At 42.7% G+C, this 72,089-nt stretch overlaps 1 protein-coding gene and 1 non-coding gene across 2 annotated transcripts; both read right to left on the reverse strand.

Annotated features, from left to right (window-relative positions):
- Positions 1–26,570: 26,570 nt before the first annotated feature.
- On the reverse strand, positions 26,571–32,751 carry ND-B14.7 (NADH dehydrogenase (ubiquinone) B14.7 subunit). Its single transcript, XM_080281755.1, has 3 exons — positions 32,609–32,751; positions 29,633–29,848; positions 26,571–27,362 (listed from the first exon to the last, which is right to left on the reverse strand). The coding sequence occupies exons 1-3, from the start codon at positions 32,694–32,696 to the stop codon at positions 27,190–27,192; spliced, it is 477 nt and encodes a 158-aa protein (XP_080137881.1). The 5' UTR covers positions 32,697–32,751; the 3' UTR covers positions 26,571–27,189.
- LOC145411995 (5S ribosomal RNA) lies at positions 31,918–32,036 on the reverse strand. The gene has a single exon (XR_013899507.1). It is a non-coding gene; the product is annotated as a 5S ribosomal RNA (ribosomal RNA).
- Positions 32,752–72,089: the final 39,338 nt, after the last annotated feature.

A 72,089-nucleotide genomic window follows, 5' to 3' on the forward strand; every position in this document is an offset into this window, starting at 1 on the left:
TTATCACAAACGATGATAAAAAAGTGAAAAAAAAAATCACGAAGATTTAGAAATATGAACTGACTAAAAAAAATAAGAGAAATGAAATAATTGTAAAAATATGGGAGAGAGAGAGAGAGAGAGAGAGAGAGAGAGAGAGAGAGAGAGAGAGAGAGAGAGAGAGAAATTATCCCAGGCAAATATCAGCACAGCCTAACGAATACTAAAAATTATCACAAAAGAAGTAGAAAATTTAGTTAAGTTTCTCAGGGTCGCGCTTTCTATTTGTTCATTCAAGCCAGACGATTTTCTTCATCTGAGAGTGAGCTATAGTAGGCAGAGATTTATTGCTGGTCCTGTTAACCCTCTCATGGTCTGGCCAACTCTAGTGATTTATTGAAGCTAACACCGGACGATTTTATTCGGCTGTGAATGAATATCAGAAGCCTGAGAATATTAAATTACATAAACAGTATCAAGCATAATTACAAATGAACATAAAAAAGTGCTAACAAATAGATAGATAAATAAATAAATAAATAAAAGTAACTATCAAGAACGATAACAGTCAAAGATAAAGTTGTAAAGATAAGATCACCCCAAGCCAGATAAAAAAATGTAAACAACACAGAAGCAACGGTGAACTAGCTTGTCTCGCCTCATCGACACGAAACCGAGCACTCGAAGCAGATCTCAAAATAAATACACACACACATCTCCTCTTGCTTATGTCGTACTTACAGCGAAGAGATAATGTCTGCGTCGCCTCCGGATTTCCTGGTTATTATATCTTGTTGCCTTGGGTCAGTTTTCGGCGTGACCTAAGTCCTGAGAGCACAAATTTAGTCTCGGGTCGTACGAGTTCGATTCAGGTGATCCGGAGCCGCGACCCGACATGCACCCACCTTGAAGGCTGGAGAGACACTGGTTGGTCCGTCCAAGCCTAGGCATTTGTGCAGCTCTCTCATGTACCCCTTTCTCTCTCATCTATCTCTCCTCTCCTTTTCCTCCTTATTCACTTCTCTGCGTCCTCCTTCCTCTCCTCATTTATCTATCTTTCCTCTTCTTTTCCGCCTTATATTCTTTTTTTTTTTTTTTTTGCGTCCTCCTTCCTTTCCTCATTCCTTGTCTTTTTCGTTCTTCCCGACTTTCTGCCTTGTTCATCCCTTCCTTCCTTTCTCATCCTCCTTCCCTTCGTTTCTCTCCCACCTATTTTGTGCAGCTGTTATGTAACCTATCCCCTCTCTTCTTTTCCTCTCCTCTCCTCTCATTTTCCTCTTTCACTTCACTCTTCCTCCCCCTTCATTTCTTCACTCCTTTATTTATCCCTCTATCCCATCTTTCCTTTTCTTCTTTTCTTCACCTATTCTCATCCTCCTCCTTCTCCTCACTTTCGTCTTCTTCATTCTTCAGCTCCCCTTTCCCTTCCTTTCTAGTTCAGTCTTCCCTTCCCTTTTCCTCTTCTCCTCCCTTCCCTTCCTTCCCCTCCTCCCTTCCCTTCCTTCCCCTCCTCCCTCCTTTCCCCCCCTCCTTCTCTTCCCTCTTCTCCCCTTTAAAGTAGCATTATTAAGTTTAAAGCCAGGGTCCACTCGCAACCGCGATAACACAGCTGCTTTTCCAATCACGTTTCATTTCCACACGCTGGAAAGCAGTTGGACCCAAGTTAACCCCTCTGTACCCGGCGTCCTACATAGGTGGTGATGTGCTGGGTATTTAACAAAGCCAGTTAACTTCCAGAAGCCATACCGAACGAGTTCAACATGGGAAAACACTTTCGTACTGAAAGGTTTATTACCTCCGCCAGCAAAGTTGAAGGAGGTTATGTATTCACCCATGTCAGTCTGTTTGTTTGTCTGTCTTTGTGGACAAGATATTTCAGAAAGTTATGGGATTTCAGTGAACTCTGGTGGATAAGTGAACAGCGGGCCAATGAAGAGTTGATTAGATTTTCAGGTGGATCCGAACCCGAATGCAAGAATGAATAATAAATTTCATAGGCATCGGTGAAGGTCTGAGATAGCTTACATTCAGTAACAGGGCAGACTAAGACCGTAGAATTAATTGACTAACTCTAGTATGAAAGGCCATAAAAGTATTAGTCTGAGAGGAAAAAGGAATTATAGCAATAAATCTTATAAGATACTGGCGTTGGCGGAGGTATGCACTCTATGAATACTGACTAGTTTAATGCTGTATGTAACCTCTACACTCCGAAAAGTCTGTCCCAAGCTGACTTAAATCCGCAGGAGATGGCAAGAAAGTGAAAAAGACGTTCCCGGGTTCAGTGGGTTAAGGAGAAACCAAAAGTACAGCATGGTTCTATGAGCTTCGTAACATTGCTAGTAAACGAAGGGCAGCACGCTAAGTCCATACTGCTGCGAACTAGAATACTGATCCAGTTTCTAGTCGAACAATTGTAAGACCCATACACAATATTCTGAAAAGTTCGTTGGACTCCGAAGGTTGCAATATTGGATTTCAAAAGTCACCGTTCAGTGTCTCGTTATTTATCATCTTGGTGCTCAATCGGTATTTATGACGGCGGCGCGTCCTCTCAAAAATCCCCCCTGAAGCAATTTTGGGGATTAGTGGGTTTGCGCTCTCAGACAGGCCACGACTTTTATATATTTAGTCTTCCCATTTCCAGGCGATTTTTTTCTTTTATATTTAGTTTGGGATGAAAGAATCGGAGGGGCTGGATACAGCCTTGATTGATCTCTTTAGCAGGGGGTTGTACTAAGCTGAGGAAAATCGTCTGATAATAGCAAGACTTAATTACAAAAGATGTGGTGGTATGAAAAGGATTGTTTGGATGGCAGGAGAGGCAAAAGATGGTCAGTATTGTATCCCAGGCACACCACTACACTCACCATACACCCACCCTCACCACACACCCACACTCACCACACACCCACACTCACCACACACCCACGCTCACCACACACCCACACCACACGCCACACTTTAGGGTCAACACAGCACCACTACAACACCAACATCACTCACTCATCCATATCACTACCACTGCCACCACCAGCATCACAACCACATCCACACCACCGCAGCATCCCCACCACCACTCTCACCACACAACTCCAACATACACCCACGCCATCCTACACAGCCACATCCACCTCCACACATCCTTCAGCCACAACCACAGCCAACCAACACAATCTTTCATCACAGCCACAGTCGTTCGTCACAGATAAATAATAACTCGTCACAACTAGAACCTTTCGCCACAAATAAAAAATAACTCGCCACAGCTAGAACTACTCGCCATAACCACACCCACAACAACCCCCCAGCAGGCCTTAGTAACAGCCAAAATCACCAACACAACCCTGACTCACAACCACAGTCTATCGTTAATGCTGCGCCTCTCACACACTCGCTCCCCTGATGCTCATATTTTCAAGCTGACTTTGAGGGGAGGGGAGGAGGAGAGGTGGGGGGGAAAGCTGGGGAGAAGGGAGAAGGGGATGAAGGAAGGAAAGGTGGGAAGATGGGGACAGGGGAGAAGGGGTGGTGTGGGAAAGGTAAGGGCAGGAGAGATAGCAAGAAAATGGGTAGAGGGAAAAAAGGGTGGGACTGGGAAAGGTGGGGAGAGGGTAGTGGAAGTGTGGAAGATGGGGAGACGGGAGAAGAAGGTGGGGGCGAAGGGAGAGGGGAAGAAAGGGGAGAGGAAGAAGGGGGAGAGCGGGAGAAGGAGGGGGGAGGAGGAGGGGGAAGGAAAGGTTAAACAAAGAACAGAAAGGCGGTGAGTGTATGCTGGTCGGATTTCCCAGGTGTATCATCAATTGCCGCCCAGGTGTTGTTATTTATGTCAGTGTGCGCACAGGTGACATCAATTGCCATGCAGGTAAACGTTTAATACCTCAATTGATATCATAATTCACGGCCAGGTAACGATAAATCCAAAATGATGGTTGGGGTACGTTAAGATTCCATTCAGGGTAACAATAATAATAATAATGATAATAATAATAATAATAATAACACTAATAATACACACACACACACACACACACACACACACACACACACACACACACACACACACACACAATCGTTTTTTTATTTCATTTCACCGAGCCTCATCTCTCTCTCTCTCTCTCTCTCTGATGTCACCAGGAATGCATTATTGTAACCTCCTCGCATGCAGATTTCACCCGCTAAATTCCAGTCTCCTCGCCTTGCTGATGTCAACTTGGCCGTACTGAATTCATAGCGAGAAGCAACAGGGTCGTGGAGGTGGAGGAGGAAGTGAAATGGATGCTTGTGTGTGTGTGTGTGTGTGTGTGTGTGTGTGAGAGAGAGAGAGAGAGAGAATGAGAGAGGGGGGTTATCTAGCTATTATATTCTGTGTGGCCTCATCACCGTCTCACACACACACAGACACCCACACACACACACACACTTATCAAAACAGCCACAATAGAGACACATCCCTAAATTTCGCATTGCTGCCAAACGTTTTCAGTAACATGAACATTATCACACACTTGCAGGCTGTGTGTGTGTGTGTGTGTGTGTGTGTGTGTGTGTGTGTGTGTGTGTGTGTGTGTATGTGTGTGTGTGTATGTGTGTGTGTGTGTGTGTGTGTGTGTGTGTGTGTGTCTCATGCGTCAATAAAAACTCTAGACACACAAACATAAATAAATGATCCTTTCAGTTTACATTTCGGACATAAATACTTTACCTTTTCACTACAGCACATAGCAAAATTTTAAGCACTATTCTCTCACTGTTATTACGAAAGCGCTTGTCCTGCCGTCCAAAAGTGGAAGAATATTAATGAACAGAGCTGCACGTGCCTCTGATATCTGTTATATAGGGAGATGAAATGGTGTGGCTTGAATTCTGTGCTGCATATGAACGAGGAGAAATGGGGTGATGATCATGATGATGGTTGTGGTGGTGGTGGTGGTGGTGGTGATGGTGGTGGTGGTGGTGGTGGTGATGATGATGGTGGTTGTGGTGATGATGATGATGATGGTTGTGGTGGTGGTGGTGATGATTGTGGTGGTGATGATTTTTTCTTATTATTTTCCTTTCTGTATGTCTTTTTGATGGTGAAGAAGGGAGAAGAATGTAATGAAGGAGAGGCCAAGAAAACACGAGAATAAGAGAATGTAGAGAAAGTGAAGGGAAGGAGATGAAGAAGGAGGAAGTAGACAATGATGATGATGATGATGATGATATACCCAATTTAACTAACTCCCTAAAATCTCCGTCTGGTAGGAACAATAAAATTAAAAGATATGACTGTAATGACGAGAATAAATCAATCAGGTGAGCGACTTGAAGCAGCGAGAGAGAGAGCAAGGACTGAGGGACTAACGAGCCAATTAGAGATTTCTGCCCCACTAACAACCCCCCATTCATCTTGCATCCATGGCGTACCTTCCCTCCCACTCCCACACTCCCCTCCCTCCCTCCCACTCTCACTCCCAAACTCTGCAGTCCTACACTCTTCCCTTCCTACAGTTCCCTACTCTCCCCTCCCAAACTCCCCTCTCCCACGCTCTCACACTCCCCTGCCACTACCAGTCTCCCCTCTATACTTCCCTCTCACTACCACTCCAAAACTCTGCAGTCCCACACTCTCAGACTCTCCCCTTGCACACCTCATTCCCCCTCCCACAATCCCCCCTCCCAAACTCACTCACTCCCCCTTTCCACAGTCCCACACTCTCCTCTCCCACACTCCCTCATTCCCTCTTCCCACACTCTCACTCCCTCTCTCTGTTTCACTGTTTAATTTACCTTGCAAGCTCTCTCCCTCATTTCACGCCAACATTATTTCCTAATTTCCCACTCTCCTACACCTTCCCTCTCATTACACACACTCTCTCTCTCTCTCTCTCTCTCTCTCTCTCTCTCTCTCTCTCTCTCTCTCTCACTCACTCACTTTCAATTCTCGCGATCCAGGCTTCTCCACTCTCACAAAAATGGCCCATCATTTTCCTCTCAGTCTCCCTTCGTATCACCCCATTTTCTTTCTGGCATCCCCAGGCGTTTTCTTCAGGGCCAGCATTTATAAACATTCTTAAGCTGCGTAAAGGAATGATTTTTACACATCTGCAATCCCACCATCCTCCTCTCGTTGAAAAGGGAGTTGAGGGACGTTGGTATAGTAGGGTAGAGGAGCCGCTCTGTCATATCAGTGCCACCCCACGAAGGCGTCTTTCTCTAAGTGAACACAGTAAAGAGAGACTATACGAGGAAACCAAGAAGTCACGCTAGAAAAATGTTCGGAGTATTTTTTTGAATCCGAACTCACGTCTTTGATCTCTTGGAAGTTTCATAAATCTTCATTAGTCCCTTTCTTCGCTCACTTTGCATTTCTTTATCCTGTTTTCATTGCTTATATTTCTTCTCTTTATTTTTTATTTTTTTACTTTACGTACCTCTTTCTGTCAGTGGTTCTTCATCATCATTTTCCCATTCCATTTCCTTCCTTCCTTTTCGTTGCTTTCCGTTTTTTTTTTTTTTTTAATTTCTATCCCAACTGTTCAGTGTCTCTAAGAAATTGTAGTTGTCTGGATGAAGCAATAACACATTAAGACATCATCACCTCACGTCGTCTGTGTCCTCGTCACTAAAACTAAATTCACCTTTGAAGTGCTTTTGTGTGTATTTTTTTTTTCCTTCCTGGGAATTGATCCTGTTTTTTATTTCCATCCTTCTTGCCTCTGATTTTGTTTCTTTCTATCTGTCTGTCTGTGTACCTGTGTATATCTTAATTTTATTTTGTGAAAGTCACAATGGTCATTTATCATCTCCTCTTCTCTCTCTCTCTCTCTCTCTCTCTCTCTCTCTCTCTCTCTCTCTCACCGTACAGAAGGGGTTAATGTAGGAGTAAACCGAGGAGAATGCGGCCCTAACCCAGTGCCAATAAACTGGTGAGGGACGGACGATGGGAGGGGGAGAGGAGGGGTGATGGGAGGGGGAGGGGAGGGAAAGGATGGCGAGGGGGCAGGAGAGGGAAGGGATGGCTAGGGGAGGGGAGTACATAGGAGTACATAAGAGCACATAGGAAGTACAGGTTACAGGTGGCTGACTGATGGGAAAAAAAAAAGACTCATTCATTTAAGACCTTCCCAAAGAGTGTGAGGAAGGGAAAGAGAAGGGAGGGTGGAGAAGGGAGAGAACTGGAAGACAGGGAGGGAAGTGGAAGTGAGGAGTGTAGGGGGGAACAAAGGGCCAAGCTTTCTGACAAGTGGAGGCAACTTGTAATATATCAGTGTTGAACAACGATGAACTTGAACAACTGGAACACATCAGGTCATTGTCTCCTCAGCTTAGAAGGATTACTATACTTCCTGTACCTTAACCTGATCCAGATTTTCGTCTTTTTCCAGCTTATTTCACGTAGCTCACTGGTACAAAAGGACAGTGCCACAGCTCCACATTTTCCCCATAGAACTTCTTCGTGACTAGTACCAAATTCCAGTGTTAACCTATTGCAACAACACAGCATTCAAGACGGAGAGATGTCAGCCTTAGGCCAAGTTGGAGGAAAAGGAGTATTGCGTGTGTCCTCATTCCGGATCCCTTTGCCCTCGGGTACAATTTCAGGTCAATTATGGTGGTATCTTCTCGCCCTCCGCCTCGTTAGTGTGGTGTGTCCTAGCCTGCACTGCCCACTCCTCTCTACCTACCACACCACGCCACGCCACAACACACCACCACACAACACCGCACCACACCGCAACAACATCGCAAGACTCCACACCACACCGTACCTCATCACACCAAACCATACAACACAACACCGCACCACACCCGCATCGGCATCGTACCACTCCACATCACACCACCCGACCCCACACCACTCCACCCCACACCACACCACACCACCGCATCCACTCATCTTACGTCATCTCGAGCTTCTTCTTTTTTTTTTTTCGCTGTCATATTCTTTCATCCTTCCTAATTGATCCCTTTGAATTAGGTCACGAAGTTTACGGGACTTTTCTCTGCTGCCTCCAGACGATTTTGTTCAGGCTGATAGACTTTGCGGACTGAGGGGGTTTAGATTATCTTTTGAAAAATCGATATATTTCTTAAGTTGCAAAAAAAAAAAATTTGTCTGGAGGTAGTAAGGGTAGAAGGAAGACATGAGAGAGAGAGAGAGAGAGAGAGAGAGAGAGAGAGGATTGGGAGGGACAGAGAAAGAGAAAGTGACAGATAGAAACGTTTTTTCAGATAAAGATCGACAGCAAGAATTTCCAAATGGATTTCACGGAACGTTTTTTGCGACGAAATGGGATGGAAAACACGAACCTATCCGAGCGAAAATATATGGACGGTGAACGAAATAGCCAGGGAAAAAAAAAGGACGTAGAATTTTGGAACTTTGGAGCAGAGGGACAGTTTTCATTTATTTATTTATCTATTTATTTACTTATTTATTTTTTGGACAAGGCAAGATGGCATTAAATTATGGTGCTAAATGGGAGAGTAAGCTAATTTTACAGTACTACACCCTTTATTTTTTTTTTCATTGCACTTCTTCGTGACTAGCACCATATTATTGGGGTATTGTTATAGTTCAGCATACCTGATGGAGAGGTGGCGCTTTTAGGTCGTCAGCATGGACAGATTAGAGAGAGAGAGAGAGAGAGAGAGAGAGACGAAGCTGACATTGGCCCTGACTCACAAATTTACCGTCAATTCTCCTTCGTAATCAAGTTTTCTTATCCCAGGAGAGACAAGCAGAGACGACTGACTCTCCTCCCTGTCCTTCCTGCAGTAATTAAGACTTGTTTTTTATTTGGAGGAAGGGCAAGGAAAAGGGCGTGCTGAATATTCCCATATCTGTTTTTTCCTGCAGTAAATACAAGTACATTTCTCTCTCTCTCTCTCTCTCTCTCTCTCTCTCTCTCTCTCTCTCTCTCTCTTCCTTGTAAGAATTCTTTTTCGTAGGAAGGACAAGGCAAGGAGAGGGCTGAAACTTCCCATGTGTCTCGTTCCTCCTGCAAAATAAATCTTCGTGTGCGACAGGGAGTTGACTGTGAATTTGAGAATCTGGCAGCATGTACAGTTGGCCACACATGCACCTGGGACAGTGTGTGTGGGGAGAGAGAGAGAGAGAGAGAGAGAGAGAGAGAGAGAGAGAGAGACGTTCATTCATCACAGTATCTTGGTCATTCAGCTCATATTTCATACCTCCGTTCATTCAGGTCAGTGTCATCAGCAAACGTGATTATTTTAAGGGTGTCAAGTGTACTAAATGCTAAATCTCTGCTACACATTAATGCCGTCCCAGGTTCATAGGTCGCCAATTGTACAGCTCTGATCATTGATGAAATAGGAGGCAGAGAGTGGGTGAAAGGACAGAACCCTGAGGAACGCCTGTATTTACAGTCTTGGAAGAATGTCTGAAGCTATCGAACGTCTGGAGAGGAAATTTTGACAGGATAATACAATTTTTAAAGGGTTAGGGAGGAAAAATTGCAAGTAGGTTAGAAAAAATTGCAAGTAAGTTAAAAATGGAACTCTTATTGATGTCCTTGAAGCCCAGGTATAATTTAGGGGTTATGTTAATTGAGGACAGTACAGGTGCATATCTGGGGGGTGGTTGGGGCTTACTGCTCCATGATGCCATTCAGGGATGCACGAGGCTGGTCACCCTTGCTTAAAATGTCGGGAATAAGTAGCCTAGTCCCGGTTCCCTACGCTTCTGATGGGGTAGAGAAAAGGACTGGATGATGGATGGATGGAAGGATGGATGGATGGATGGATGGAAGGATGGATGGATGGGAAGATGGATGAATGGATGGATGGATGGATAGATGAATGGATGGACTTAGGGATTTATTTCACACAGGTAAATGTATCCAGGTGAGAGATGGTCTGACACTGGAAGGTTAATTACTGGGAGGGTCAAGGTGAAATTGGGCGAGGATCTACGTGGAGTTTCATAGCGACCATAAAACAGCAGGCCTCCGTAATTAGTCTGTCTGTTCCCTCGCTCTCGCTCTCTCTCTCTCTCTCTCTCTCTCTCTCTCTCTCTCTCTCTCTCTCTCTCTCATCAGGTATGCGGGCAAGAGAAAAATCTAACCAAATTACAGAATACGGCTCCTCAGACACATATATTTTTTCCTTCGCCGTAATTACTTTCTCCACCTGCTCACACACTTCCCTCACGCACACATCCGTACATGGGGAGGTGGTGGTCAGGTGGCGGAGGAGTGGACTGCATACTGAATGGTCGCGAGTTCGATCCTTGACTGGAGAGTTTGAGGAATTAGGTTTCGTTTACCCTCTCATGGTTGGGACAGCTCTAGTATATGTCTCTCTGCTGATTACAAAAGATTCAGTTCAGCCAAGAGTGCGAATAGGAGGCTGAGAATATTCATAATTATCAATATCGCTGTCATGATCGATACAGGCTGTGAATTCTGAGAGAGAGAGAGAGAGAGAGAGAGAGAGAGAGAGAGAGAGAGAGAGAGAGAGAGATCCCCCAACTGAGCCTCCAGTCCTGCCTCAATTTCTTCTTCCCTTCCCTAATCCCAGAGTTCATCTCAAAATGTCTCCTCTGAGCTTCTGTGTGCCATCCTGCTGAGCCAAATAACCTTCCCTCATGTACTTTCTGTCTGTTTGTCTGTCTCTGCCTCTGTCTCTGTCTGTCTGTCTGTCTGTCTGTCTGTCTGTCTGTCTCTGTCTCTGTCTCTGTCTCTCTCTCTCTCTCTCTCTCTCTGTCTCTCTCTCTCTCTCTCTCTCGGCGATTAAAGAATGTTGCAATAAAATCATGTTCGTACAAATCATTTCGAGAATTTATGGGTCACTAATTATGAAAAGAAAAGAGCTATGCCATTAATTATATAGCTGACAAGTAATTACCCTCGATAATGACCTCCTACGCCCTCTCTTATTAATTACATGGGACTAATTGGACAGTGGCTCCAATGACTCACTCTCAGGTCAACAAAATCATCTATCGCTATCTAACTTGTGTAACTCGAGAGGCACCCAAAGTTACGAGAGAGAGAGAGAGAGAGAGAGAGAGAGAGAGAGAGAGAGAGAGAGAGAGATTTAAAATGATGTAAAATGCCACGATTAATTCAACAACTGAGAAAAAAAAAATGGATTCTCTTCAGTCAGGGAAAATTTGTAACCCATATTTAATCGGAGGTAGAGTGTCCGAGCGAGCGAAACGAGCGAGAATATCTATTGATCCAAGTGGTGCTAGGGAGTTTCATAAGCCAAGAAGAGTGATGACCTAAGATTGAGGATATTGACCTCTCTCCCCCTCGACTCTCCCCATACCCTCCCCGCTCCCTCTGACCTTTCTCGCCCTTGGTTTTTCTGAATCTCTCTCTCTCTCTCTCTCTCTCTCTCTCTCTCTCTCTCTCTCATTCCTTATATTTTCGTCTATTAAAGGTCTTATTACTTTTTCACTTCCGGTCCCTTCCCCCCCCTCCCTCTCTCTCTCTCTCTCTCTCTCTCTCTCTCTCTCTCTCTCTCTCTCTCTCTCTCTCTCTCTCTCGCTCTCGCTCTCTCTATCCTCTGCCCCTTGTCATTCCCCTCTCTTCCCCTCATTCATTGCATTGCCACAAACTTCCCAGTCTGCCTCGCCTCCCCTCAAAGGTCGCCATGCTTCTCTTCTCTCGCTTATTAAATGCAACACATTCACGCATACAAGTGGCTTGAGGAATGCGCACACACACACACACACACACACACATATACATTCTCTCTCTCTCTCTCTCTCTCTCTCTTTCTTGGCTGTGGAGATTTCGTAACACTTTACCTTTATTGCTTTATTCAACACATTGCACCTGAAAATTCTCTGGTATCTTATTGGTGCAGTGTCGATATTAAAACTATAAAACTAACATGCAGGAGGAAGTTGATTTGCAATATAAAATAAATCGCCAAAAAAGAATTGCAACGAAGCCTCCTATATCACTAAAAACACGTTCCTCCTTCCTCCACTCCTCCTTCCTTCCCCCGCCTCTCCCCACTCCCTCTTCCTTCCTCCGTCTCCCTCCGCTCCCCCTTCCTTCCTCCGTCTTCCTCCACTCCTCGTTCCTTCCTCCACAGTCTCTCTCCATGCTGTCTTAACTTCTTCGTCGTCCTTCATTCTCTCTGCATGTCCGAACCAGCTCAGGTTTGCCTCCTTCGCCTTCTCTTATGTACACATCTATCTTGATCTTCTCACTTCTTTTTTTCTAATCCTTTCTCTTACTTGTATGACCTTTATTCATCTCAATATTATCATTTGTGTTCTTTCTGATAATCTCTCCTCATTCCTTCTCGCAACACCATGTTTTTGCTAAAGCGACACACTCGCACACTACAGTTCTTTCACGTTAACATGGCCTAAAATTGACGTCTCTCCATCTTGAATGCTTTAATGCTAGTCACGAAGAAGTGCCATGGAAAGGATGTAGAGCTGCAGTATTGTCTTTCCTTCTATCAGACTTTGAGACATTAGCCTCAGCAGGACGGAAATCCGGAGCAAGTTCGGAAAAAAAAAAAAAAAAAAAAAAAACAGAAATCCAATATGAGAGTTTCATTAACTAGAATATGATGCTAGTCACGAAGAGGTGCTGTGGAAAGGATGTAGAATTGCAGTGTTGTCTTTTTCTACTGTCGAGCTTTTGCGAAATTAGCCGCAGCAGGACGAAAATCTGGACCAAGTTCGGGTAAAAAGAGTACATAAAAAAATCCAACATTAGGTGCAGTTCCATTGTCCAAACTCCAAAGGTACATTTTTCCATGAACCAAGATTTCCTGGGCCCAATTTGTCTTGCCTGTTTGTGCCGCTCCAAGGTAGGAAAAATTCTTGGCCGTGACAACTCGGGAACAAAGAGAAATTGTCTTGCTTTCCGGAGACTTCTGGGAGACCCGGATGTAAACAAAGATGACGGCACTGATAACACTACGCGCGAATTCTTGGGCTGTTTAACTATTCATTTTTTCCTCTTTTTCTTCATATTATTATTATTATTATTATTATTATTATTATTATTATTTGTTTATCTTTTTATTTAACTTTACTTTCTCCTGCGAACAGTTAAGAACAAAATTTCGTCTACTACTCCACTGCTTCTAACTCGCAATTTGGGTATATGGGTCACGTTCCTCCCCAACGCATCATAGTAAAGAGAATATTTATGGGCACTAAAACATACCTCGCCTCTCTCACGTTAGCAAGTTTAATCACCAAAGGGAAATGAAAGGCAGAAGAGGTGAAACATGAGGTGAATTTACTGTGTGTCCCTGGTTTAAGTAAGAGCTGCGCTTATATATTATTTACCATGAGTTTATATTACTTCTTATGTCATCTGAAATAAAAATTGATGGAGGGAAGTGGTTGTAGCAGAAAGAAAGGAATTATTGTTAGTTACTTTTTGAAAATCAGGCCAGAGCACTCTCTCTCTCTCTCTCTCTCTCTCTCTGGCATTCTTCTTGTCATTTTCTTCTTTCTTCTCTCTCATTTCTCCAATTATCCCACTTTTTTTTTCATTTCTATCTCATTCTGTTTTTTCTTTCTCCTGACTCCCATTTCCCCCTTTTATTCCATCCTCTTTCTCCCTTCCCTTCAATATTTCTCATTTTATTTTCATTTTTCAATCTTGACCCCCTTTTCTTCTCACTCTTCCTCCTCTCACTCTTTCACACTAATCTTCCTACGCCTCCTCCTCTTCTTGTATTTCTTCTCTCTCGTTTTTATCTCTTCCTTTCTTCCATCTTCCTTTCTCTCCCTCCCTCTAACCTGTTTTCTTCTTCCGTTCTTATATTTCATTTATTTTCCTTTTCTCCTTTCTCCCTTATCCACTCATTCACATTCTTTCATCTCTCGTCCATGCATTCCTTTCTCTCCTTCCTATCTCCCACATTCTGTTTTCATTTTCTCTCTCCTTTTTTCCCTTCTTTCCTCCTCCCTCCCTTCATTTCCCCCTTTCCTCCCTCCTCATCTCCTTCTTTATGCCCCTCTTACTGCATATCGGATATCACTCTTTGTCATCATGTCACTTGGATTCTCTCCCTCCCTCCCTCCTCCCTCCTCCTTCTCTCTTCCTCTTTCCTCCTCTTCTCTCTCTCTCTCTCTCTCTCTCTCTCTCTCTCTCTCTCTCTCTCTCTCTCTCTCTCTCTCATTATCCTCACACCCTTCCCTCCCTATTCCTATCTCAGTGTAATATTCCCTTACAATATAATACGTGTCTGTTACGTAATCTTTTTCAGGTTTTGATTAAATTTAACAGAGATTTTATTCTTTTGATGATGATAGCGACTTGCTTCTGCGCCGACATACTGATAGTTTAATTTCTGTGTATGTGTGTGTGTGTGTGTGTGTGTGTGTGTGTGTGTGTGTGTGTGTGTGTGTGTGTGTGTGTGTGTGTGTGTGTGTGTGTGTGTGTGTGTTTGTGAGAGAGAGAGAGAGAGAGAGAGAGAGAGAGAGAGAGAGAGAGAGAGAGAGAGCGTGTGTGTAAACATTGTGAGACACAATACCAAAAATGTGAAATGAAATGAAAGAGAAATGGTACGATAGAGATATGGACAAGGAGAAGGGGAGAATAACAGAGAGATAAGCGGTGGAAATGAGAGGCGTGGAGGGAGAGGGTGAAGAGCAATTGAACTTATGAACAAAGATGCATGTGTTATAGTTGTGCTGTTCTGTTTCCATCCTGTCACCTTTATATAACAGAGTATGATTATCACTGTCACCACTATCACTACTACTCCATCCTACCAACATCGTCTCTGCCACTATTACTACCACTACCACCATCACCATTACCGCTACCATCCTACCAGCATCATCCCTATCACTATCACCATCACTGCCAGTACCATCACATCCACCACCACGACTACCATCCTACCAGCATCATCACTGCCACTATCATCATCACTACAGCTACCATCCTACCAGCATCATCTCTACCACTATCACCAACACTCTCACTATCACCACAACCACCACCACCACTATCACCACCATCACCACCACTCCCACCACCACCACCACCACCACCACCATCATCACACCCATCCATCCTCAACCAACCCACCAAACCATCTCCCGTCCTCTCCACTTCATCCGTCCCTCAGATCACTTTAATAATTCCTCTCCAATTTTCTCTCTACACACAAACATTTCCCCTCCACCTTTTTGTACCCTTTGGCCGTGAGAATCAAACTTTATATTTATTCCAGCGAAGGTCAGACTCATTCATAAAGCCCAGATAACCCCACCATGACAGAAAAGTTTAAATTTATTCCGATTCAGCATTGTAGACGAAACTGATGTATTTTGTATTTTATTTTAGCCAACACCTGGGGATTTTTCTGTACCTGAGAGAAATCCACGGCAGTCAAAGGATTATTGTACAGTGCTGGTCATTGAGGGTGGTTTTCTAGTACGATAAGGAAGGTTACTAACACCTCTTCCTTACCGATTCATTTCTGATTCTGCTCCGTTACTGTATTCCTGTGTTTTATTCATGCAATCTATGTGGATACGGAAAAAATCTAAGAAGCAAACCAAGGGATATTAATGAGTAGTTTGGAAAATAAATCGGTAAGGAAGAAGTGCTAGGGAGTCTCTTTACCCGACGATTATACGGACCCAAAACACTGATACATCTGGGACTCCGAATTTAAAAAGCTAGATTCCAACCCCTTTAATTAGTTTCTCAAATTCTCTTTTCTAAGGATTCGACACGGCTTCGAGAGGTGCAAAACAGCTTTCCCTTAAACGTCTCCCTCTTCTTCTCTCCACCTTTCGTCTCCTCCCTTCCACATCTCCTATTCTCCCATTCCTAGTCCACCTCACATTGCTTATTCTTTTTCATGTTTACTTCCTCCCTCTCCTTCTCTTCACCTTTCGTCTCCTCCTTTCCACATCTCTTCTCTCCTTTCTTCTCCACCTCACATTGCATATTCTTCTCATGTTTACTCCCACCCCTCCTCCCTCCTTTCCTGCTTCCCTCTCCTCCACTGTTTTCGTTAAGTGTTATCTCTCGCCTTCCATAATAATGATTCTCAATAAACAAAGCCTTCCCCTTCCCCTCCTCTCTTCTCCTTTCCCATTTATTTGGTTATCGTTTCCTCCTTTGATCTTCCTCTTTATCTGTATACTTCAGTGTTGACCCTCTTTCTATGACAGTCTCTCTCTCTCTGCATACGACTTAGAACAAAAACATACCACTTAATACACAGAAAATTAAAACATATGACCCAATACACAGAAACTCAGACACACGGCCTAATACACAGAACAGATACACAGAGCACACAGACACAGAGCCTAACACTCAGACACAGCATGGCACGGGAGAGGATATTAAGCTAATCACCCTATCAGCTCAGGTTATGGCAATCCGCTCGTTCAGTTGTGCAGTAGCCCTTGTTCTAGTACTATCGCCACTGATATAATAGCCTGACCTGACCTGACCTGACCTGACCTGATATAGCCTGGCATAACCTAAGAACAGATATACGTAATCGGATTCAAAAGCTTGAACACTTCACTCCTGCGATTTATTTTTCATCTTCATCAGGCCACCGACAGACGATTATATTCTCCCTGTGAATGGTCTCCCAGTAATAAAGGGGTTAATTTAGGCTATATCTAACCCCCTCTTAGAAATAAATCCAAATAAATCCCCCCTTGGCTGAATAAAATCGTCTGGTAATAGGAAGAAAATGAAAAGGGAGAAGTCAGTGGATTCCAGAGGGGCCGAGGTGATGAAATCCTCCGGTCATGTCCCTCCATATTTCACTACCCCAGGATATTCGAAGCCTTGGTGAGTGGCTGGTTTAATGGATGAGTGGGTGGATGGGTGAGTGGATGGTTGGGTGGATGGATGGATGGATGGATAGGTAGGTGCGTGGATAGATAGGTAGATGTGTGAATGGATAGGTGGATGAGTAGATTGATGGAAAGCTCAGTGAGTTGATGTGTGGATGAATGGATGGATAAGTGGATGTGAGGGTGTTTTGATGGAAGGCGAGTGGATAGGTAGCTGTGTAGCTGGACAGGTGGATGGATGGATTGACAGAAGCTTGGGTGGGTAGGTGGATGGATGGGTGGATAACTTGGTGGCTGGGTAGGTGGACGGGAGAATGGGTTGGTGGATGGAGAGGTGGATGGATAGTCAGTAGTCAACCAATCTATAGCCCTTTCACTCCGATGACGTACTCTTTATTCTTGCTCCCACCAGACGATTTACTTCGGCTTTTTTCAGAGGATTTTCGACCTTAATTGAGGAAGCTCCCTAACCACCTTTTCCTAAGCAATTTATTTTGCTTACCACATCTTTAGTGTCCTCTTCTATTACATACATCCTTCCAATATCGCCATACTCTGCGGAAATAACATACAAAAGAATATTAACCATCCATATACTGTATACATAAATACATAACACATACATACGTAAGTAATTTCATCTACCCATCCATCCATCCATACTTACATACCCGGTGCATACATACATACACAATACAATATAACAGAGAGAGAGAGAGACGAGAAGTAAAAAATATCGCTCTGGTAAGCCTGTTGTATATTTCAATTTGACTCTGGAATCTGGGTCACACAAGACACATATTGTACTCACGGAACCAACAATATTTTTTTTTTCTTTGATAAATATCTGCGGTCAGTTTATCTCCATCAGGCAGAGGACATTGTTATTATTCTATCTTTGCTGTTTTCAGACGATTTTCCTCAGGGGGGATATTTTTCGAACTGGGAGGAGAGGGGTTAGATAGGCACCTAATTCAGTCTTTAACTACAGGCTGTCTTCCCAATAGTTCAATGGAAAAAAAAAAGAATCTAAAAGTAGGAAATAAAATATAAAGAAAGAGAGAGAGAGAGAGAGAGAGAGAGAGAGAGAGAGAGAGAGAGAGAGTTTAGTTCGCATTTTCTCCTTAGCATTTCATTGTGAACACAAACATTATTTTATTTATTTATTTATTTGGGGAAGTTACCTCATGATAGTGGGAATAAAGTTGTTAAAAAAAAAAGTATTCTAGTACAGTAAATGGTAATTTTTTTTTTCTCTCTCTCTCTTTTGACTTGTGGGTTAAAAGTTTGATTAATGTAACTGAGAAAGAAGATGCGATGGAACGTCACAGTGTGTGTGTGTGTGTGTGTGTGTGTGTGTGTGTGTGTGTGTGTGTGTGTGTGTGTGTGTGTGTGTGTGTGTGTGTGTGTGTGTGAGAGAGAGAGAGAGAGAGAGAGAGAGAGAGAGCACTGACACCAGAGATGACGGAGGAGGTGATAAAGGAGGCGATCTAAGAGGATTGAGAGAGAGAGAGAGAGAGAGAGAGAGAGAGAGGGTGGAGAAGGATTTCAGTCAGGCCAAGAGTGTGAGAGAAAGAGTGAGAAAGAGTTAGGAGGAGAGTAAAGCCGGAAGTGAGAAAGTAAGAAAGTTAGAGATGATACAGTGGGAGGACAGTCAGACGAGAGAGAGAGAGAGAGAGGGGGGGGGGAGGGAGTGCAACAGAATATATTACATGGTAAATTGGACAGGAAATGGAACGACTGGGAAAACACACACACACACACACACACACACACACACACACACACACACACACACACACACACACACACACACACACACACACACACACACACTACTCCACACAATAACCATTCCTACGACCAATCCCTTCCCTACCACCTTCAGCACCAACACTACCACCACCGTCACTACCACGATAGCCCCACCCCCTCTCCACCACCACAACCATCACCCCCTTCTCCACCACCACCACCATCACCACCACCAACCAGTCAAGACTCCCTAATCCCTCCCTTGTTCGTTCCAGAGATTAAATTGAAATGAGTTTGCTAACGTGGAATTAGAGAGAGATTAAATTAGACTGTTCAGATGAGGGAAAGAGGCTGAATCGATAAACGTAAGATCAGGAAAGACGTGAACTTAAGAAACAGGAGGAAGATCTTAAGTACGAGCAACATCTTCCTAAAGTGAGTGAGTTCCTTTGGGGCGAATGGTTATAAGATCGTGTATTAAGCTGCTCTGGAGATTTACAAAACACTTCTTTCTGGGCTACTTATTCTGCCTACTACACCTAATATCCTCTTGTGTGATGTCGATATTTTAAAAGATATGAATAACGTGCATGAGAGTGTTAGGGTATGATAAGTAAAATAAATCGCTAAGGAGAAAGTGTTTCGGAGCCTCCTGTGCCATCTAGAATACGGCACAGAGTCAGTACTGCAGGGTCAATCTTTGCCAAGCTCAAGTGGACTGATATTTTACGGTGTTTGTGTACAGATGAACCATTTTTGAAGGTTATGTATTATCCTGCACGTAAAGTAATTAATGTTCATGAATTTTGGTATGTCATTGTGTTTATTTTACTAGAGAAGGAGGAAGAGGAGGAGGAGGAGGAGGAGGAGGAGGAGAAGGAGGAGGAAGAGGAGGAGGAGGAGGAGGAAGAGGAGGAGGAGGAGGAGGAGGAGAAGGAGGAGGAGGTTCATTTGAAACGTAAACCTGACAGATTTCAGGCTGGAGCTGCCCTCCTCTTGTAGCTTACCCTCCTTCCTTTGGGGGGTAAGGAAATAGCCGAAGAACGTTTGTATAACTGGACAGCTCCATCACTCAGTTATCTCGGTACCATCACGTGAAGGCGCCCCTCTCCAGCACCTGCTCCACCATTAGCCAAAGGATATAACTGCCCTGTGACTGTGACTGATGGAGCGTGTGCAAATGAACTCGACTTTATCTGCTGATTGTTACTAATATTTTGTTTCAAGAATGATCCACTCATGAATTATCACGTAAACTCAGTGGATTTTGCCATATTTTGAAAAAAAAAATCAGATATTAAGTGAAACTGAAACTAATTCGAATGGCTTTATTACTGACGAAGCATTGTTTTAAACTGTTTTGTACAGAAATTATCACTTCAGTGACATTTTGCAGCAGACAGTTGAACTCTCAGATGTCTCTTTCCGGATTTCATAAAATACGTACAAAGATATATTACATTTCACAAACATCGCTAACTTTGCTTAATTCATCTCTTTCTCACATTCAGTTACCTAACCAAGAAATAAGGAATATTCTGCTTATCTCATGAACCCTTTGGTAAAAAAAAAAAATGGAAAAGAAAAGAAAAGGGTGCAGTTTTATGGCATCGTCATCCTTTCCTGTTCATGTCCTACCCTCAAAAAAAGAAAAGAAAGAAAAAAAAAAAGAGGAAGGTGCAAAATCATGACCCCCTCCCTACTCATGTCCCGGTCTCATTTCCTCATTCCGCGGATGGTGGTGAGGGACAGTGGCAGGTGATGAGGTGTGACGGATGTGTGGACCTCATTATGTGGGTTAATGTGGCTCGGGGTTTGATCATTACTCCACCACCATCAAATTACCTCATTACGTATGTGCTCCTTTCTGTCTGTCTGTCTGTCTGTCTGTCTGTCTGTCTCTCTCTCTCTCTCTCTCTCTCTCTCTCTCCAAAAGCAACACCAAATGGACTCTGAATTAAATGCATATTTCCCCCTTTCCTCACATTCATTCACCTTCTTCCTCGGTTCCCCTTTCAAAATAATGGTGTTTCATTTTGTATGTTGTGGGAATTAGTGTCTGGTTCTTTTAATTGGGCTTAGTGCTGATAATTTTCCTTATATCGTGGTTATTCTTTCCTTGTTCTCTGGATCTTAGCTAAGCTCCTCTCTTGAATGACAGAGGTAAATTTGGTGGTGGTGGTGGTGGTGGTGGTGAAGATGAGAATGAGGAGGATGGGGATGATGACTGGGAGGAAGATGATGATGATGATGAAGAAGAGGAGGAGGCAGATGAGGAGGAGAGGGAGGAAGAGAATGATGATGGTGATGATGATGGTGATGATAATGTTGATAATTAATGGTGAGAATCGTGGTCGCAGTACATCCTACGGTTTTCTTCAAATTAGGGTAAGATCTCTCGAATTTGAATATTAATGATGGCAGCAGCTAACTCCTCATTCGAAATGTATCTCCTAAGCTGAATGAAATCATGTGGTAGAAGACAGAATAAAATAAGAAGTCGGCATCACTGCAGTCAAGAGTTTAATTCTCATTCATTTTATTTCTCCTTTCCTTTACCCCTCTCTTTACCAGACTCCTCGCTTCTCACTCACACTTTATTTAATTTTCTCATTTCTTTCTTTCTTTGGAACTATCTCTCCCAGTTTGTCTTTTTCCCCGGCTTATGACCTCCATCTTCTTAATTGCAGTATGTCTAAGAATCTCAAAAGTACGATTCTTTATCCTGGAGCCTTTTTTTTTTTTTTTTTTTTTTTTTTTTTGCCAGTTTTCTCCGGGAAGGGTCATTTTGGGGAGAAATTCAGCTTGTAATTCTTTTATTCGCATGTAAAAAAAATCTCATTCCTACTTCTCTTTCCCTCTTTTTTTTTCCTGTCCTTTGCACCCCCCAAAAAATTCATCACTACCTCTTTCCTACCCTCCCCCCCCTTGCGTCCTTTTCCATTTAAAAAAAAATCTCATTCCTACCTCTCCTTCCGATTTCCTTTTCCTACCCTTTGCCAAGTCCCTATTTTTCTCACTTCTTTTAAGCATCCTTTTTTCAATGTATTTTTCTTTACTAACGCCCCCCCCCCCACTTTTCCTCTTCAGTCTTCCTATGATTGTTCCCTTTTCTTCGCATTATATATATGTTCTTCCTCTTCTTTATTTATCGCTCTTACTTTATTTTCTTATTTTACACCGTCTTTACGTCCTCTTTCCATTTGCTCCTCCGGATTTGTGTCGCTACTAATGTACTCTTCCTCTTGACTTCCTCTCAGCTGTTTTAGACGGTCTCTTCATTTTTCCTTACTTTTTCTCCCCTTCCGTTGCTATCCCCACCCTTCTCTTTCGTGGCCTTTCTATTCTTCTCTCCTTCATTCACAAATATCCTTCGTTCCCACCCTTTTTCATTGTTTCTTCCACTTTTTTCTCTTTTATTCTTCTTCCTGTTTCTTCTGTCTGAAACTCACTTTTTATCTTCCCACCGTTCTCCTCTCCGTTTCGTCTACAAGTACCTCTTAGTCTTCCTCTTGCTAAGTGCCGTAATATTCTGCCCTCCACTCCCCTTCCTCTCTTTTCTCCAATACGCTCTCCTTCGTTCTTCCATTATTTCTTGCTTCCCTTTTCGCCCTACTTCTTTAATTTTTACTGTTGTCTCCCCTTTCTTGAACTTTCCTAGCCCTTCCCCTCCACTTTCATTGCTTTCCTTTTTCTTTCTTCATTTTCCCCTTCCTCCTTTTCTGTTATAACCCTTTCCCTTCTCTTTCCCATTTTTTTTTTTTTTTACTTTTCCCTCTTTCTCCCTCCTTCCCTCCTTCTGCCTGCCTTACTCCTCTTCCATTGCTTCCTCGCTTCTTCTTTTTCCTCCATTCTCAAGTCAGGTTTTACCCTCTTTCTCCTTTCATATTACTTCGACTTTTTCTCCTCCTTCCTTCCTCTCTCCTCTCCCCACCCCCTCCGCCCCTTCTCATCATCTCTTACAATACTTAACCTTTTTACTTCGGCGAATTTTCACGAGTTGTATAAAATCGACCTTGGACGCTCATAAGTTTATTTTTCACAACTCAACACCTTTTAATTATAGGAGGCTACGTAACACCATTTCCTTAGCGATTTAGTTTGCATATCACACCTCAACATTCTCTTGTGTGTTACTTATTATTTTAAAATCGACATGGCTTGCGTCATTTACATACTGATGGGGAGTGTGCAGAACAACCTAAATCAGTAGAGTGCTTAGAATCTCTAGAGCGACTTATGACCCCTAACTTCGCCACAAATTAACAGGCATAACAACAGTAAAAACAGCAGCTGTGCCACACATGCAACAGCAATAATAAGAGCAGGAAGAACAGTAGCAGTTAACAAATCGCTTTATTCCATTTACTGTGGCTGTTCCATATACCTACTGCTAGTGTGCTCTCTCTCTCTCTCTCTCTCTCTCATTAAAACACTTCCTACCTTGAAACTACTTCCCTCACAGTCTGAGATAAAAAGAAAAAAAAAAATGTAAAAAGCGGCAAAAAAGAGAGAGGAAAAAACGAGTTAGCGCGGAGGCAAGTGGAGTCTATTAAAGTTTCAGTACCCAGCCTCCCTCTCCCTGGCCTTCCCCACATTCCCCTGGTGTGAAGCCATTTGAGGAGCCGCATGCCGTTGGGTAGGTAGCATGTTTCGGTTTTGACTCTCACACGAATTTTTTAACAGATATTTTCAGCAGCCAGAGGGTTAAAATGTATCAGTTTTGTTCAGTTGATTGAAATCCTAGCAGTTAAAAGCTTGAAACTATCTATCATTCTATCTTTATCCATCCATCTGCCTATCTGTCTATCCATCAATTGCTACACACCTTAATCCTGTAAGAGGTGGCCACAAACAAACCGTCTCCACGGCACCCATACCTATTTGTTTGCCGTCTCACCAACTCCTCACCCCCTCTCATATATCTCTCCACTTCATCCCTCCATCATCCGTGGTCTGATTCTCCTCCTATCCCCTCCACCTCATTCATATACACTCAGCTGAGATGAAATTTTATCTTCAATATCCTTGCCCAGTTCTAGCACACAGACACAGACACTGACATCAGCACCAACACTGACACCCACAAACAACCACTTCCACATCCATGTCCACACCCACTTTCATACCCACACCCATACCTACACCCACATCCACTCATACCCACATGCATATACACCCAAACTCATACCCAAACCCAGTCACACCAGTATCCACACCTACCCCTCATTCACTTGCATTCACACATAGGGTAAATGTTTGTCAGTACTGCCCTATCCCTATCCTTGAAATTGCCTTTCAGAAAAATCTGTTCACCACCTTTAATTTAGGACCTAACCATAAACACAGCCATTATCTCTCACACTGTCCAATTATGTAAATTTATGTATAGAGCTGTTGATTTGCTAAGTGGTCACATATCTTTCTGCTTCCATCCCCCATCCTTTTCCCTGCACCACTGTACCCTCACCTGACCTAGAGCTGTATATTCATCAGCTTATGAGGCTTTCTCATATCTACTCAAACGATATACATTCCATGGGACGCCTACACTCGTCTTTATGCTGGTTATATCTTTTTAATACCGATAATGGTGTAAAATTATCACAAATGGGAATGTTAATGTATCATATGATCTATATAAAGCGGTAAGGAAGAGGTGCTAGGGAGCCTCCTAAGCTGATGAACATGTGGACCCTAAAGTTGTGGTAAATACTGTAGTTCATTTAGTCAGCTGCTTCTTGAAAATGAAGTGTTGTAAAGCTACAGTACTGTATTGTTTGATTACCAGCACAAGGCATAACTGTGAAAAATAAACCATTCCTGTGTAATGCTTATCATGAAACTAGAGCTTGGATATAGATGCTAGCAACACACAACCTCAGAATACGAACATGTTTTCACACCAGCCCAAGACCATCACCCACTGGTCATCCATTGGCAAGTATCCTAGATAACACCAGTGGTCAGCAAGTAGGACATTTGTAGGACAGGTGCTAGGAGGCATGACACTTACTGTTCAGAATCCACTTGCAGCCTAACTGATGAATATATCATATAATACATTATCCACTCTGTACTTTCTTAAACTCTGCCAGCTGAGGAGATACTAATTCATTTTTTTGTTTGCCTTTCCTTTCAGGTGAGTGTTCTGCTTCCCTGAAGAAAGTAAATGCATTATTCACCAAACTGTGAGTAACCAGTACTCCTTATAATTAAATCTTCCCAGTGACTCATGTTGGAGTGGGATATTTTGCACATCATAGGTTGACATTGGTGGTCATAATAGGAAATTTTACACAGATTTCATATTCACAGCACACGGACCTCATATTGCTTTCTTCCAGTCTGGAAAGACAAATATCACTGTCACAATGTTGCTCCTCTGGAGAGCGAGAGACTGACAAGAAGAGTGTATGTGAGTGAGGTGGAGGGGGGGAGAGGGAGGGGGAGGCCAAGGATGAGATGGAGGGATGGAGTGGAGAGGTATATGAGAGAGGGGGGTGCAAGCTGGGAGCAGGGCAATGAAATGGCAGGGGACAGGGCGACATGGAGGCGATTTGTTTGTGGCCACCCCTTACGGGATTAAGGCATCTGGCAATAGATAGATAGACAGATAAATACCCCTTACGGGATTAAGGCATCTGGCAATAGATAGATAGACAGATAAATAGACAATGTTGCTATGTCACTGAACTTTACAGTAAATACCATACAGCCCAATGCTATGGTCTTCAGAGCATCTTATACTCTAGGCATTTTTTTTCATCTCTAGAACTGTGGACATAGATCAGAAAGCCAGTTTTAGAGATTCAGTAGCCCATCTACCACACTCCCGGATAGCTGATGAACAATAGCTCAGAGGTCAATGCTTTGCCACTAAACCCACCATTTCCAGTAAGACTAGTTGGGACTATTACTTTCAGAATGGTGTGCTGGTATTAGCTTGGGGTTTTCCATAAGGCTCCTGTATGTTCATGGAGCCTTCTGATAAGAACTGAACACACTGGGATTGACCTCATGACCAAAGTAGTCAGATTTAAAGTCTAGAATGCATGCTGGCAAAATGCTTCTTTATGTGAAATACAGTAATTTAAATGAGACATGGTTATGCTTCATGATTTTGTTGTTGAAAGCACAAAATAAAAAACAACACATTTCTGACTTCTGAATAACTTTATAAAGATTCATAAGTAGCTTATAAGTGAAGTCTGGTGTAACTTCATAAGCTTAATAATGAAACAGTTTTAAGAGATGTTAATTCATCAGTCTATCTATTGCCAGACACCTCAATCCTGTAAGGGATGGCCACAAACAAATTGCCTCCATGTCGCCCTGTCCAACACCATTTCACTGCCCTACTCCCAGCTCAGCCCCCCCTCTCTCATATACCTCTCCACTCCATCCTTCAATCTCATCTTCAACCTCCCCCTCCCTCTCCCCCCTTCCATCTCACTCTCAAACACTCTCCTCGTCAGTCTCTTGCTCTCCATCCTCCCCACATAGCCATCATCAGCATAATAATGAAACAGCTTTACAAGGAGAAAAACACACTTTACAAGGAGAAAAACACATCACTTCTGTCCACTCTACCACCAGACCTCCACAGCAAAACACTGAATATCGAACTCTTTGATCAGGAAAGACTCTGTTACCACCTCTGCTTCTTCATGTTATTCTCTCTCATTATCACAAGATAGTTTTTAGGTTTCACAGACATTTTTCACTCTGTGTTGCTCAGTTTTATTTTTATGTCAGTTTCACCTAGGCCTTGCTGTTCTAGGTTTCAGACACAATTATTTTCATTAGTGGGACCTAAAAGAAAACTTAGTGATACACACACTTCTGTTTATAAATGGGAAAAAATATATATATTTATCAGTGAAAAAAAAGTTAATGTGGATATATTTATAGTCCAAGGGGAGCTGCTGTGACAGATTCGACATCATGTTGACTAATGAAGATGTTTCTGGCCAAGGCTATTAATTAAATTTGTTTATGGCTGGATTACCCAAACACAAATATGTAAAAAAGATTTATTATTTACATACACAGGCATGTTACCTGCTGCATATAGGCAAACTTGTAATTCAGTAGCAGGAGTTCAGGAATTTATGGTAAGAATACATAATTCGGTCTTACTAATTACAGCTGGAAACCATGTAACTTCTCATAATATAATTAATTCTTGATAAGCCAGGAATTATTTAATATACTGTATACATTATCAGTATGAATTACTGTGAAGATACAGCACTGAACCTGAATGAAAGGATACAAACAGAAAAACTCCACTAAAGCTTCTCAGTAACCTTCACCGTGTTCTCTTTAAAATAACTTCTGTCTTGCCCTACTTTACTAACTGGTCTTCCAATTACTATCAGTCTTTCTAAATTACAATATTTCTTCTAAATAATTCACTTTTCTCATCTCTATTTTCCACTACATCTTCATTTCCAAGTACTTTCCTTGGTTTCTGTACTACAATATTCTATCATTCACTTTCCTAATTCCTCTCTACATCCTTAATTCCTAATTCAGATACTTCCTTTCTAAATAACAATACTTCATCCAGATCCTTCACATTTCATATTTTCATTTTCTTCTATCTCTTTCATTCCTCTTCCAGTTGCCTTCCTACTATATACACCTTCCAAATCCTTCACCTTTCCCGTTTACCTCCTTTCCTTAACAAAAGAAAAGCCACCGTCTTTGGGTTCCATGAATATCATTCTGCGGCCTGCTGCAGCAGGGAACATTGTCCATCCATTGTCCTTGGAATCCTTATATAAGACTGCCACGACTGCAAAGGCAATGGCTAATGGCACCCCCACCTTGAATGATCGAGCTGCAAAGAAAAGTAGAAATTAGAGAAATGTTTGGAGTAAAAGACTGAAAATTAAGAGGATTTTTTTTGGGGGGGAGGGTGGGGGGAGTTTAAGTAATAGAACAGTTTATGGGAAAATGGTAACTGCCAGTCCTGTTTTATCCCCTTCCCCTTTGAGGTGTCAGGGCCTGAGGTTTGGATATCGTAGTCCAATACTGTACATTTGACCCTTTCAATCCGAGAATGTCTTACATTTTCTTCTTGTTATCTCTGGATGATTCTATTCAGCTTACAAGAAACACTTCTATCTGGAGAGGTTATATTCATTTACCCCTTCAGTATCAGAGGTCTTTCCTAAACTGAATAAAATCATTAAATGCACCAAGAATAAAACTGAAAAATACATCATTATTGTGGAGGGATAGTGCCATAGCTAAAATGATGAAACAGGCTGTTGCTATTTGCACATGTTTGCTGATAATGTACTGACCTGATTCTGATATATGCTGTCAGGTTCAGGTACTTATATAGCCTACAATCAAACCAACAATTTACAGTGAACTGGTATGCGATGAATTGCTTAATGCTATTCTGACTAAACTGTTAGGACTTTTTTTTTCAATACACGATCACAATTTTGCTTATTCTTTACAATCATAAAGATCATTTACAAAGTCTCACTGGTCGATGAATGACCACTATTTTTGCTTATACAATTACCGACACACAAGCATGATCATTTGTTTGTGCCAAGATTGCCTTTGAACTAGATCAGTACTGGGTGTGTTAGTGTCAGTGATGGAAAGAGCAAGTGAAATGCACAGAGAAGAGAGAGAGAGAGAGAGTGAGAGAGAGAGAGAGAGAGAACTACCGGTTTAGGCAAGTTGAAAACTTACTAAGATTCTGTTGGGTAGGTGACACTTAGCCAAAAATGTAACCCCACTGAATGAACCCATGTTATAACTGACGATATACAATCTATCATCATGCGATGGATTTTTTTCAAATGCATTCTCTTCACAAAACAAGGATGTACTTTATAAATACACAACTAATAATAATAATAATAATAATAATAAAATACATTTCTTTCTTCTTCAGGATTCTGGTCATTTTTTACAATAAGCTGCATGTGTGTGTGAGCTAATGTTGATTATTTGCACACTACTGTACAGGCTGACTGACCGATCCTACTGCACACTGCCCACTACGAGATTGCAGGGACATCCATCATCTTCTCACTGAAGTACTGTAGGCCTATATGATATTCTGGCTAGACAGTAATCAGTTAGTTATTGAGAAAAAAATCTTTGTTAAATAAACTGTCAAATGCTTACCAAGTAAATATGTTAATATTCAAGCATTTAATAAGATATCCAGGGACAGATTTAATAAAAACTACACATATCCAACAAAAACTACAAAGTGCAGACGAACAAATTACGGTAGAAATTGCTGTAGGTCAGGTTGCGCTAGTCACTTGTGTTTTTCATACCCTGAAATGTAAGTACAGTACTGTACTAATGTTTTTTAAAGGTTTCTCGCAATGGAAAACTCACCAGGTAAAAAAATAACCAAAACATGCACACTGCTGATACATACTGATGCTCACAGTATAAATTTTTGCATGAATTACTGCACTGACTACAAGAAGGAAGTTAGCAAGTTATGCATCTACTAAACTGACATATTTAATGTGGCATTCATTAAAACCAACACTCAAACTTCATGTGGTTGATTGTGAAGTACTGTAGTAATTTTATTAACACTAATACCTATATTAGTTCAACCAAAGAATCCTAGTAATCAAAAGCTTCAAAATGTATCACGAGTAGCCTATCTTTACTCGCTATATGTATGTCTAAGAAGGTTATCAGGGATTTTACCAGATGATTTTTTTTCAACAACAGGAAATCGTAGTAACTGTTATTCTAGTGATTGTGTTCTGGTACCTTATCAAAAATTTTCCGAGGATGATCTTTTTACCTCTTTCATTCACACACTCTGAATAATATACGGATCACATCCACACGTCCAAACAATCTCAGCCTACTCCTGTGCAAAACGTTGGTAATATTAACTATAACCTCTCATCTATGAATTGGATAACCTACTGTTTAATGACACACAGAACATATACCTTGACTTGATATATTCAGTAACCACTCAATATTGTCTTGCACAATGCCATCATAACATACCAGTACAGTACCTTCCCTTCTAAAATGTCTTAAATACACTAACTCTAAAAAAAAAAAAAAAAAAAAAAAAAGTTTGGAAAACAATCTTACCGGCCACTCCAAAGACTCCACCTGCTGATGCACCTCCAATCATGTAATTCACTTTGTCATCCTTGCCCCTGAAGGAGGTGGCTGCACATGTTATCGCTGCGAAGGTCACACCTGACCCCACAATTGGAAGGCCAGTCCGCAGAAATGTTGCGATGGTTGGCACATATCCCTCGGGTTTGGTTTTCATAATCACATCAGCAATCCCCACGGTGATACCTGCAATTAGTTGTGTGGTATAGCTACAGTAAGTCTTTGCTTGCTTCATTGCATCTCAAAGGTGCTGTATATGCTTGCACATGCCAGCTTTCACCTGATGATGGCTATCCATGCTCATGTAAGATCAGATAACTTTGGAAGATTTTACATGAATAACCTAGTGCAGATTTGGATAATCAAAGCACTACTTGTGTCAGTATGTAGCCATGGTGAGTGGTGTCTGAAACCATGTAAAGGGAAAAAAAAAAAAAAATCAATCATTTTACTGGGAGTGCTGTTAAATAGTTAGCTACCGTACCGGTATATCATGTCCGAAGTTACCTATGAACTTGGCTAACATCAGACGTAGATGCATATCCTCGGACACTTACTGATTTGCCATGTAGACATACCGGTAAGTGAACTCAACTGCTGGGTAACTTTAGTCACCATAGGCAAACTTTAGACAGCCCGAAAGTGAGGGGGAGGACACCAGTACCAGTAGTGACTATAACACTAATTTGGAATAATATGTAGAAAAATAATCTTCCTTTTAATTACTTGTATACGGTACACTAAGATCACAATGATGAGCATTATATTATACTGTAATGAGGTATTTTGGTGGTAAATATAATCACCTACCAAACCAACTCAAATGTATACAATTTAAAAACAACTGTTGGTACCGTAACTGGAGAGGTGCTGAAACCTAACTGGAGAACTTTGCTCCCCCAATATTTTGACCTCTAAAATGTGTATTAGGTAAAACTTGCACTAAAACAGTACCATATCAGAGCATTCAGTAATTACGGTACACTCAGTAATCATCGCACAACCATGCAATGGCGAAGACATGTGTAAACATAAAGCAAATTTTTACACCATATATATATATATATATATATATATATAAGTATATACTGTAAATATATATAGGCCATACCGTACACACACACAAACGTCACATACGAGATATCCATTAAATTATGATAAAGGTTAGGAAAATGACACTTTGCGATTAAATGAAAACATTTCATTTCATATTTGATAAAATCTAAGGTATACAGAGTATAAAGTACAATCATAGAACATAGAAAAAAAAAAAAAAATGACTATACATACCTAAAAAAAAAAAAAAAAAAAAAAAAAAAAAATCCTGTCAACATTTCGTTCCAACAGGATATGGTGTATATACAGTAAGAAAATACAATGCGACCATCATCATATGGTACTATAATACTGCAAAATAGTAGAGTAATTCTTAACCCATGGACTGCACAATTACCGGTACCTATTTTTATCCCATCCCGTGATGCACAAAAAATGAAAAAATTTGTTTGTTTTTGTTCATTATAAACCTGAAGATAAACATCCAGGGCATCATCTGGTGAAACAAAAATAATATCTCTCTCTCCATCTTTGCATAGGGTCATGTTTAAGTTTACATAGGGGAGTAGTGAAAAAAAATAAGAAAAAAAAAATTGTTTTGTTTATTATAAACTTGAAGATAAACATCCAGGGCATCATCTGGTGAAAAGAAAAAAAAAAATCTCTCCCTCCGTCTTTGCGTAACATCATGCATAAGTTTGTGTAGGGGTGGAGTAGTAAGTGGTGATGCACAGCCAGCACAGCCTGAGCTGCGGCTCGCAACGTGACGTTACCCAGCCTGAGCTGTATCTCACAATCCACGGGTTAAGGAGACATAGGACCACCTCTTAAAAATTAATTCAGATTTCTGCCTACATCTGAACTGATTCAGTGACTTTGTGAAGGTGTACAAAAGCGTGTTTGCAAGTATGAAGAGGATCCATTGATATACACGGAAAATATGATTACATAAGGGATAGGTTAGGATACATTTGCTTAGGTTAACATAAAATGGGCTGGGTTAGATTGAATAAGATTGATTTGTTATGAAAATTTAGGTTAGGTTTGGATAAACAGACACTGATATGGGTAATTCATTCATCATTCATTGCCAGACGCCATGTATCCCAAACGGGGTGGCCAAGGCTTAGAGTTAATTGTTTTACAGGGAGGGGCACTACTCCTCCACCAACCCCATTTGACACGTAGGGAGAACGTTATGCCAACAGCATCTGGTGTTCCCAGGCGGTCACCCATCCAAGTACTAACCAGACCCAATGTTGCTTAACTTCGCTGATCGGACGGGAAGCGGTGTACTCAACGTGGTATGGCCGTTGGCTCTGTTCAAAAGTGGCATTCTAAGATGGTGTACGATTGTGAACAAACACCACTTTTTAAAACGATTTGCACCACTTTAAAAAGAAATAAAAAACACTGAAACTTGAGACACATTAAGAAAATACCGTGCTTTCACGAATCCCATGAGGAGCTAAGGTGAGGGAAAAAAAAAAAAAAAACTACAAAATAAAATGGTCCTATGTCTCCTTAAATATTACCAACAAACTATATATAACATACTATTATAGGAAGAGGTATCCTCCTAGATTCTTACTCCAAAACAACTGTAGAACACTAGCTTAGAAAACCTACCGTAGAAGCTAGTTTTACCAAAACAACTTGTGCTCAAGTGGCAGCTTCCTTTACCAATACCAAATTTCTGTAGGCATTCCACAAAACAGTATGGCTATTACAGATATGCTCACAGTTGAAGAAGTGGAATCCTTATGTCCACATTCTTCAAAGCTACCCGGATTAAACACAACTCTCAGTGTCAGTTAGGTCCCGGTCAACTGTACAACAACACACAAGCGGGTCAACATTTGTATCATTTAAGTGAAATTATAATATTACCTAACATCCCAGAGTATTTGGAGGCAACAGCCATCTTCTGGAAGCATTGCTTTCCATCTGGGTGATCCGAGTAGTTTCCTAGAGGCATTTCGACAGTATTTTTGGTCGGCCGACGGAACCAACAGACCCTCAGCTGATTCCAAAACAACAGGGATTGCCAACGTTAGTGGTTCTGAGATGCATTCATTCGTCTGGAGCATATAATAATTCTGATTTCCAACAAGAATACTGTAGAAATCGCTAGTCATTCAGTGCATAGTCAAATATAACTCTTTGGTACTATATTTTGTCAGAGCTGAGTAAAATGACTTTGACGAAATACGTTCTGAGAACCACTAATGCTTCTGACTGCTAGTAAGCAGAAGTTAAATCTCATGGTTAAAGTGCCCCGTCAACCTCGGTGCTCTTTAAAGATTGCTTTTTAAACTTGCATACTGATAGCTAATGACATATTGCAAATGTATCTTCGTGGAACAGTGAGTGTTATTGTGAAGAAATGGGAAATGTACAGTATATTGTCTTGATATCACAGTGCCGCAATTTGTCCAAATGGAAGCATTTTTCGCACGTTTGGAAAAGTTTGTTTACTGTGAATATGTGTTTTGCCGTAGTGTGTTATATACTTTTGCGAACTTGATGAATTGTTGCGAACTTGATAAACTGCCGGAACTGACACGTCGGAGGATGACTGAAGTCAGCATACCAAGTAAGTAAAAAAAAAATATAATAATAATAAGGTTAGTGTTTTGAACGGGGAGTTGAGTTCCTGCTATGCCAATTGTCAACAAGTCGGTCAGCTTCCAGAGCAATAGTTATTTCAAACTATTTTTATTTTGTATTATTTTAGAAGTTGCCAATATGCGGTTCAGGGATATTACCACCATAAACGCATAGTATGATACCTAACGCTAAGTATTCTGCTGCAGTAGGTTAGGTTAGGTTAGGTCAGGTCCAGAAAAATAAACTGCACAACCTGGGGGGTGCATTGGCAACTTGTAAAAATTGACCTATTTTTTTCTGCATTTTGGTTTATTTACACATTTTTCTTTTTTTACATGCAGTCCGTAATGACATACGAGTATTGCTAGGGCGTCATCCCACTTGCATGACTCCCATCTGGACGATCGTTTTTTCTAGTTGGTTTTGCCATCCCGCTTAGACGCTTTCCACATGGATGAGTCCCATAATTATGGAAATGGGTTTGGATGTTGGTGTAGGTGACTGTGCGTGAGGATGTAGGTATTAAGTGGATGTGAGTGTAGGTGTAAGCGAGTTCGGGAGTAGGTGTAAATAGGTGTGGGTGTAGGCGTAAGTTGGTGTGGGTGTTGGTGTAAGTGGGTGAGGGTTTAAATCAGTGTGGGTTAAGTGAAGGTAGATGAAGGTGAATATGAGTGCAGTATGGTTTTGGGTGTTATGGTCTTGCTGGTTGTGGATGTGGATGGTCACAGGTGGGGGTGTAAGCGCGGGTGGGGGTGGAGGGGTGTGTATGGGTGAAAGGTGTTCAAAAATTTGCAACTGATAAAGGAATGTGCCTTTCAGTATATCTCAGGCACTCGGGTGTTACTGAAGTTAATTAGGCGTTGGGTGCAAGATGGGAAAATAAAAGTACATCACAAACACTGTAGAGTTATGTTGTTTGCAAATGGGGCGTAACAAAATTTCCATTATTAAGTCCTCGATTATTTCGTTTTCTGGTACGTTTTCTACTCATGCTACTAGAGAAAATGGTTAAGGGAACGTATTTCAAGATAGACTTTTATGTTTTTATGAATGTTTTTACAGGTGTCGTATGTATCAAGTTCTTGCATAGCCAAAGTACCCTGTGCACTAAAGTACTCTACACCGCATCCCAAGTCTTTATACATATAATCTTAAACAGGTTATTTCATCTGATAGACAGGGGGACAGTTTGATTTCTGCACGCAAATTACCCCTCTCTCTGTCAAAGGGAGTCACCTGTTTAGAGGTATATGGCCAAAGACGGGGATATGGGATACGTAAATCACTTTGGTATAAATCACTTATGCACGAACTTGGTGAATGTGACACCGGTTATTGGTGCGGTGGCATCTTTATCATCCAGTTCTTTATTAATTTATTTATGAGGAACGTAGGGGCCTGGTGTTACGCTATCCATTTCCGAAATTATAGGGTATGATGACCAGCCTTCCTCTTCCGTGAATCGTATTATGTTGGCAATAAACCCCAGCCTCTCGTGGATATAAACCCATACGTGCCCCATTCGATTGCAGCGCCTTAGCCCACTAGATCACCATGCGTCCATTTAGTTATATGGTTAGCACCAAAGGTAGTTACAATTAACTGGATTAAAGGAAACTGTTTGGCTTGCCATATAGTGTAGATTCACCTAAAGATAGCACAACATCGGGTGAATGGATGGTGATCGCGTCTACGTATTATCTCGTGATCCCTAAAAGCTACTGTATATTCTTTTCACCCTAGCTAAAATTGGGCATTATCTTATCATCAGTCCTTTATGAACAGATTAACAATAGAATACGATGCTAGTCACGAAGAAGCCATACGATAAGGGTATAGAGCCACATTATTTTCTTATTCTGCCAATGAAAACGTTAAATTAGCTACAGATGGACACAGATCTGCCCAGGTTGGGGTATAACAACTGTAGTCCATCCCGGCCAAACGGAGATGAGGCACAGCTTTTTTTTTTTTCCATACGGTAGGATACGTTTAGCTCTCTCTCTCTCTCTCTCTCTCTCTCTCTCTCTCTCTCTCTCTCTTTCCATCCATTCTCAGTGTTTTTAACCTTCCCATCTCGAATTTCTTGCCGTAGATATATTTCATTTTATCTACTGCAGTGCCTGTACTCTCTCTCTCTCTCCATCCATTCTCAGTGTTTTTACCTTTCCATCTCGCATTTCTTACCGTAGATATATTTTTATCTACTGCAGTGCCTGTGCTCTCTCTCTCTCTCTCTCTTTCCATTCAGTTTTTTCTTCTCGGTCAGATGGGTTTTGGATTTTTGTTAGAGTTCTTTATTGTTCTCTCTCTCTCTCTCTCTCTCTCTCTCTCTCTCTCTCTCTCTCTCTCTCTCTCTCTCTCTCTCTCTCTCATCATGTTATTGTAATTTGAGAGCAAGGTATACTGGACAAGTTATATCTTTTTATACCCATCATATATATTGTGTATATACTTGATTTACCGGGATGTACGGTATATAGGAGAGAGAGAGAGAGAGAGAGAGAGAGAGAGAGAGAGAGAGAATCAGGTATCAGTTTCCCCTCAGCAAGTGCGTTTTGGAGACAGACACACAAACAGACTCTATCCCAAAATTTGAAATGCTTACCCTCCATCTCTGGTCTGGAAGGATTTGGAAACCATCTGATCGCTTCCGTGTCGCCGAGAGAGAGAGAGAGAGAGAGAGAGAGAGAGACTTTTTCCTTCCGTATTGACAGGAAATACAGTATACCGGAAGTGCTGTGTAGTGAAAAGAAAAAAAGAAAATGAAATATGGTGATACATTTTTGAGAGGACTATTAGTAACCTTTCCATGGTTGTCTTTCTTCCTAACTTTCTCACTTTTTCTCTCTCCCGTCCCTCTCTCTCTCTCTCTGTATTCTGTCTACTTTCTGTAATATACTGAAACCCAAGATAATTATTATTTTTTTTTTTTTTTTATTTGGAGAGACTTTTCATACCAAGGGGCTAAGAAAATCACCATTATCCCTGCTGTAACTAAGATGACGTCATATTTTCTTGATTCCTTGTTTTTTTTAATTTAATTTGTTTTTCCTGTCGTCATCTTTAAAAAAAAAATACTATGAATTGTTACATTATGCCTCTGGCGATAGAGTTAAATTGATTGGCTGATAGATATGAATGAACAAAATGACAGTTGTGCAGACAGATACACTTATTGATATTACTGGATAGATGGAAAGATTTTAGATAGATGTTGTGTAAGATCGATAGATACGTTGAGGTTGATAGAGTGATGGAATGTAAATAGGTAAATAGGTACGGTATAGAATTTCAGTCACATTCAAGGACAATAAAACTTTCCTCCTTGATGGTTCTCTCTCTCTCTCTCTCTCTCTCTCTGTTTTATCGTACCACTTTCCCACTCGGACACTTCCCCATTCATTGCTTCCTTCCTCTTAAACATTACTCCCTTTTCTCTTCCTTTCCTCCCTCCCTTTTTTCTCCCTTTATCTCCATCTCTCACACTTCCTTTTATTTTTCTCTCTCTCTCTCTCTCTCTCTCTCTCTCTCTCTCTCTCTCTCTCTCTCTCTCTCTCTCTCTCTCTCTCTACTGTTCCTTCCCTCCCCACTTTTCATTCTCCACATTTTCTCTCTTCCTCTTCTTTCTTTCTCTTTTCCATGAGGCACTCACTCTCCAGTTCACCACTTTCTCTTAACCATCTCTCTCTCTCTCTCTCTCTCTCTCTCTCTCTCTCTCTCTCTCTCTCTCATCGTTTCCTCCCTCTTACCATCACGACCCCCTCTCCCTTCAGAGCGCAAAGGGCCGCCACTTTCCGTCCGACACCGGCCCGGTTTTATGGTGTGTGTGTGTGTGTGTGTGTGTGACGTTACCTTTATGCAGTGCAAAGTGTTTTTTGTATTACTGTGTGTGTGTGTGTGTGTGTGTGTGTGTGTGTGTGTGTGTGTGTGTGTGTGACTTTACCTCCATGCAGAATGTAAGGTGTGTTTGTATTATTACTGTGTGTGTGTGTGTGTGTGTGTGTGGAAAGGAGTAGTGGGTAGTGCTGGAGTTTGTGTGTTGGATGTAGTGAATGCATGCTCTAAAGGGAGAGAGATGTATGTGTGTGGGTTTCGTGGTAGTGGAGGTGGTCTTTTGTGTGTGTGTGTGTGTGTGTGTGTGTGTGGAGTAAAACTTTTGGGAAGCTGACTGAAAGGACAAAGGAGAGAGAGAGAGAGAGAGAGAGAGAGAGAGAGAGAAGAGAGAGTATACAAGAAAATAACAAGTACCAAAAATAACAGTAACAAAGAAGTGGCAACACAAATGCTTTATTTAACTAGAAAAAAAAAGATGCGAAATAAGTATAAAACAGAGAAAAATCAATAAAACTGCATAATAAAAGGAATAAAATAATGTACAAAATAAATCACTTATAGAAACACATATGGAGAAATAAGAACGACTCAAAAATAGATAAATGAATATAATAAATACAATATGCAATTAAATATATATATATAAAATTCAGTACAAAGAAATAAATGCCTTAAAAACCCCAGGCAACCCCTACGTAGTCCAAGTCATATCCGGATTCCTAGTGGCCATTTTGGATTAGCGGATTTACGTAATTTTCAATATATATTTTTTTAGAATAAGAGTATTGAGCTCCCCCCCTCCCCCACGCCTGAGCAATTCCAGAACCACGTATTATTTTCCGATTGTTTTTTGAGAATAGGATGGTTATGGACAATCGAGACAGAAATTTGGCTTATCTTTTTTTCTTTTCTTTTCCTGTGTTTATATTTTAGTTATTATGTATTCCGTTTTAACATCTTTAATCTGGATTTTTTGGTCTTCAGTCACTTCCTTTACTTTATTCAGCTTTAGGAAGAAAAAAAATGTTACTGAATGGTGTAGTAAAATAAAGTTAATGACCGACACAACGTTATCGCTTGGTTCCGCCTCACCTCAAGCCTTGTAATTATTTGCTATCAACTCCCTGGGATATTTTTGGGTGGAAGGGGTCGATCTTTATATAACGTAGTAGCCCTCTGCCTTGTATTTTGCTTATGTATATTTATCATCATTATTATCATCGGTGTCGTTGTCGCAATTCCAAATAATAAATAAATGATAATAATGTTAATAATTGTGTTGTCTACTACTTTTATTTCCATCTTCTCTTAATATTTTTGTTTCCTAATGGACTTCAGCGGAATAATTTTGTTAATAGAATCATTACCCGTGAAATTAAAAAGCTATGTAGATCAGAAATAATAACAGGAAGACCATGCACATGTCACACACACACACACACACACACACACACACACACACACACACACACACACACACACACACACACACACACACACACACACACACACACTTATAAACAGAACAGGCCAAACTTTGAGTAAGACTTTCACAGGCATGGAAATCTTAAAGAATGAATAGCCAATGTGAACCTAGGTTAGGTCACTTTAGGCAGGGTTTGGTTGGACTGTGTCATTTTTGGTTGGAATGGGTTCAGTTGGATTAAGTAAAGTCGGATTAGGTTACATTGGGTTAGAATACATCGGTTTAGATATGTTTGGGATGGGTTGCATTCTGTTAGGTTAAGCTGGGATAGGTTGGGTTAGATTAGGTCATTTTAGGGATGGTTGGGTTGGGTTAGGTTAGGTTAAGTGAGAATGGGTGAGATTGGGTCACTTTAGATAGGGTTAGGCTGCGTTGGATTAGGTTTGGTTGTCAGGTTGGGTTCAAATAATTTAGGTTAGGTATGGGGAGGTTAGGTTAGACTATGTAATGTTATATATATATAGTTAGACTGGGCTAGGTGACACACACACACACACACACACACACACACACACACACACACACACACACACACACACACACACACACACACACACACACACACACACACACACACACACACACACTTATAAACAGAACAGCCGACACTTTGAGTGTGACTTTCAAAGGCATGGAAATCTTCAAGAATGAATAGCCAATATGAACCTAGGTTAGGTCACTTTAGGCAGCGTTTGGTTGGACTGGGTCATTCTTCGTTGGGTTGGGTTCAGTTGGATTAGGAATAAACGAATTAGGTTAGACCGGATTAGATTAGGTCGGTTTAGATATGTTTGGATTGGGTTGTATTCGGTTAGGTTAGGTTGGGTTGGATTAGGTTATTTTAGGCTTGGCTGGGTTGGGTTAGGTTATTTATGATCAGGGTAAGTGAGAATGGGTGAGATTAGGTCACTTTAGATAGGGTTAGGCTGCTTTTGATTAAGTTTGGTGGTCAGGTTGGGTTGGAATAATTTAGGTTAGGTATAGGGAGGTTAGGTGAGATTATGTGAGGTTATATATAGTTAGATTGTTCTAGGTGAACCACACACACATACACACACACACACACACACACACACACACACACACACACACACACACACACACACACACACACACACACACACACACACACACACACACACACACACACACACACACACACACGCAATACTTTCTAATGTAAGTTGGTGGTGTGGAAATGTTTGTTTGTCTGTGTAGTGGTGTGGGGAGGTTGCCATGGTAACACGCTGGTCGCACACACACACACACACACACACACACACACACACACACACACACACACACACACACACACACACACACACACACACACACACACACACACTCACAAAACCACTTATAAACAGAGCAGGCTAATTTTTGAGTGTGACTTTCAACGGCATGGAAATGTTAAAGAATGAATAGCCAATATGAACCTAGGACATACCTGTATTGCTCAAGATAGTAAGGGTTAGAAAATGAACGTGGTAGTTTGTCATCTTCGCTCTTTCATTTTATCTTTTCTCATGTCATTTATTTTTTTTTTCTCTTGCAAATGGAGGTGTATATGTAAAAGATGTTTTTGTGGACGGTTTGCTATACTGCGTTATCCATTGAAGGGTCCATCATAGCTACATGTTTTATTCCTTCTGCCTCTAGACAATTTTGTTTACCCCTAGACAGATTAATAGGAACAGAAGGGGCATACCGGGCCTTTAATATCCCCTTCACTACCAGGTGACTAAAAGGAATAAGATAGCAACATGGAAAATAAAGTACTCGATGCGTTCATGAGAGGAAGGGGCTAGAGTAAGGTTGTGTGTGTGTGTTTTGGAAAGAGAAGGACTGGAGCGAGCCAAAGTAAGAATGGAAGGAAAAATTCTGAGAGACTGGAATGGAGGAGGTAAGCAAAGAGAGAGAGAGAGAGAGAGAGAGGAGAGAGAGAGATTTAAACCCTTTCATGCAACATCCGGGACTGAGCTGACGGTCATATGAACAGCAGTACATTACGTTATATACTCGACCACATTAGTAAATAGTTCCCTTAAGGTGGTCGAAATTAAACTTACAAATAAGGCACATACCCTTACAGTCTCACTCTTACACTAGCGTGCGCGCGCGCGCGCGCACACACACACACACACACACACACACACACACACACACACACACACACACACACACACACACACACACACACACACACACACACACACACACACACACACACACACAGTCTCTCTCTCTCTCTCTCAACCTTATTGCACCCAGAGCAGCAATAAGAGTTAACATACCAAGAAAAAACAAAAACACACTGAAAAAAGAAAAGGAAAACGTAAGAAAAAGTCCCCCCCTTTGAACGATAACTTATGCACCATCCGAGTCCATCATGGCGCAATACCCAGCCCGAAAAAAGTACGATATTCTTTAAAAACTGTCCAGTAACCGTGAAAAAAGTGGAAATTTGGCTAGACGCAACCCAACCTCAGGGGCCTCATTGTAGGTAAACAGACGTGGAGAGAGAGAGAGAGAGAGAGAGAGAGAGAGAGCACACACACACACACACACACACACACACACACACACACACACACACACACACACACACACACACACACACACACACACACACACAAGTTTGTAGCAGCGAGGGAGCGTAAAATGGAAGTCTGACTCTGGCGTCCACCCATTAATTGCTGCCGTCCCCTCACTCCTCTCCTCCCCTCACTTCACTTCCCCTCACTCCTCCCTCCCCTCACTTCCCCTCACTCCTCTCCTTCCCTCACTTCCCCTCACTTCACTTCCCCTCACTCCTCCCTTCCCTCACTTCCCCTCACTCCTCTCCTTCCCTCACTTTCCCTTACTTCACTTCCCTCTCCTCTCCTCCCTTTCCTTCTCGTCTTCCTCTCATCTCAACTCCCTTCTTCCTTGTCTCTTCTCTTTTTCCTTCTCCACTCCTCTGTAGTATATTTTTCTCCTCCTCCTCCTCCTCCTCTTTACATTTTTCTTATCCTCTCCCCGCTTTGGTCTTCTCCTTAGCCCCATTTCCTTTCCCTCTCATTCTTCCTTTACGCTTCTCTCTCCTTTTACACCCATTCCTTTCTTTCCCCACCCTCTGTGTTCTCCTCCCCTCTCTTGCCTCCTCACCCTCCCCATTCTCTTTCTCACCCCTCTCTTGCATTCTCCTCGGTCTCCATTTCTCTTCTCACATCTCCTGTCCCAGCCTCGTCCCTCGCCCCCTCTCCCCTCCTCTCGCATGCCACCTTGTTCTCCTCCCTTCCACTCGTTGTCTTTCCCATTCTTTCTCAGTACACACATCCCCTTTCCACCACTCCCTCTTTGTTCTTTTCCCCTCCTTCTCTGTCCTCTCCCCTCTCCCTCTTCTCGTCTCTCCATTTTTCATTCCTCCCATTAGTTCCCTCGACATTAACCCTTTTCCTCTCTCTCTCTCTCTCTCTCTCCTCTTCTGTCTCCCCTCTCTCTTTTTCCTTCCCCTTTATTCCCCTCCCACTTCCCTCTACACACCTCCACCTCTTTCCCCTCCTTTCCTCTCCCCCCTCCCCCTTCCCCCCTCCCCCTCTCTCTCTCTCTCTCTCTCTCTCTCTCTCTCTCTCTCATCACAAGCTACTCCTTTCCCCTCTTTCCGTCTCCCCACCACTTCCGCCCTGTACGCATATACGCACATTGCAAGCGTATACTGAAGGCGATCGTAAGCATATTTTTTACGCTCATTACTCTAAGGTTTTTTTACGTTCCCAGCGCTAATGCAGGCGCGTAGGAGGAAGTAGTAACAGTGTGAGAGGGTTTTGATGTGTGTGTGTGTGTGTGTGTGTGTGTGTGTGTGTGTGTGTGTGTGTGTGTGTGTGTGTGTGTGTCATGTAGTGTGTTTCAGTGTGTTTATTCTCTCCGACAAGAAGAGTATGTTTTCACGCCTGTTTGTTTGTTTCCATGTTTGTTTGTATGTTTGTCTGTTAGCAGGATTACTCAAACTCTAAAAGGGAGATTTGGACCTAATTTGGTGGGTAGATAGCCCATGTCCCAGGGAACAATCGATTAACTTTTGGGACCGATCCGACTCGTATTACAGATTCTGGATCCGGAAAAAAATTTTTGTGAAACCCCAATCAGTGATGAGAAAACCTAATCCATTATGAAGAGTGGTTTCGAAATTACGTTGCCCTTGTCGGAGAGATGCGCTCCACTGAATGCCCTTCTAGTGTGTGTGTGTGTGTGTGTGTGTGTGTGTGTGAATGAAGCCGTGTATGTTTGATGTCCTCTGTGCTCGCGTGTGTGTATATATGTGTGTGTGGATGTGTTGTTTACTGGGTCTCGCTTTTTCTCGCTTTTTGCGTGGTATTGCGGTTTTTCGGGGATTTGCTGTGTTGACGGTGAGGATGAAGGGGAGGTGTGGGAGAGTAAACAGAGAGAGAGAGAGAGAGAGAGAGAGAGAGAGAGAGATGAGAAAAGGGAGAGTGAGAAGTAACAGAGTGAACGTTGTGTGTAGGAGAGAGACAGACAGACAGACAGACACACAGATGAGAAAAGGGAGGGTGAGAGATAACAGGGAGAGTGAAGGTTGTATGTAGGAGAGAGAGAGAGAGAGAGAGAGAGAGAGAGAGAGAGCTGAGCGTTCAAGTCTGGGAACGCTACAGCTGAACAAGTAGAGAGGGAGAGGGAGGGAGAGATGGCTAGATAGATGGGTAATAGATAGATAGATAGATAGTTAGATAAAAAGCGATAGGGTGCTTGATACCTGGATGAGCAGATAGGTAACAAAAGGAGAGGGGGATAGATAGACTGAAAGAGAAGTAGATAGATTTTTAGATAATTGCGTACGCTAAATAGATAATACAGAGTGAGAGATGGATAGGTAGATAGATAGATATGTAGATAGATAGATGGATAGGTAGATAGGTAGATAGATAAATGGATAGGTAGATATATAGATAGATAAATGGATAGGTAGATGGATAGATAGGCCTAGTTCTACAGTAAAAAGGAGGAGGCATGGATTTTTGCTTGGTGAATGCTCTGTGATCCTTAAATAGTTTGATCAGGCGGAGTTATTATTTTCATTGCTAAATTCTGCCGTTCCTATGAAATTTCCCTCAGAAGTTTTAGGAGGCCAGGGTGTTGCTTTCCCCTGTATTCCTGTACGGCTGATTTTTGGACAGTCTTAAGGGTGCGGGAAATATTTTAGTTTTTCGAATAAGTTTTTTCTGTGAATACGTATTAATGCCACACTATTTAAGAAGGGCCATAGGATCAGCGTGGTCTGTGTATCTGTGTAACTCTCTCTCTCTCTCTCTCTCTCTCTCTCTCTAACAAAGAAGATGAGGAGATACACTCACTAAGTGCCTTGTGACCATTTTCTTTTCTGCTTTTCCTCTTCCTCTTGCCCAAGCTTCTCCATCTCCTCTTCCTCCTCTTCCTCTCTTCCTCCTCAGCTTTTTCCCCTCCTCTTGCCATCTCCCTCTTCCTCTCCTCTTCCCATCTTTTCTTCGTCTCTTCTTCCCCACCGTTCTTTTACCCTTTTCTTCTATAATCTCATTCTCCATTTTTCCTTTCCCCTTCCCATCTCTTTCTTGCTGCTTCTGGCCTCTTCCCCATTCCCCTCTTCCCCCTTTGGTCTTTCCCATCATTCTGTATTTTGTTTTCATTTCACCCTTCCTCTTCCTTTCCTCTTCTCCGCCTTCCTCTTCCACTTCTTCTCTTCCTCCTCCTCTTCCTTCTATCCTTATTTACTCCTTCATTTCCATCTTTCTTCCCCCTTTCTCTCTCTCTGTCTCTTCGTTTTCTTTTCCCACGTTTCATTTTCGTTTCATTTCCTCATTATTCTTTTCCTCTTCCATTCGTCTTTTCATTTTTCCTCCTCGTACTTACTTTTCACTTATATTTCCCCATTCTCTCTCTCTCTCTCTCTCTCTCTCTCTCTCTCTCTCTCTCTCTCTCATCCCTTGGTCAAAGCACAGCAGAGAGAGAGGGGGGGGGAGGGAGTGTATCTCTCGGTAAGTGAGTTTTCTCATTTTTCTTATCTCTCTCTCCTCCCCCCTCTTCCCCTGCCCCTTCTTACCTCCTCCTCCTCCCTTCTGCCCCATTCTCCCCTTCTCCCTCCCCCCTCCCCTCCCCAGACAAAGCAAGGAGGGGCATATATCTGGGGGTAAGTGGGATGCGCCTCTATTTCACCGCCGGACCCTGAAGTATGCAGATCGCAGTTCTTAGGGTGTAATGCGAGAGAGAGAGAGAGAGAGAGAGAGAGAGAGAGAGAGAGAGAGAGGAGAAAACTTTGCCAGAAGAGAGAAGAGAGAGAGAGAGGCATTTTCGTGAGTGTTTATTTTTTGCTGTTTTTTTTTTTTTCGTGTCCTTGTTATTGTTGTTGAGTGTTGGTGTTTTTGTTGGCCTCTTTGTGTGCTGTTGTGCTTCCTGTGTGTGTATGTGTGTGTGTGTGCGTGTGTGTGTGTGTGTGTGTGTGTGTGTGTGTGTGTGTGTGTGTGTGTGTGTGTGTGTGTGTGTGTGTGTGTGTGAGTGTGTGTGTGTGTATGCGCTTTATTGTATGTATAAGGCCGTACTCGACTTATTCACGAATATTCACAGAAGATTATACCCAGAGAGAGAGAGAGAGAGAGAGAGAAAGTAAAAGTTAGAGAAGGTTTCCAATTCCCAGGACATTCTTGCCTTTCCTCTGAACGTGATAATTGGTCGCAGGAGGTGTCTGGTTGGAGGCAGGGTGGCTGTGAGCGGTAGTTGTGGTGGTAGTTGTTGTGGCAGTTGTGGTGTTTATGGTAGTTGTGGTAGTTGTGTTTGTTATCTTCACCATCGAAGTTGGAGGAAGTTATTTATTCATTCGTGTCTGTGTGCCTGTTTTTCAGATTGTGTAACAGGTATCTCAAAAAGTACTTATCGGATTTCAGTGCAGTCCAGTGAAAAGGTAAAGAAAATATTGCTTAAGTTTTTAGGCGGATCCAGATGCGGATGCAAGATTAAACAGAAATGGTATTGGCATTAGGAAAGGTATGAGATCACTGAGACTGTAACAGGGCAGACAAAGGCCGTAGATTTGACTTTGTGAGACCGTAAAAGTATTCGTCTGGTACTAAATTTCTTTCGCGCAATAAATAATAAATCCTATTAGCGTTGGCAGAGGTGTGCGCTCTCTGATTGCCCTCTGGTTGGTGGCTGAAGTTGAGGTTATTATAGTATTTTCTGGAAGAGGTTGAATGCGAGTGATGACTGTAGTAGTTGTGGTGTTTGTGGTACCCGTGATTGTTGTGGTAGTTGTGATTTTTAGAGGAGGCTGATTGTTAGTAGTGGTTGTGGTTTTGTTATTTTGGTTATTTGTGATGGTTGTACTTGTTAGTGGTGGTTGTAGTTGTTAGCGATGATTATGCCTACTGGTCGGTTGTAGTGGTTGTGTTGGTGGGTGAATAGTTGTGGCTAATTGTGGTTGGTGGTGGTAGTTGGTGTTCTAATGGTAGGGAGAACTGTGCTGGTTTGTCAGTGGTAGTTGTGTTGTTGTTGTTGGATGTGGTGGTGGTGGTGATGATGGTCGTAGCGGTAGTGGTGGTGATGGTCATTGGAGTAAATAGTGATAGCAATGGTGGTAATAAGAGAATGGTTGAAGCCTGATAGTGGTAGTAATTTGGGTAATAGCAGAATAGTGATAGCTGATGGTGGTAAGAGGTAAATTATGGTAGCTAATGGTAGGAATATTAATAGGACAATGGTAGTTGCTATTGCTAAGTATAGGAGAATGATAATATTAGGAGAATTGTGGTAGGAAATGTTGGTAATGGGAGAATGGTGGTAGGCGATGGTGGTAGCTACTGAATGGTGGTGGTTGGGCCAATGTTGACGCAGGAAATATTGTCTCACTTGGGGTGGCGTGAGAGAGAGAGAGAGAGAGAGAGAGAGAGAGAGAGAGAGAGAGAGAGGAATAACACAGAATGAGGAAATAAAATGAGGAAAAAATACCGTAATAAAGGAAGGTAGGAGAGAGAGAGAGAGAGAGAGAGAGATGGGGGGTGGGGGTTGCCTTTAGCCTCACTCACTAAAAGCCCAAGCCACCTTATCATATTATATCTTCTGCTTATACTTCGCCGACGTGTGTTGACGATATTCTCTCTCTCTCTCTCTCTCTCTCTCTCTCTCTCTCAAGGGTGTCGTCTTCTTGAAATACCTTTGTAATCATTCCTCCTCCTCCTCCTCCTCCTCCTCCTCCTTCTCCTCCTCCTCCTCCTCCTCCTCCTTCTCCTCCTCCCTTGTCTTCTAACTAGAGGTGGAGGAGGATGAGCAGAAGTCTGTGAAGATTTTGATGAGCTGAAGAAGAGGAAGACCAAGAAAAAAGATGACTGTAAAGAGGAGGAAGAAAGAAGAGAAGAAGAGGAGATGAGCAGGAGTAGAGAAAGAGACACAAGAAAGGAAGAAGAGGAGGATAAAGGGGTCGGTGGGGAGAATCGGGAGGAGGAGGAGGAGGAGGAAGAGGAGGAGGAGGAGGAGGAGGAGGAGGAGGGGGAGAGGAGAAGCAAGAAAAAATGAGTCTATGGGGAGAAGCAAGAGGAGGAGGAAGAAGAGAAGGATAAAGAGGAAAAAGAGAAGGAGGAACAAGAAGAGGAACACCAGCAGGAAAATCAGGAGGAAGAGGAGCAGGAAAAGGAAGAGGAAGAAGGAGAAGTGGAGGAGGAGGAGGAAGAGGAGGAGGAGGAGAAGGGTGAGAGTAAACGTAGGGCAACTGAAATCTGATGTGACTATTTGTACAACACTCCGGGGTGGTGGTGGCTCCAGGCATGATCCCAGCGATTGTGGTAGCGGTGGTGGTGGTGATGGTGGTGGTGGTGGTTGTGGTTGGGGGAGGTGGTAGTTGTAGTGGTGGTGATCGATGTGGTAGGTGTGGTAATTGTGGTGGTGGTGGTGGATGTGGTAGTTGTTGTGTTGGTGGTGGTTGTGGTTGAGGTGTTGGTGGTAGTTGTGGTGGTGGTGGTAGTGCAGACTGTAAGATCTATCCGATGATGGTATTTGTGGTTATGGTGGTGATTGTGGTTGTGATGGTAGATGTGTTTGTGGTTGTCGTTCTGTTTAATAACCACATTCAGGTCTTCAACACCTTCACCACAATGCCTTTTTTTTTTATTATTATTATGGCGGCAACCAGACGTCTATATTCAGAGCAAAACAGCATCCTAGTAATGAAGAAATTAATGAAGACTGGATCTGACTCCGCCACCTCGAAAAGTCTTCCCTAAAATGAATAAAATAGTCTCTGAGGCAAGTGGAATGAAAAAAAGATAAAAAAAAAAAGAAATGGTCATTGGATTAAGGAGTGAAAATTCGAGAAGCGTCATCACAACATTGAAGGAAATTTACAAGGACAGATGGAATTGGTTTTGGGCCTTAGTATTCTCCTCTGACAATAATCACAGCGTTCCTTTATGAATTCTAATGCTTCCCCTCTGCGAATTTTAATATGCACGACCAACCCTTTCCCTTCTCGCCATTTGTATCCCTTTCCCTGCCCCTATCTGCCCCTTCCCTCTCCCTGCCTTCCTCCCCACCACCACCATCATCACCACCATCATCATCATCATTTGCGCTGCTTCCCTCCCTCATTGTCTTTGGTTTCCCTTCCTCCTTTGTTTAATGTGCTTGACTGGTTGGTGTGGGTTTCATTGGTGCTTCTCTCTCTCTCTCTCTCTCTCTCTCTCTCTCTCTCTCTCTCTCTCTCTCTCTCACCACAGACATTTTCACCCTCTTGTAGGCGTCCATTAGAGTAAACCGTTTCCTTGTTTGCACTCTCTCTCTCTCTCTCTCTCTCTCTCTCTCTCTCTCTGACCTTCCTCGAAACGTTTCTTGTAAGCTAAATATAAACGTTTGAAGACAGTGAGAATATACGTTAATATGGTTTCATCATAGTAAAAGGGTTTATGGGCCAGGCACTCATGTGGACATCGTTTCAGCCCCTGGAATCCTGACATCACCTCACACGCCAAAACATCTGCGCATATATTTTTCTCTCTATAGATGCGCCTCTCAAATACCAGATAGTCAGAGAGAGAGAGAGAGAGAGAGAGAGAAGCTCAAAATGTTCCCCCGTGCAATGGTGTGCCTGTGAGCGTTATCTGCTGCGTTTAGCGGGAGCAGTTCTTTTGGCAAGGTCTGTTAGTTGCTGCGTTTGATGTCTGCGGGGGTGAGGGAGGGCAGGGGTGGGGGCAGGGGTGAGGGTGGAAAGGGGGGGTTAGGGGTGAGAGGGAAAGAGATTGGGGGTTAGGGATGAGGGGGAAAGAGATGGGGGTCGAGGTACGGGGAGAAAGAGGTAGGGGGTTAGGGGTGAGGGAGGAAAGAGGTTGGGGAGGGGTAGGGGGAGAGGATAAGGAATGGGGAGCGGTAGGAGGAGGGTGAGAGATGGGGGAGAGAGGCTGGGGAGTAGGTGAGGGATGGGGATTGGGGGAGGGGAGAGGATGATTGAGGGCGGTAGGGCTTGGGGGAGTGGATGAGTGGTGTAGCAGGAGTAGGGGGAGTTGATTAGGGATGGGAAGGGTAGGAATAGAGGGAGGGCATGAGAGAAGAGTGTAATGAGAGATGGTGCGAGAGGAGGGAGGGAAACGGGGTGAGAGAGGACTTGTGTGAGGGCCGTGGGAAGGAAGGAGGCAGAGGAAACGAAGAGGAAGGGAGACGGTGATTGAGGAAGGAAGGGAAAAGGAAATGAGAGAATAGCTGAGGAAGGAGGGAAAGGAAACGAGAAAATGAGAAAGGCGAGAGAATTTCAACATGAATATTAAAACAAACATTGTAATATTGTAAGTCTGAATAACAAAAACATTCGGGGTGTATATATAGAAAAATAGATCGATCTTTTCATACTCTTAGGCTCTTGCGATTCATTTTTTGGCAAATATAATCGACTGGAGTTAGTAGGAATAAAATGCAAGTGATGTTTTGGCCGTAAGAGTGTTAATGATGACAGTACCAACACTCGGAATCTCTCTCTCTCTCTCTCTCTCAGCTGAATAAAATCGTCCAGCATTACTTGAAAGACAATTACTAGAGCTGTCCCAGCCACGAAATAGCTAGACAACCTCAAAATCTATATGAAAAATAAAGAAAGTCAGCCTCGGAGCAAAACCAAAGCATTCCAAAAGGGAGAGATGGACATGGAAGATGGGTTGGTGTGCGATGGTGTAGCTGTGAGTGTTATGTGCTGGGTTTAGCGAGGTCAGCAGATCTTTTGGCAGGCTTTGTTAGTTTCCACTCTTTGATGTCCGGTGGGAGGGAAAAGGGTGAAGGGATGGGGTGAGTAGGGATTTGGGATGAGGAATAGGGGTGAGGAAGGGGGTGAATAGGGATTAGGGATGAGCAATAGGAGAGGGAGAGAGAGAGGGGGGGTTGAGTGGGGCTGAAGGGCTGGGATGGGATGGGATTTGGGATGAGGAATAGGAGGACAGGGTGAATAGGGGCAAGGGAGGGTCGAAGGGATGGGGGTGAGTAGGGATGAGGGAACAGGGAGTACAGATGAGAGATGGGGAGGATGGAAGTAAAATATTAAAAGGTCAGCATCAAAATAATCATGAATATTCGAACATCAAAGTGAAAAGAGAAATATTAACTGTTTGTGGCTGTGTTATCTGTAGCGTTTTGTGGGGAGATATTTTGGTAGCGTGTTTGTTAGTCTTTGATATCTGGTGGGGGAGAGGGGAGGGGATGGATTGGGGTGAAGGGAGGAGGAAAGGGTGTGGGGAAAGGTGAAGGGATGGGGGAGAAGAGGAGAGGGATAGGAGTAAATGAGAGAGAGAGAGGGGAGGGGGGAGCACACAGAACGATGACACAACAAAAAATTTTTAAAAATGTTGAACCAAATTAAAGTACGGTATTCAGCTTAAAAGAAAAATACGTATGTTCGAGCACACACACACACACACACACACACACACACACACACACACACACACACACACACACACAACCATCCGTGTTTGTGTGTGCGTGTGTGTGTGTGTGTGTGTGTGTGTGTGTGTGTGTGTGTGAGAGAGAGAGAGAGAGAGAGAGAGAGAGAGAGCGCAGGGCCTGTGCTGATAAGTCTGCCCATTGAAGGATTGCCGTCAGATGTAAAGCACCAAAGCCACAATCTCTCTCTCTCTCTCTCTCTCTCTCTCTCTCTTTTGCGTGTATCCACTATAACAACAAAGCTCATTTTGCTTTAACTTACCTCATATTCTCGTCCTTTTGTAGCGTATTTCACCTTGGTGGAGGAAGACCGTGCCATGGCTCTTTATCCTTTCCATTGCACTTCTTCGTGACTAGCACCATATTCTAGTGTCAGCCTCCTGCCACAGCTCAGCATTCAGGTTTGGGTGATGTAATATTTAGGCCAAGTTAGGGTGAAAGAGGTGTAGAAGTAAAGAAGTGTGAGTAGAAAGAGTAGGAAAATGTAAGGAATGAGAGTGGAATAGCAGATCTGGAAATAAATACAGAGAGAGAGAGAGAGCAAAATGGGGGTGTGGCTGCTAAATACACCGTGCAGTAGTTTGTTCTCAGGGGTGAATGGGGTGATTTATTGCTTAGCCGATACACACTGACGGCCTGGGGGATGCACACACACACACACACACACACACACACACACACACACACACACACACACACACACACACACACACACACACACACACACACACACACACACACACACACACTCTCTCTCTCTCTCTCTCTCTCCGCAATTAAGAGCTATCACTCCATACAATCGTAACTCTTCTCTCCCCTCCACTGTACACTCTCTCTCTCTCTCTCTCTCTCTCTCTCTCTCTCTCTCTCTCTCTCTCTCTCTCTCTCTCTTTTTTGCTCTTCTCTCGTAACTCTCTCACTTCCGTTCCCTCTCCCTCTTTGTCCCATTACTCTTTTCTCATGCCATCCCTTCCACACCTATTTCTTCTTTTCTCTGTCTCAGTGTTTTCCTGTCTGTCTGTTCATGCCTCCCTTTCTCTTTGTCTGTCTGTCTGTCTGTCTGTCTGTCTGTCTGTCTGTCTGTCTCTCTGTCTCTGTCTCTGTCTCTGTCTCTCTCTCTGTCTCTCTCTCTCTCTCTCTCTCTCTCTCTCAGGGTCGGCCCAACTTTTGTTCCCTCTTCCCTTTGTCTGTTTCTATGGCTTTTTCGATGTTGTTGTTGTTGTTATTGATTTTAAAGAGTTGTTATTGTTTTTTGCAGCTGTTGTTATTGTTGTTGTTGTTGTTTTGTTGCTTTTATACCGAAGTTCGTGGAAGTGTTTTGTGATTTCACTTGTGTATTGTGACCTTGATTTGACTAGTAACCAAGGAGATTCATAATTAGTATTCAGTTGTTGGAATGACTCTGTTCCTTCTAGTGAAAGCAAACTCGCATTAGAGAGAGAGAGAGAGAGAGAGAGAGGGAGAGAGGGAGGGAGGGAGGGAAGATAAGCGATTTTCAATACGTTAACTGATGAAGTGCACACACACACACACACACACACACACACACACACACACACACACACACACACACACACACACACACACACACACACACACACAATGTCTCAAGATGTGGAGGTGGATCCGTAATGATGTGTGGTGGGTCTGTGTTTCTCACCAGGTAATAACTATTATGTCTGTTGTCTGGGTGTATCTGTTGGTGTATCTGTTGGTGTATCTGTTGGTGTGTCTGTTGGTGTATCTGTTGGTGTATCTGTTGGTGTGTCTGTTGGTGTATCTGTTGGTGTATCTGTTGGTGTGTCTGTTGGTGTGTCTGTTGGTGTATCTGTTGGTGTGTCTGTTGGTGTATCTGTTGGTGTATCTGTTGGTGTGTCTGTTGGTGTGTCTGTTGGTGTATCTGTTGGTGTATCTGTTGGTGTATCTGTTGGTGTATCTGTTGGTGTGTCTGTTGGTGTATCTGTTGGTGTATCTGTTGGTGTAGCTGTTGGTGTGTCTGTTGGTGTATCTGTTGGTGTATCTGTTGGTGTGTCTGTTGGTGTATCTGTTGGTGTATCTGTTGGTGTGTCTGTTGGTGTGTCTGTTGGTGTATCTGTTGGTGTATCTGTTGGTGTGTCTGTTGGTGTATCTGTTGGTGTATCTGTTGGTGTGTCTGTTGGTGTATCTGTTGGTGTGTCTGTTGGTGTGTCTGTTGGTGTGTCTGTTGGTGTATCATGAGGTGTAGGCATTTAGTGGTGTCTCCGTTGTAGTGTACTTGTTGCTGTTTCTTATATATGAATAAATAAATAAACAGGTAGATAGTTAGGTAGATAGATGCATACAAACAAACATACATACATACATACATTCATACATACATACATACATACATTCATACTTGCATACATCCATCCATACATACATAGACTGATTGACTGAATGACTAATAGATATATATTCGATTTCTCATGCTAATTAATTTTTATCTATCTAAGGATGGTTCTATTTTCTACAAGAGTTTGAAAAAGAAATTATGTAGCTCCTCTAATCTTAAAAATTGTCTTCCAAGTTAATGTCATCTCAAAGTAGAAAGAATAAGATGAAAAATTTGCCATCGTACTGAAGTGGTGAGTTCTTGATTTGCTGCTTCTGGCTCTGTATTGCTTTGTTGTTGTTTTTGTTGTTGTCGTTGTTTGCAGGTCTATTTAAAGGTTGATAGAGCTGTTGTCTCGATCTTCATAGTCCTCTCGTGTAGCTAGAGAGGGCACAACACCCTCCTGTGTCACCCATTGTGCGCTAATACCCACTGTCTGTGCTGGGGTTTGCTGGTAATGAGAGAGAGAGAGAGAGAGAGAGCTGGGACGTGTGTTTGTGTTTAGAAAAATGATCACACACACACACACACACACACACACACACACACACACACACACACACACACACACACACACACACACACACACACACACACACACACACACACACACACACACACACGTCCTCTCCCTTGGGCACGTTAGAGTCATTACACCACAAGTAGGCGAAAACTGACTCTCTCTCTCTCTCTCTCTCTCTCTCTCTCTCTCTCTCTAATCTTTTCCTTCTCGCTTTTATTCTAACGTGTCTCCTTCTTCCTGTTGTCTGGTTCCTTTCCTTTCCTTCCTCCATCCCTCTTACCCCTTTCCTTTCTTCCTTTTCTTTTCCTCTCCCCTTTATCTTCCTCTTTAATCCTTCCTCCTTCCTTCCTTTTATTTCTTACATAATTTCTTCCCCTTTCTCTTTCCGTATCGTTTTTCTAATCCTTCCTTTGTACTTCTCCTTACACAGTTCTTTCCGTGTTCTTCTTTCTTGCATTTTTCATTCTTATATTTTCCTCATCTCTTTCCCTTTTTTTCTTGTAACTTCCATCTCTGTCCTTTCCTTTCCTCTCTCTTTCCCTTTCCTTCTTAGGTGTTTCCTTCCACCCGTATTCCGCTCCCTTCGTTTCCTCCTTCCCTCTTTTCATCTTCTCTTTCCTGTTTTCGTATTTCATCTTATTTCCTTTCCCCCTTCTTTCCTTCCCTCCCTTCCTACATCATTCCTTCTTCCTTGTCTATCCTTCGTAGATCATTCCTTCCTCTTATTCTTTCCTTCTTGCATATTTTTCCCCCCCCTCCCTCTCCTTCATAATCTTTCCTTCCTCTAACCTTTCCTCCTTACATCTTTCATCTTTCTCTTTCCTCCTTGTATATTTTCTCCCTCCTTCTCCCTGCATCTTACAGCCTTCCTCCCCTTTCTTCCTCCTTCCCCCTCCTTATAACGTCGTTCTTCCCCCCTCCCTCCTTCCCTCTTCTCTTTACATTTTTCCTTCCTCCTTCTCCCTCCTTTCCTCTCCATCTTATATCTTTTCTCCCTCCTTTCCTCTCCTCCTTACATCTTTTCTCACTCCTTCCCTCTCCTCCTTACATTTTTTTCTCCCTCCTTCCCTCTCCTCCTTACATTTTTTTCTCCCTCCTTCCTTCTCCATACATCTTTTCTCCCTCCATCTCTCTTCTCCTTACATCTTTTCTCCCTCCTTTCCTCTCCATCTTACTTCTTTCCTCCCTCCTTCCTTCTCCTTACATCCTTCCTTCCTTCTCCTCTCTTCCCACCCCCGGACTACTTAACAGACAGTACCAGGAGTCGTAAGTCGGGTTAACACAGTGCCAAGCCGACGGGAGCAGTGCCACGCCAAACACGACCCTCTCAACTCGGCCCCCTGAGCGCCCCAACTCTCCTGCCATCTCACCTCCTTTTAATTCCCCCCCAGTCCTTAAATCCTATCTAAGACACAAATCCCACATGAAGTAATATATAAAGAACTTAATTTTGCACCTGGGGATGGGCTAGAGGAAGGGATTTATCTTAGAGACTCGCGTGGAAGGAGGGTAAGATCGAAGGTGCCCTGCGACCTGGAAATGGGGTGCTCTCTGTCGGTTCCTGCTTCGTCCTTTGGCAACAAGAACACGGACATTAAGCGTAAATGGTGCTATCTGGTGACTTGGGTCAGGGGGAGGGGGGCCTAGAGAGGGCGAGGTGAGGTAGGAGAAAAGGGAGAAGGAGTAAAGGGAGAGAGATAGATGGGGGAGGAGGTAGGGGGTCTAGAGGGAGTAGGTGGGAGGTGAGGGGGAACTAGGAGAGAGAGTACGGGGTGGAAAGGGAAGTTGGAGAGAGGGAGGAGGATTTGGTGGACTGTCGAGAAGAAGTGGATGGAAAGGGAGACTGGAGAAGGTAAAATGGTGGAAGGAAAGAGGGCTAGAGAGAGAGAGAGAGAGAGAGAGAGAGAGAGAGAGAGAGAGAGAGAAGCGAGGGTGAATTCAGAGTGGAAGGAGGTGGACGGGAGAACAGAGAGAGAAAAGTGGATGAAGAAGGGAAGGGATGTAGAAAAAAAAATAGTGAGAAAAGTGGAAAGCGAAGAGGATTTGTGAAAAATGCGAAAGGTATTGGTCCTAGGAATGTTTTTTTTTTTTTTCGTCACATAATTACAAAGTCTGAGGGGTGGTTGGGTTTTTCATCACATACTAACACTCAGGGAAGGGCGACTGGTCACTCTCGTCTACATTCCTGTTAAAGTAAATAGCGGATTGTGTGGCGGATGGATAAAAGTGGAAGGTAGAGAATGTGGAAAAATGTGGAGAGGAATTGTTTGATGGGAGAGAGAAGGAACGAGGGAAAAGGGAGGAAAGAATGGTGTGGGAGGTGGAGAGATAAAGGAGGATGTAAGGAAGAAGGAAAATGGGGGAATGAGATATTGGAAATAGTGATAAAGGAGAAGTAAAGATGAAGTGGAGGAGGTGAATGCTTTGGAAGGTGGAAAGAAGAAAATTGAGAGAGAGAGAGAGAGAGAGAGAGAGAGAGAGGAACGATGACATACCCACAGACAGGCAGAGGGGGAAGCGAAGGAATTTAGATCTGAAAGGGGAGAAAGAGACAGCGGATGGGGATATATTGGGAGAAGGGTGAGAGAGAGAGAGAGAGAGAGAGAGAGAGAATGGAGGTTGATGAGGACAAGGATAAGGGAGACTCTCTCTCTCTCTCTCTGTAATATTCTCCTCCTCTCCTTCTACCCCACACATCTTTATCAACATCTCCCTCTCTCCCCTGCTTCCTCCACCACTTTTCCAATTTCTTACTACTCCCATCTTCATCTTTATTAACCTTTCCCTCCTCTTTCTCCTCCCATATCCATTCATATCATTCCTCTCTCCCCTCTCCTACTCCTCGCATCTTCATCTCCTCCTGCTTCTCTCACCTCCATCTTCATCCCAGCCCTGTCATTTCACCCTCTCAATATCCTTAACCCTGTCTCTAAGAAATACCAAATTTACATATTATTTAGTGTAAGTTTTGACCATTATATTAGGCGTAGGAGGAACGTAGAGCCTCCTTGTATTAAAAAAATGTCTCGATTAAAGAACTGGTTGGGAAATAGAGCTTTGAATTATACTCTAGCTTCCGACGGGCGATATTTAGCTCATTAAACCTCATATTATTCAGGGGGTTATGCTGATCTGAGTCCTTTAGAGGTGGGATTAGAAGACATCATTGTAGTGAAGGGGTTAACTATCCTTAAACTGTCGTGGTCCCTCCCCTCCCCCGCCTCCCTCTCCCCTTTATCACATCTCTTTTATACCCCTGCCTTCTTCCCTATCTCTCTTCTCCTGTCCCCTACCCCATTTCTCTCCCCTCTACCCCATCTTCCCTCCCTCTTACCCCTCTCCCTTCTCCTCTACCCCTGTCTTCTCCCTCTTACCTCTCTCCTCTCACCTCTTGTACTCCCCCCTCTCTCTTACCCTTCTGTCTTTCTCCCCTAACTCTCTCTTACCCTTCTGTCTTTCTCCCCTAACTCTCTCTCTCTCTCGTACTCCCTATTCCCTTCTCAATATGTTTACCATCCAAACCTACAATCATTCGTTAACAATCCACAGAAACCCTCATGCCCTTCCCCTCCCCTTTTCCCCTTGCCTTCTGTCCCCCTCAGCCCCTTTCCTACCCTCTCTCTCAGCCCCTTTCTCCCCCCTCCCTTTTAACCCGTCCCTTCTCCTCCCCTTTCCTCTCACTCTCAGTTCCCTTTGTCATTCATCCATCCATTCATTCATTAGCCATTTATAAAACTCCATGTCTCTCCCCTTCAGTGTCCTCCATTCTCCTCTCCTCTCACTCCTCCATCTCCTCTTCCCTATTCTTTCCCTTTCCCTCACCCTTTCTTCCTCCTTACCTTCCTCTTCCCCTTCATTCTCTCCCTCTTCCTTACCATCCTCTTCCCTTTCCTTCCCTCCCTCTTCCTTACCATCCTCTTACTCTTCCTTCCCTCCCTCTCCTCACCATCCTCTCCTTTCCTTTCCCTCTCAATACCCTGTGCCATCCATCCCACCAATCACCCATACAACTCCTTTGCCCCTCCCCTCCCATCTCCTTCCTCCCCTTCTCCCCACCCCCTCCTCGCCCCCTCCTTATCACCCTACACAGACCTCGCGTAACAATTAGCAAGGAAGAGACACACTTGGCCCCCACAATGTCCCCCGTCCTCCCCACCACCCCCTCTCTCCCCATTCACCTCTCCCTCTCCCTCTCTCTCTCTCCCCTCTCCGAATCACTCTCCTTTATTGCCCTGATTAAATATTGAGCACCACACCCGTATTAGCATCACAATGGGGGCGCTTATATTGTTAAGGGGGGTTGATTGGGGGTTGTCTGGAGGGGTTGTCTGAGTTGGGTGCTTGTCTCCCAGACCACGCGAGGTTTGTGAGTGATGAGGAAAATCGTCTGGAATTAGTCTGAGTAAAACAGAAGAGTTATTCCCCGTGGTGAGCACAGGTTGAAGTTTATTTATGAATTTATTTGTATATTTGTTTCGGTACGGATATTTAGAGTTTCGCACCGTTAGTTTTGGTTAGGTTAAGTTAGATAGGTTAAGTTAATTAGGTTTGTTCAGAATTAGGTAGGTTCCCCTGGACTGCGTTTAGGAAGGTTACATTAGTTTAGAGTTTTTTTTGAATTTTGGGTAATGGCTAACTTTTTTTTATTTTCTCGTTGTCAGAGGGAATCTAATTGAACGGCGAAAATATTGGTAAAGGACGACCGAATGTTTAGATAGTTACTGCTTAGTATCCTTACTCGTAACCTTGTGATGGTGATTGTGATGTATGGGTGATTGTGGTGTGGATGGTGTAGCAGTGATGGTGATGAGTTGATGTGGTAGTGTGGTAGTGATGAGTGTTGTGGTAGTTGTGATGATAAAAATGGGTGCCCTGGTGGTGATGATGGTGTAGGTAATGATTGTGGTGTACCGAAGATGGTGTGCCAGTGATGGTGATGGTGATAGTGTGGTAGAGGTGAGTGTTGTGGTAGTTCTGATGATAAAAAGTGTTGCCCTTGTGGTGATGATGGTAATTATAGGCGCTTGATGATAGCTTTGATGGCGCAGGCTATGTATTTGTGATGTAGACAGGAAAACAATAATAGGATAGAAAGTTTTATGCACGATGATGATGACGATGATGATAATGATGATGATGAAGGTTGTGGTGATGATTGTTGTGGTGATGATTGTTGTGGTGAAGATAGTGATGATAAGGCTTGTGGTGATGATTGTTGTGGTGAGGATAGTGATGATAAGGCTTGTGATGATGACAGGTCCTAGTGGGATTGAGGTGATTGTGGTGATATAGTCGTGATGTGACAGGGTGATTGAGGGGAAAGATAATGGTGATGTGGATGGATGGTTTGGTGATGACGGTAAATGGTGTTGTGACAGAGGGTGATGTCCTGTTAGATATGATGATGATGATGATGATGATTGATGATGATGATGATGAATGCCGTGGTGGTGATGATAGTGACTGTAGAAGTATGAGTGAATGTGGTGTGGATGGTACGTGAGTGATGATGGTTATGATGATGATGGAAATCGTAATTGAGATAACGGTAGTGATGATAGGGGTTGTGGTGATGGGAGGAGCGTGATGATAGGGGCTAGTTGTGTAGAGGCGATTGTGGTGATGGCAATGGTGGTGATAGTTGTGATGATCCAGCTTTTCTAAAATATAAAGAATGGAGTTGTGTGATGACCGTAGTGATGATAGGCGATGTGGTGATGGTCGTAACGTGATGATAGAGGCTGGCGGTGTAGAGGTGATTGTGGTGTTGATAGGATGGAAGTAGAGGGCGTAGGGAGATGAAGGGGAGGCGGTAATTTAGAGGTGATGGCGAGAGGGGATCACAGATTAATGAGAACTGATGATTATAGGAACTGTCTGTGAGAGAGAGAGAGAGAGAGAGAGAGAGAGAGAGATGCTTGTATGTATGTGTTTTGTGTATGTGTGTGAGGGAGGAAAAGTGTGTGTGTGTGTGTGTGTGTGTGTGTGTGTGTGTGTGTGTGTGTGTGTGTGTGTGTGTGTGTGTGTGTGAGAGAGAGAGAGAGAGAGAGAGAGAGATTGGGTGCTGAAAAGAGAGGGTAACAGCTCAGATGAACGAAAAAGAGAGTGTGAGAGAGGGGTGAGAAGGGGAGAGTGGTAAAGAGAGAGAGGGTGTGATGGTACTTATGGTAGGGAGAGTTTAAAAGGGCGAGAGAGAGAATGAGGGAGAAAAAGAGTTTGGATAAAGCCATTGAAAGAGAGACTAGAGGAGAGAGAGAGAGAGAGAGAGAAAGAAAGAGAGAGAGAGAAAGAGAGAGAGAGAGATTATTCTTGCTGATCAGTTACAGGAATGAGGTAGATTATTATCATCATTATTATTATTATTATTATTATTATTATTATTATTATTATTATGGAAGACCTCTCATAATGAATAGACCAATGGAGATTACTTCCAACCCTTGCACTTCTATAGATGTTCCCTACACTGAAGAATGTCGACTGGCTGGAGAAAGAATTTGACAGAGACAGTGTTGAGGAGTACGAGTATGTGGTGTGATTTCTTAAAGAGTGTCTGAGAAGTGAATATGGAGACAAACACAGGACTCTCTTCTATTTTATTATAGGTTAAGATGGCGTGTAGAATGTATATATCACCCCAGTATATGAAGCCAAAGGGCAACATGAAGAAATGCACAAATTTTAGACACACAGGTTTTGAGTCTACCAGCTATTGATTGCACGACGATGTTTACTTAAGGAGTTATGGGGAGCACCTAGCCACATATTGGGATAAATCCGAGGGTTATTGGAGGAGGGGGAGGCTTATGAGATGCAGCAGGAAGGGGAGATTGGGAAGTGAATCATCTATTGTTTGCGGATGACACAGCCTCGCTACCAGGCCCACAAGATGACATTCAGCAGCTATTGTTTGAGTTGGTGAGGAGGGGGAAAAGAAAGTGATTATGAGAGAGGCTGAATGAAAGAGAGGATGTGATGAGATAGCTTCTAAATAACCAAATTTTTTGTGTGACTTTATATATTTATTTATTTATTTAATGAGACATTCCCGTAATGCATCACACAACAGAATATAGTAAGCTTAAATAGGGAAGCCAAGTGAAAATGGAGTACACTACAGTTCATTCACTTTAACTTGACCGAAAGCTTCATCCTTTTCCAGCTTATTTTACGTAGCTCATTGGCAGAAATAAGACAATTATGTGGCTCCCCATCCTGTTTGTAGCACATCTTCGTGACCAACATAATAATCTAGCTTGATTGTTATAACTCAGCATTCAAGATTGAGGCATGGCAATATTAGGCCAAAGTAAAGTGAACAGGGTATTGTTAGGTGGACGCTGAGCATAGATGAAGAAGGAATGTGAGGCCTAAAGTAAGGGTAAATAAGGTCTATCTCGTCGGTTAAGGAAGCTCCCTAACATCCCTTCCTTAGAGACTTATTTTTGGGTATGGTTGGTTAATAGACTTCTGTACGATAATTCTGCAGAGTAGTGATGATTGATGGATTTATGTTACACAGGGGAGTATAGTACGGTGTAATAAGCTAACTAAATCGCTTAGGAAAAGGTGTTAGGGAGGTCCTCAACGGAAGAGAATACGGGCCTATGCTGGAAAATAAAATCACGGTATAAGTAGATTCCTTTTTCTTTTTTTTAATGTCTTTATGGAACACTTGTACTGTAGTTGACTCAATTAGCCTGCATCCCACTTAAAAGAGAGGCCAGACACGTTTCATATCCCTATTACTGCATAGAAAGCCAAAAAGACCCTCTAGGCAATACGAGACAGACCAAAAGACCGTCTGGGCAATACTAGGCAGATCGACAGACCAAAAGACCGTCTGGGCAATACTAGGCAGATCGACAGACCAAAAGACCGTCTGGGCAATACTAGGCAGATCGACAGACCAAAAGACCGTCTGGGCAATACTAGGCAGATCGACAGACCAAAATTCTACTTCCCATTACAGTGGTGACCATTAACCACTTCACTATGACCGAAAGACCAGACGGGAGACCAAGGGAGATAAACAAGAGGCAGACCAAAAGACCCTCGGGGAAATACTAGGCAGACCGAAAGACCAATATTCTGGGCTTCTATTTGACCATTGGCCTCTTCACCACGATAACGGTATAACAATACGGGCCAGACCGAAAGACCAGACGGGAGACCAAATAGGGTAACTATTAGACCATCATCTCTGGAGGGGGGGAGGCGACACCGTAACATAACTCGGGTGTAAACTGACTGGACCATACCATATATCCGGGTTGTGATGGGGTTATGGGGCGCCCTGCTCTCTCTCTCTCTCTCTCTCTCTCTCTCTCTCTCTGTCAATGACGAATTTCTCCTTTATTTTCCCTAAAAGAGATCAGTGTATTTACCCAAGGAGATATTTTTCCTTCAGTGGGGGTTAGAGATAAGCTTCACTAATCCTTCTGTACAAAAAAAGTCTCCCTCAAAATAGGAAAAAAAAAGTTGATTGATGCTAGTAAAAAAAAAAAAAGGTTGATTGATGATAGTAATATTGGAAGGACTGATGTATTGAAGAACTTAACCATTCTTTCTCCCTGTGACCTGCCGTTGACCTTTCTTTGACCCCTGTGGCTCATTTGACCTTACCAGATATCGTGCTAGGTCTTCCTCTCTTCTCTAGTTCATTTGGTACAATATATATATATATATATATATATATATATATATATATATATATATATATTTTTGCTGTCCTTTCACTTGCGTTCTCTTTTTTTTTTAATAAAAATTTTGTTCTTGTGTTCCAGATGTCCAAATTCTTTCAGTGCTCAGTCTTCCTCTCCTTATCCTCCTGTCTACTCTCTGTCTCTCTCTCTCTCTGCTTACACATACACACACAAATAAACACTCACAATCACACCTATACATTCACTGTACATGTCCTTACAGTACATATGCACACACAGTACACACACACAGACACACATGCACACAGTATACAGGCTCACATGATTAAAAAAAAAACTAAATATGCATACAGTATAATTACACACACACACACACACACACACACACACACACACACACACACACACACACACACACACACACACACACACACACACACACACACACATACACACACACACACACACACACACACACACACTCAACTAGATGCAGCGTTTCCACACACACACACACACACACACACACACACACACACACACACACACACACACACACACACACACACACACACACACACACACACACTCAACTAGATGCAGCGTTTCCACACACACACACACACACACACACACACACACACACACACACACACACACACACACACACACACACACACACACACACACACACACACACACACACACACACTCAACTAGATGCAGCGTTTCCAGCGTAATGCTCATGCACACTTATGGTTATTACAGACAAGCACATCAAACGCACACATCAACAGTCAACATATACACACAAACACACACTGCAGTAAACGCACGCACACAGTATAAGCACACACACACACACACACACACACACACACACACACACACACACACACACACACACACACACACACACACACACACTCAGGTTAACTAACGCATAATATTGTCAGTATGTGTAGAACCATGAACATACAATGGAGATGAAACCCCTCCCCCCTTCTCTCTCTCTCTCTCTCTCTCTCTCTCTCTCATCCACACACCCACACACGCACCCGGCATACATTGCGTTAAACCTCTGCAATTTATTACTATTACTATTATCATCCAGTATTACCCTGAGTTCCCGCCCACGCCAATTTATCGTATCTATTTCCTTGTTTTTTCCCCTGTTTATGTTTCTCCTCATTAGCGGGGCTTGGGTGTGTGATTGTGCGGGGTTGCGTGTGGTGGTGGGGTGTGGTGGTAGCTGTGGAGTTTGGTTGTGGTGGTTGTGGTACGTGTGGATTGCGATTGTGGTGGGTGTGGTACGTGTGGGTTGGGATGGTTGTGGTGAGTGTGGATTTTGGTTGTGGTGGTTGTGGTTGATTAGGACTGTGTGGTGATTGTAATGCTCATGATATGGTAAGTGAGGGTTGCGGTTGTGGTGAATATGCATTATGGTTTTGGTTGTGAACTGAGATGGTTGTAGGCGTGATTGTGACTGTGGACAGGAGTACTTGTGTGTTGGGGTGATTGTTGGAAGGGTTTGTTGTGATGGTTATGATGGTGAGGTTGTTATGATTGTGAGGGCTGATCTTCCCACGTTTCTGGCTGATATTTTTAGGTATATCACATAACCCTTGGATCGAACTTGGCTTAGAATGACTATACCACGTTCACTCTAACCTGACAAAGATCCGTGACTCCCTTTAGCTCAGTTGTGGCCAGGTGTAGCCAGACTGGAGGGTCGATTTTAAGTAGTAACCAAGGAGACTCATCCCCACCTCATAGCTAAGTCTTATATATTTTAATGCAGCTAGGAGTTAATATTCTTGGTATTAGAGTGGCACAGTTCCTTTAGATGAAAACAAACCAGTTATGCTATTTTTACTCTAATTTGACCTGAAATTACCATCTCCTCATCTTGACTGCTGAGTTGTAAAAATAGATTAACATTAGAATCGATGCTAGTCAAGAGGAGGTGCTTGGAAAGGGGGTAGAGCCGCAGCATTATTTTTCCCAACTGACCTACGTGTAATGAGCCTCAACAGGACGAAAATCTGGGCCAAGTTAAGGTGAAAGAACTATATACTGCCTCCCTACCATGGTCTCTTATCACTACAACTGTTGAGAAGATGAGGCGACCTGAAATTTCTTTTATCTCCGCTAGGATTTACTCGGACTGGGGACTATATTAAGAGGGGATGGTCCAAGATGATGATGATGATGATGATGATGATGATGATAAAAGTAGTAGTAGTAGCAGTAGTAGTAACAGTATTGATCATCATAATCATCATGGTCATCATTTTCATTTTCATCATCATCTCATTATTGCTATCATGACCTTTTTTCTTTACTGTTATTATTATTATTATTATTATTATTATTATTATTATTATTATTATTATTACTATTGTTGTTGGAGCTGTTGTTGCTGTTGTTATGGTTATGACAGTGCCACTATGCATGACATTATTGCAACTGCCACCGTGGTTATGATGTTGTGCATGTCTCCTCTCATCCCGTGTGTGTGTGTGTGTGTGTGTGTGTGTGTGTGTGTGTGTGTGTGTGGGTGGGTGTGTGTGTGGGTGTGTGTGTGTGACTGTTTTGATATGGTGATGATATGACAATTGTTATGGTGGTTATGATGCTCTTGTGTTTGTTTCCTCTAATCTTGTGTGTGTGTGTGTGTGTGTGTGTGTGTGTGTGTGTCATAGTAGTCCCCGTTAGGCCTGATTTACGCAGGTGATTCACGGCGCTGTTATGAATAGAGAGAGACTATGCTGTTTGTCATTGTTTGTTGGTGTTTGATGTGGTTATTGTCACTGTTATTTTTTGGGGTCTGTTATTGTCGCTTTTGTAGTAGTAGTAGTAGTTGTAGTAGTAATTTTAGTATTAGTAGTAGTAGTTGTAGTAGTAGTAGTAGTATTAGTAGTAGTAGTTGTTGTTGTTGTTGTTATTGTTGTTCGTACTTGGATTGTTATATTCGTAGTTTTTATTCGTGTTGTAATGATTGTTGTGCTGATTCATTTCGTTGTTTTTGTTATTGTTGTTGTTGCTTCTGTTGTTGTTTATCTTGTTGTCGTTGTTGTTGTTTGATATGAGTTATTATTAAATTTGGCTGAGTGGTTTTTTGTTTTGATCTCAAGTGTGTCATAACTCCTCACCTTACTGCAGAGAGAGAGAGAGAGAGAGAGAGAGAGAGAGAGTGAGAGAGAGAGAGAGAGAGAGGATGGGGGAGGAATGTAGAAAGTATACATATAAATAGTTGTTGTTGATGATGATGATGATGATGATGATGAAAATTCCATCCTAAGCATTCATTCTTTTCCTTCCCTATATCTTGCTTCTAACCAGCCCATTAAGTAACTAAAGTGGTAGTGATAATGATGATGATAATGATGAGTGATGGTGATGATAATAATAGTGATGATTTTTGAAACGTAACCTTTAACATGATGATGATGATGATGATGATTATTAAACTGTCACCTATTTCATTCATGATTTTTTTTTATTATTAGATAAGGGATAATTTTCTGGTAACAGACTATCCCAATATAATGTTTTTTTTTCTTTATTTCAGGGTAGGGAGTGTAATGCCCATCACATTTCTGGAAAATTGAGTAATGTTGTCTGTCAGTAACAATGTAAGTACCATGATGTCTGAATTACGGTTTACACACACACACACACACACACACACACACACACACACACACACACACACACACACACACACACACACACACACACACACACACACACACTCACACACACACACACACACCTTACTCACAGCTTCCTCGTATCTTCTCCACTGTCTCCCATCTTACCCTCACCCCCTATAACATGACCCCATTCACCTTACCGACCACATTACTCCCCCCTCCTCCCCCCCACTCCGCCATTTCAACACCCCATCCACCTCAGCTGCACTCATACCCACCGTCACCTTCCCTCCCCCCTCTTACTTCATTTCCTCACGTCTCCCCTCATCTCTTTCTCCCCTTATTCCCTCTCTTCTTTTCCTCCTCCCTATCATTTCGCAGTTTTCTCCCCTATTCTCTTTTCTTCCACCCCTCTTCCAGCGTCTTCCTCCCCTCTTCCTTCGTCTTCTTCCCCTCTTCTCTTGTCTTCCTCCCTTCTTAATCACCCTTCACTTTCACACCTCACCTCATCCTTTTTTTCAATTTTCGGTCCTTTCATCCATCCCTCTGTCCACACTTCTGTAACTCTGCAATCCTATTATACCCCCTCCCTATCCCCCTTCCCTAACTCCCCCCACCCCATCCCCCTTCCCTGACTCCTCCCACCCCTCCCCCACCCTATCCCCCAATCCTGACTCCCCCCACCCCTCCCCCAAGTTCTGATACCGCCTACTTCATCCCCCTATTTCCCTCATACTCTCCCTTCCATCCCTCCATCCTAACTCCTCCTATCCTTGCCATTTCATCCCCCTTCCCCCCCAGTTAGCTCCCCTCACCCCAGCTAGCCCCCTCTCTCACCCCAGCTAGTCCTCCCCGTCACCCCCTCCGCTGTAAAAGAAGGGGGGCAACAGCTGGTCGTTTTTAATGTTGCTTCTCGGTGTTGACATTTGGCACGGGAAAATGTTCTGCTTGTGGAAATGTCAGGTATTCATCTCAGTCACCCCTCCACGTAACTCTTCTTGCTTGTTTCTCGTTCCATTTTCTCTCTCTCTCTCTCTCTCTCTCTCGTTCATCCCACCCTTCCCCCTCCCTGTCCCACCTCCCCCCTGTTCGTGAATGATAAACCATGTGGGCGTATGATGGATGTATGGATGAATGAAGGATGGTGTTGATGGGAGTCAGAGTTGGTGTGGGACTGATGAAGCATGTCAGTGAATGAGTCAGGAGTGAATGATGGGAATAAATGAATGAATGAGGGAAAAAGTGAATGAATGATGGAAAAGTGAATGAATGATTGGAAAACTAAATGAATGAAGGGAAAAAGTGAATTAGTGAGGGGGAAAATGAATGAATGAGGAAAAATGAATGAAATCAGGGAAAAAGTGAATCAGTGAGGGAAAAAGTGAATGAATAAGGGGAATGAATTAATGAGGGAGAAAGTGAAGGAATGAGGGGAAAAAATGAATGAATGATGGGAAAACTGAATGAGTGAGGGAAGAAATGAATGAATGAGGGAAGAAATGAATGAATGAGGGAAGAAATGAATGAATGATGGAAGAAATGAATGAATGACAAGGGAAATATTATGCGCTTATGCAGGCGTGGTGAAGCTTGTCAGTGTTTGATGTAGAAGTAAGTAAGAACCTACGAATAACACATTGAATGACCAAGGAAAGAAAAAGAGTGTCTGCATGAATGGTGAAGGGTGTCAGTGAGTGAGTCAAGAGTGGCTGAAAACGAGAAGAATTGAATAAATGACGGTGGGGAAATCAGGAGTAAGTTTATGTGTATATTTATGCTTGTGTGCGTGTGTGTATGTGTATGTATAAGTTTATGTGTATGTTTATGTGTGCGTGTAAGTGTATGTATGTATATATATATATATATATATATATATATATATATATATATATATATATATATGAGGAGTTCTTTCAGGGTGTTGTGTGACTGTCAGGATTGAGCAAGGAAAAAAATACTGAAAAATACCCCAAAGTGAATGTAGATTATTAGATTCTTTACACCCACATTTGTAAACAGATATGCACTGTAAATACACAAACTTTGGAGCCAGGGAATAAATTGGGCTCGGTGAAATTCGCGAGCAGTGATTCCGGGATAAAGCCATTTCAGATTTAGCCTGTCGTTCGCCGCGCTGATAAGGGATTTTCTGAAATACACTGGGCCCAGCGAGACAATTGTAGTTAGTGGAATTTACTGTAATCGCCCTGAAATACACACACGTACGCTTACACTGATACACAGGCACACTTAGAAGCGCACACACTCTCTCGATTGCACTGATACACATGCATATAAGGATACACACACACACACACACACACACACACACACACACACACACACACACACACACACACACACACACACACACACACACACACACACACACACACACACACACACACACACGATTACACATATACACATAGACAGACATATACATACATATCTGTGTATTTTTTTATGTTTGTGTATTTGTATTTGCCATTTGATTAGTCATGCATTATATCCACAGTTTAATGAATCGTGGGGGAATTTGGGAATTGTGCTGAGTAGAAGTTATAATCTTTTTTAACCTCGCTTATAGGAGAGGAATAAATTGGTCTAGCTTAAGCACGAATACAGGGAAGAAAGGTTATCATACTTAAGGGATCAATGGGAGACGTCGTGGAGTATGCTGGGTATATTTAAGCCCAGGATATATTTACAAGTTCCCTTAGTTCTGAAGTAAATATGAGAAAGTCTTACTCATCTTTCCTAAATATAACAAATCTTACTCATCCCTAAATATAACAAATCAAACTCATCTTCCTTAAATATAACAAATCTTACTCATCATCCTTAAATATAGAAAATCTTACTCATCTTAATTTTACTCATCTTCCCTAAATAAAACAAATCTTACCGATCTTAATTTTACTCATCTCTCTCTCTCTCTCTCTCTCTCTCTCTCTCTCTCTCTCTCTCTGCTGTCCCAAGCCTCCCAGATTGAAAAGAAAGGCGACGTTTGATACCCCAGAATCCCATAGTCCACCCCTACCCCACCCCCCCGACTGCCTGAATGTGTGTGTGTGTGTGAGTGTGTGTGTGTGTGTGTGTGTGTGTGTGTGTGTGTGTGTGTGTGTGTGTGTGTTTGTGTGTGTGTGTTTTGTCTGTCTGTCCGTTAGTCTGTCTGTCTGTCTGTCTGTCTGTCTCTCTCTCTCTCTCTCTCTCTCTCTCTCTCTCTCTCTCTCTCTCTCTCTCTCACTCCTGCCCTGCCCTGCCCTGATAAGACCGGGCGATTAGTTACTCACGATTTCTTTCGTAATGAGGAGGGAAGATTGCTTGACGGGGGAGGGGGGAGGGGAGGGGGAGGGAGGGGAGGGGTGGGGGGTTTTGGGGGTGAGTTTTGAAGGGCGGGGGGCTTAAGGGGGGATCGGAGCCCCTCGCATTGTCGGACTTGTTTGTAATTGCCACCGGACCCCCTTCGCCGGAAGTGGGTCGAGGTGTTTTTTTTTTTTTTTAATGCAGGAGGATTGTGGTGCTGGTGTGTGTGTGTGTGTGTGTGTGTGTGTGTGTGTGTGTGTGTGTGTGTGTGAGAGAGAGAGAGAGAGAGAGAGAGAGAGAGAGAGAGATTTCATTAAGAACTCGTATACTGTATGAGGGAGGATTTTGTGGTGTGGCTAAGAGGACAGATCGTTTCATTTATACTCATATCACTCACTCAATTGACACAATACAAGAGTTGTCCCGACCATGACGCGGTTAATGGGGACTGTATAAACACACAGACTGCGGTTGCTGACCCTCACCTGACTCGTCCAGCGAGGGTTGAGTAGAAAGCTATACCTCATACCAATTAATCTGGCCAGGCATGTATGGCAACACTGTTCCTGCCGAGATTCTGATTGGCTGGAGATGTTTGTTCGATTTCGTTGTTGCTTAAACCGATACTACCTTTATTATCAGGTATGATACTGAGTTTATCGAAAATACAATCGTCAAAAGCAATAAGAAATTCGTTATATGCTTAACAACAATGAAATTTTCGTAGGAAGATAGAAATATGAGTCAACAAAGTATTATAACAGTCCAAGTCAATGTCAGCATTCCAACAATTCCTTTAAATCTCCGACACTCGATAATGTAACAAAAAATTAAGGAAACCTGCTTAATCTAAGCGTTGGTGTAACACACATTTAAATGTTAAGATCAGTCCGCACCCTTAAATCGTGCCACAACTCTGAATAATTAAAAATTCTAATGAAAAGACGAGTTGTACGGGAAGGGAGGTTTGAAAAAATTGCGAAAATCAAAGTAGGCTAAAGGAAAACTATTTCATTATATCTTCTCTATTATCACAGTACGTGCTGATCTTAAAATTTAAATGTGTGTTACACCAACGCATAGATTAAGCAGGTTTCCTTAATTTTCTGTTATATTATCGAGTGTCGGAGATTTAAAGGCATTGTTCGAATGCTGACCTTGACTTGAACTGTTATAATACTTTGTTGACTCATATTTCTATCTTCCTACGAAAATTTCATTGTTGTTAAGTATATAACGGATTTCCTATTGCTTTTGACGATTGTATTTTCGATTAACTCAATATCATATCTGATAATAAAACGAGTATCAGTTTCAGCAACAACGAAATCGAACAAACACCTCCAGCCAATCAGAATCTCGGCAGGAACAGTGTTGCCATACATGCCTGGCCAGATTAATTGGTATGAGGTATAGAAGAGTTGCTCCGATCGTGAAGGTGCTTTTTCCAGCTAGGGGTTAGTCAGAGGCAGCGGGATTTTGGGTTTGGGGATACTAAAAGGAAGTAATTTTGATTTCTTCCTCTTCGTAGTCTCCCTATAGATCTTTTACCTTAACTTGGTCCAGATTTTCATCCTTTGGCAGCTTATTCTTACGTGTGTCAGTTGGAATTAAAGACAGTCCCGTGGCTCTACATCCTTTTCGTGGCACTTCTTCGTGATTAATATAATATTGTGTTTATCCTGTTTTACAAAGACGCAGTGTATATGAACAGATGACAGTTTTAAAAAGAGTTAAACGCCTCTCCCTTACCAATTTATTTCTATTGTCTGTTCACTTTAACTAGGCATAAAATTCTCTCTCTCTCTCTCTCTCTCTCTCTCTCTCTCTCTCTCTCTCTCTCATCGTATGCAAGACTAACATTGATACACCTGACTTAACTCGGCTTCTCGTCCTTCAGCTCCCCGCCTCCTCTCCTTCCTCCTCTTCTTCATCTCTCCTTTCTCTTCTTCTTCCTCCATCTCTCCTCCATCCTTCTCGTCTTCCTCCATCTCTCCTCTTTCTTCCTTGTCTTCCTCCATCTCTCCTCCTTTCCCTGTTCCTCTCCCTTCATCCCTGTTCTCCATTCTCCTCTTTTCTTCTCATCCATTCTTTTTCCTCCTTCTTCATTCACCCCTTCCTTCCTATCCCTCTCTTCTTGTTTCATTTCTCCAGTTTCCTCTTCCCTCCCCTTACTTTCCCTCTTTCTCCTCTTCTGTCCTTCCTCTGTCTCTCCATAACCCCCTTTCCCTCCTTCGTCTCCTGCCTCCTCTTCTCACTCTTCATCCCTTCTACCTGTTCTTCCTCCTCTTCTCTCTCTTCATCCTTCCTTCCTTCCTTCCTGTTCCTCCTTCCTCCTCGTCTCCCCTCATAGCTCCTTCTCTCCATCATTCCCTTCTCCCTCCATCCCTGCTTTCTTGTCCATCATTCCCTACTCCATCTTCCTCATTTTCCCTCCTTCCTCTCTGTCTTTCTCTTCTTCCCCTGTTTCTCCATCTTCCTCCTCATCCTTACTATTATTCTCTCTCTCTCTCTCTCTCTCTCTCTCTCTCTCTCCCAGTCTACTTCCCTCCATGTCCTTGATATGAGAAAGACTAACATGACCACACCTGAGTTACCTTACCCCTCTCTCTCTCTCTCTCTCTCTCTCTCTCTCTCTCTCTCACATCCTGCAGTGCCTGGCTTCTCCTAATGTAGTATTGTATCCTGCGCTCCTCACAAACACAACCTCGCTTTGAACCAGAGAGAGAGAGAGAGAGAGAGAGAGAGAGAGAATGTGTGTGCAGCACTTCTTCGTGACTAGTACCATAAACTAGCCTTAATCTATTTTTGCAGCTCAGCATTCAAGATGGATAGACGGCGAATTTAGACCAAGGGAAAATGAGCAGAATATAGTGAAAATAAGACCTTGAATTTGTTAATCCTGTCATCATTAGCCCTCTCGTGGTGGAAACAAGTCTAGTATCCTCTTCGTGAGTTATAGGTTAAGGAAGCTCCCTGACACTTATTCCATAG

Source organism: Coenobita brevimanus, chromosome 91 (genome assembly GCF_032717465.1).
Source record: "Coenobita brevimanus isolate Jiangsu-jjx chromosome 91, ASM3271746v2, whole genome shotgun sequence".
Lineage (NCBI taxonomy): Eukaryota > Metazoa > Arthropoda > Malacostraca > Decapoda > Coenobitidae > Coenobita > Coenobita brevimanus.

What these genes read in the sequence shown, in the direction of transcription:
- ND-B14.7 (XM_080281755.1), bottom strand. Translation starts at nt 32,696, where the DNA reads ATGCCTCTAGGAAACTACTCGGATCACCCAGATGGAAAGCAATGCTTC. An exon ending in CAAATACTCTGGGATGTTAG is followed by an intron (nt 29,849 to 32,608) that starts GTAATATTATAA and finishes AACTAATTGCAG; the next exon opens with GTATCACCGTGGGGATTGCT. An exon ending in TGGAGTCTTTGGAGTGGCCG is followed by an intron (nt 27,363 to 29,632) that starts GTAAGATTGTTT and finishes TTTTCTTTGCAG; the next exon opens with CTCGATCATTCAAGGTGGGG.